Source organism: Canis lupus, chromosome 12 (assembly GCF_003254725.2).
Source record: "Canis lupus dingo isolate Sandy chromosome 12, ASM325472v2, whole genome shotgun sequence".
Taxonomy (NCBI): domain Eukaryota; kingdom Metazoa; phylum Chordata; class Mammalia; order Carnivora; family Canidae; genus Canis; species Canis lupus.
The window spans coordinates 65,375,441-65,447,529 of NC_064254.1; the positions used below are offsets into that span (position 1 = coordinate 65,375,441).

Below are 72,089 nucleotides of genomic sequence, written 5' to 3' on the forward strand. Positions count from 1 at the left end.
TGTGATGTCAATTATATATAATGCTCCAGGAAAACATTTCACTTTATAAGGAGCACACTGCAGTAGAGCCTGTCCATGAAACATTAGAAAATGCTGTCCCATTAGAAGTAACATTTGCCTTCTAAACTCTGGCTATTTAGAGTTACACTTTAAGATAGCTGATGCTAGTTCTACCTCACAAATCCAACAAAAAAAGTAAATAATCCAAAAGTACATTTTTATTTGCGACAAAATCATTAGGTGGTACTTTTAAAGTAGGCATTTGAACTCAATGCCTGAAAAACTGAAATGTGATGTTCAATTATATCTGAATGTTGTTTTTTTTTTTAAAAAAAGATTTATTTATTCATGAGAGACACGCGAAAGAGAGAGGCAGAGACACAGGCAGAGGGAGAAGCAGGCTCCTCGCAGGGAGCCCTATGTGGGACCGATCCCAGATCCCAGGATCACGCCCTGAGCCAAAGGCAGATGCTCAACCACTGAGCCACCTAGGCATCCTGACATCTGAAGTTTTAAATACATATTTAAAACTCAAATATGGCTTGGGATGCTTGGGTGGTTCAGTCAGTTAAGTATCTGATTCCTGATCTGGGCTCAGGTCATGGTCTTGGGGTTGTGAGATTGTGCCTTGCACTGGGCTCCACACTGAGCATGGAGCCTGCTTAGAATTCTCTTCCTCCCTCTCCCTCTCCTTCTGCCCCTCCCCACCCCACTTGCTCTCTTTCTCTCCAAACAAAACAAAAAAAGCAAATATGGCACTGCAATTTCCTTAAATTACTTTCTTTATTTCAAAGTGTCAAAAAGCTGAAGATGATCTTATGCATACACATATACTATACTATGTGTCTCAGAATTTAAAACTATGCAAAGAATTTTTCAATATGACTAAAAAATGAAGTATTTACACACTTTAGTGTAATGCTTACTACTTATTTTTGAAATCTATTGCTGATGCTACTTCTAAAGAGCAATGACCCGACCAGAAAAATAGTAGAGGTGTTTTTTTTCTTTTCTAAAGTGCTTATTAGCAACCATATCCAAAAGCAATGGTTTTTAGAAATATGTAACATTGAAAGGTGATCAGAGAGTCATTACTTACAGATTCAGATATGCCATTTTGTAACTCTGCATATGTAAACTGCTTTTATCTGCATTAATGAAAGATTGCTTTCAATGGCCCTCAACTATATGCTTCAAATCAAGATAGTGCCATTAGTATCAGCAGCATGAGCAGTGACACTAGAATAAACCCCAGCACATTTTAAATGGATCACAGCAGACTAGAAAAACTGTAACAGCCTTTGGATATGTTACAAATCCAAAGATGAGCCTTCTTGTTTGTTCTGCATATACAGTAAACATTAAAAAAAATTAAAAACACATTCTTGTCTCTTTATAGAGCGTTTCATAGTATACAAAGGGATTAAAATTCTTGTACTATTTAACCTCTCATTTCTATATAGAGCAGGCTTCACATTCTCAACATTTAAAACAAAGCCTATTTCCACCAAGAAAGAAGGAATTAACAAATGAAATACCTACTAAAAACCTGAGGAAAAAAGCTGTGACCAATTCTGAAATGACGCTTTTCTTTAAAAAAAAAAAAAAAGGTTGATATAAACATTCCAAAATAGAATTTGCTTTCTGATAGTGAAATACCTGACTTCATTTCCATCATATCATGTTTATCTGATCTAAATAATTTAGAAAAAAATAAGCATCTTAACCTAACTGCTTTATGTATCATTCTCTCATTTTAACTCATGCCTTCAACATGAATCATTCAACAGTCTTACAGTGAGTGAGCATCCCCTCAGGTCTCTCCCTATCTATTTTCTGAACCTCAAGTTATTTGCACCCTTCCTATCTCTCCCCTCCAAAAATCTCCACATAACCCAAGAGAATCTTCATTGAAAAAATCACAACTTAAATATATTGTGATAACACTACGTTTGATTTACAATAGTAATAAATTACAAATTGCCAAATAACTTAATGTAATTCACAATGCAAATCCCTGGTAGAAAAAGAATCCATCTTGCCCTGAATATAATACAGCAGTCCAGTGATTTCAAATTACTTATAAAATAAAAGCAAAATAAGGTGCAAAATACTATTTGTAAAAGTTAAGTAAGAAACCAGTTTCCATAAATCTTTCTACAAAGACAAATGTAATGTGCCTTCCTGCTTCTAAAAATTGTTAGGGAGTTTATAATTAGTGGTTTCAAAAATGACATTAAGTAAACTAGGGATTGAATTACATATTATTTGTAATGTATGACATATTAAATACATATGTAACAATAATACTGCAATGGTGAGTAATTTAAATTAATCTTTGGACCTGCTACTTTTTGGCAAGTATATTTCTTTTCCCAAAGTCTTTGCTATAACTGATTAATTTTCAAATGTTAGTTTTCAAAAACTTTGCTACTTATATACTATGTTAATAAGGAGATACCAGAAGTCTCAAATAGTAGAACTATGCTACAAAATAAAATGAAGATTGTTCTTGCATCTTTTGTTATTGTAACAAATACATTTTAACATAGACAACATTGCTAGGCCTGGAAATTTAAAATACCTAAACTCTTAAAAAAAGGGATGGAAAAGGAAAGAAAAATGGAAAATTCTTATTTAAAAATAAATCTGAAGTCCTTGCATTTCTGAGGAAGTTGACTTGTCGAATCAGTTAATCTTCTTTTGAACCAAGCTGTATCTTCCAGCATCCATCCATGGCATATGATGTTAATTCTCTATTTTCTAGATTTCAGTTTGAATTTTCCTGAATGTTTGCAAAGCTGGTACTGGACTTGAGACGTTTGGCTAGAAAAATAAAAAATATTATATTTTAATTTAAATTCTCTAAACATAATTCGTTATTTTTATGTAAACTATAGTATTCATCTATTAATTCCATGTTTGAATAGATTCAATAGATTCAATCTTCTAAGAATTAAAAGCTAAGCCTGTTTTTTTTCTATCAACCTCAAAAAATATAACTTTGCTTGAAGCTGCACATGATTTTGTTAGAAGCGGTACCAAATAAAACAGATATAATTTATTTCATCTTGAACATCATAATCTCAAATATGTAATGTAGGTAAGAGTACTCTACTTAGAAAATGGAAGTGCCATAAAGTACAATAATAAAATTATGTATTTAAAAGTCTAAGTTAGAGGGCAGCCCCGGTGACACAGCGGTGACACAGCGGTTCAACGCCGCCTGCAGCCCGGGGCATGATCCTGGAGACGCTGGGTCAAGTCCCACGTCAGGCTCTCTGTATGATGCCTGCTTCTTCCTCTGCCTGTGTCTCTGCCATTCTCTCTCTCTCTCTCTCTCTCTCTCTCTGTCTCTATGAATAAATAAATAAAATCTTTAAAAAAAAATAAAAGTCTAAGTTAGAAATCCAAATCTAGATTTCTCTTAAGATAATTCTGTAATATAAAAAAAAAAAAACTCAAAAAGAAGTTGAAAAAATTTAATGGCTAACAAAGAAAAGTGAGTTGTATTACACACACATACACAGACACATAGACAAATATATATGGCTGTTAATAAAATATGTACAATCAATTTTGATTTTGATGCTAATGGGACTGAGTTATAGAGTTAATAAAGAAAATCATGCTATTTCGCTTGGTAATGTTGGTGCTTATAGTTAAACATGAATATTTCTCATATTCCAGAAACGAAAAACAAGTGTGTCATAGTAAAGGTATCTTATATTGGATAATCAGGAATCCCTTTACTTTAGAGGTTTTCAACATGAGAGCAGAGGTTGTGGTTTAGAAGGTCTGCAATGGCACCCAGGCATCTGCTTCTTTATTTTGCATTAAAGCTCGGCAGACAATTCTGATATGTGCTCAAGGATGGAAACAAATGGGGATTTTTGTTAAGTTTTGGGAATGTCAACTTAGAGCCTTTAATTTATATTCAGGTACATTATGAAGATCATACAAAGGAATTTCACAGGACCAGTATTTTAAGAAACATACTCTAGGAAATGCTACCATTAAATATAATGTTCTTTTACTCAATGAATATATATATTTTTAAGATTTTGTTTATTTATTCATGAGAGACACAGAGGCAGAGGCAGAGGCTGAGGGAGGAGCAGATTCCCTGCAGGAGTCTAATGCAGGACTCGATCCCAGGACACCAGCATCATGACCTGAGCCAAAGGCAGACACTCAACCATTGAGCCACCCAGGCATCCCACTCAATGAGTATTTTTGAGCACCTATGATAGGCCCAGTACTTTCTACATGTTGATGATAGAGTAATGACCAAGATAAACAAAATGTTTACCTTGTTCTGATTTCTCAACTCTACAGTTGAGTCAGGAGGAATAAATAAGGTAGAAAATAAATGAAAAAGTCAAAGAAATATCATTAAAGAAAGATAATGGATATAGGAGAATTAAAAGAAGGATGAATTCTTAGGATGGGGGTCATAAAAGGTATCTTTGAGTAAGTAATCTTTGGCCTACGACCTGGATGACAAGAAGCTAGTCAAGGAAGGTGGGGAGGGGCCAGTACAAGAGCTTTGGGGGTGGGCAGTATAAATGAGTCTGGGGGTGTTTGAGAGGAGCAGAAAGATGGCCAGGCTGCTTCCATACAGCAACATGAGCAAAGAGAGGAGTGGGTACAATGAGTTTAGAAAGATAGATGGGGGGCCAGGTCACACATAGCTTAGAAATAAGTTTCAATTTTATTCTAGATGCAACAGGAACACATGAAGGGTTTCAAGTGGGAGAAAAGCATAGTAAGATTTGTGTTTAAAAAGTTACTCTAGCTACTATACAGAGAATGGATTGTAGTGGGTCAGAAAAATGGAAGCAGGGATACCAGTTAAGGGACTCCTGCATTAGGGCGGACAGGAGATGGGGTGGCTTGCGGTAGGGTATTATCAGTGGAGGTAGAGAAATGATAATTTAAGATACATTTTTGGAAAAGTAGGGCTGTCAGTACTTGCTGATGGAGTGGGAAAAGGGTGGGGAAGAGAATATGGGAATGGGAAATAAAAGAAGAAATTAAAGATAACAAGGTTTGTGGCTTATACAAATGAATGGTAGTGATTTAGAAAACAAACAAAAACCCTGATCTGAAGCAGTAAATATCCTCCACAGAGTTAAATTACAAAGTAATTAAGATGCTGAACTCTAAAAGTACACCAAGTCCTGAAAAATAAAATTTCTCAATAGTAAGGTCCCTGCAATACATTGTTATTATTCTAAATAAGTGCTTTTAAGACCAGGTTATTTCCTATTTTACAGAATGCTAGCAATTTGTGAAAAGCTTTACTAAATACACTCATATTAAAGGCTCTTCCCTCTATTAGCTAGCTTTTCAAGGTGACATTACAAATCCAGTTCAAACTGATCTGCAAGTAACCTTTTTTTTAGTTAGATATACTAGAAGTGAGGTTAAATAAACTATGAAGAAAGGCTAGCAAGAAATTTATAAGATGGGTGCTTGGGTGGCTCAGTCAGTTAAGCATCTGATTCTTGACTGCAGCTCCTGTCATGATCTCAGGGTTGTGGGATTGAGCCCCACTTCAGGCTCCGTGCTCAGCACCGAGTCTGCTTGAGATTCTCTCTTCCTCTCCCTCTCCTCCTCCCTTGTGTTCTCTCTTTCTTGAATGAATGAAAGAAAGAAAGAAAGAAAGAAAGAAAGAAAGAAAGAAAGAAAGAAAGAAAGAAAGAAATTTATAAGGGAAAGAATTTTTATATCATAGGTTCCTAGACCAGGACTAATATTTAAGAGGAAAAAAACTTTTTTCTACAAAAGACATTCTCTATTTTAAAAATTAAAATTATTAAGGGATAAGCCCATATCTTCCTTCTGTTAATAAATAAGAAACCATGAGACTTAGAAGCCACTCTTCTTCAGCTTTATGAGATCTTCTAGTTAGTGCTTTTTCTGCTTGTCCTATTTGATGGGGAATATGTGTTGAGCACATGCTGTATGTCAAGTAATGACCTTGCAACTACGATTCCAAATTGTTCATGAACAAATTGTCTGTGTGTTCACTATAGTTTCTCCCTGCCTTTTTAGATGTCTTTCTAGGTGGCTCTTCCATGGCTTCAATGGACCTAAGAGCTGTCTCCCTCTTCCTCCTATGGCCATTTCAGGTCCAAAAAACCTTTGTTGCTATTCTTCTGTTGTGGCCAACCTTATTCCAAGCTTCCTCAACAAAAACATCTGAAAGACACTATATGTTGACTTTTGATTATCTATAATTGTAAACTTCTTACACATTTCTTCCATTAGTAAGCATAACTGTAAAATTTGAAGCAAAGAGCTATTTTAGCCTAATACATTTTCAGTTTTCAGAATATACATCATTTCTAAAACAGGTTTAAGTTTTTAAAATACAGGTTTTAGCTAAAAAAATAAAGTTATAAAAAGGAACTTACGTAGAATGAGTTTACGTTTCTTTTGCTCCGAATGAAGAAAGCTACTAAGGTAGAAGACAACAGGTAGAAAGAGAATGAACACAGAAACAGCAATGACAGGCACTGTGTCACTGCATGGGACTGAACAATTGAAAGTTCGACTCCAAAGTTTTCGAGTAATGTTCATCTGGAACAATAACAAATAAAATTATTTTATTTCACATTTACTTTGTCTTCAATTTATACAATTATTTTATTAATATCATAACAGGCATCCAGAATTTAGACTAACTATATATCCCTTAAAAAATTTATTGATCAGGGCAGCCTGGGTGGCTCAGTGGTTTAGCACCACCTTCAGCCCAGGGCGTGATCCTGGACCTGGGATCGAGACCCACGTCAGGCTTCCTGCATGGAGCCTGCTTCTCCCTCTGCCCGTGTCTCTGCCTCTCTCTCTCTCCTCTGTGTATTCTCATGAATAAATAAATAAAATCTTTAAAAAAAATAATCTATTGATTGTTGAAGACAATTTCTTCTGCCAGGGAAATGAGCTGGTTCTAGGTTATTATATAAGCTTATATCCATATGGAAATTTCATATCCTAAATTCATAACACCATCCAGAGATTGCCAACTTTTCATAGATCTTAGAGAAGTTATATCAATAGGAATATGGTTAGACCATGCTTCATTTATTAAAAAAGATTGAAAAGGGTAACTCTGTGAGGTGACAGGTGTGTTAACTCGACTATAAGAACCCTTTCATAATGTGTGTATATTGAATTATCACATTGTACACTTTATTATCATTTTATTTGTCAACTATGCTTCAATAAAACTGGGTGGAGGAAAGGCTCATAAAAACAAAAAAAAATTTTTTTCATATGTTACATGTATAATCTCACAGTTTGTTGCAGTATTTTTAGAATAGAAATAAAAAATATCAACTAAATACAGCTTCTCTTCAAGAGATGATATTGATGAAATGTTTAGTATCTTGTCTAAGATATTATGAAAGATTCATATGGGGACGCCTGGATGGCTCAGTGGTTGAGCATCTGCCTTCATCAAATCCCACATCCAGCTCCCTGCATGGAGGAGCCTGGTTCTCCCTCTGCCTGTGTCTCTACCTCTCTGTGTGTCTCTCATTAATAAATAAATAAAATTTAAAAAAAAGAAAGATTCATATGGCAAACAATTTTTCAAGTACATAATATCTAATGAGTCATGGAAACTTTATTATATAATATCTTATTTAGCAGTACACATTAAAAACAGATACATTTAGAGGCAGCAATACCTCATTTTCATTGAGCTCATGGTTTCTGTCAAACATGCTAAGTGACATAAGGAAACTATCAAATTTAATGTAGAAAAATGTTCTTGCCTAAATTTTAAGATACAGTTTGCAAGTGGTGCTTTGTATGTTTACTGTAAGTTTTGCTTATTATAAGAAAGATGTTCTAAAACAGGTGGCCAGGTTGATTTCCTGTGTAATCCAACTTCTGTCAGAGAATCAATATTTTTTCTTTATCTTAAAAATTATGAAGTAGACAATTATTCTTCATTGAGAGCTTACTGGAAGCCAGGTACTAATCCAGACATTAGAGCAGTAAAAGCCCAAAATCCCCATAGTGCATCCATTTTAAGTTTGATGATAAGTCCTTTTCGCCATCTTGAATATTATTGATACACTATAGTTCACAGCTGCTATTCACATTCATCATTCTCAAGCATTAGGTTCATCAATTTTGACCATAAGCTTTCCATTTTGAACTAATAATTCCCACTTCTTTGATGCCTCAAAATTCAGGCATCCTAGTCCCATAAAAAGGCATGATTGCCATCTAGTGGTGCCCCATATGAAGTCAGCCTATACAATGGAGGAAAAAGCTTGTTCATTGACCAATCAACACATATTACCAAAGGCTTACCATGTGCTAGGCACTGTTCTAAAATACTGAACAGTAAACAAAAAAGGACATGAGGTCCTTGTCCTCGTGGGGCTTATATTTTACTGAGGGGTGACAGACTATAAGTAAACAAATTAAAATTTTCAAATTTTAAAATAATGATAATAGATATAAAGAATAAAAGCAACGGGATAAGAACAGTAATTAAGAAATGGCTTCAGAAATACATGATAGTAAACCAGAGACTTCTTTAATCAGCAACAAGTACACAAGAGACTGAAATGTAAACATGTAACACCTATGCCTCTGAAAATGACACCCATCATCAAACTTAAAAACCAAATGTAACAATTATCAACTCATTTATGAAGTACTTGATTTATATCCATTTTAGTTTGATAGATCAGGATATTCTAAAACTTTACTACTTATAACCAGTTATTTCTAGTTGAAGACAGCATATGCAGATCCAATATACCTCTAAAAAGGATAATGATACTAAAAGCACAATCAACAACACTGCCAAACACATATCATATCAGAAGTAAATTACTTACTGCATCTTCCACATCAATGCATAAGTGTGTTCCAGATTCAGCCTTATTCTCAAGTTCATTCATTTTTTGCATTTCATTGTACAAATTACTCAGAGTTTTGTATGCTTCACGACAGTTTTTGCAAACTTCCTGAATAATTCTTTAACTGCAGAAGACTGTGAATGCTCCCCTAAAATGTCAAAGGCACATGTAATACACATAATAAATATTATATCTTTTTAACATAAGCTATTTGCCCTCCTAGAGGACAGGAAACAATATAGTACATTTAAAGTGCTGAGTGGTGATGTTATATAGCATAGTAAATCACTCTGAGCCTCCGTTTTATCATCTATAACATATTGCTACCACTACCTGTATTATAGGCCTCAAGGATTAGATACCTGGTATGAAAAGCACATAGCAAAATCTTTGGCACTTTCTAGTTGCCCTTAAATTTCGAAAACCAGGGGCACCCAGGTGGCAAAGTCAGTTAAGCATCTAACTCTTGGCTTTGGCTCAGGTCATGATCTCAGGGTCAAGGGATCGAGCCCCACAGCAGGATCCACATTCAGTGTACAGTCTGCTTGAGATTCTCTTTCTCTCTCTCCATCCAGCCTGTATTGTCTCTCTCTCTCTCTAAAATAAATAAAATCTTTAAAAAGAAAGAAAGAGGGGCAGCCCAGGTGGCTCAGCGGTTTGACGCTGCCTTCAGCCCAGGATGTGATCCTGGAGACCCGGGATCAAGTTCCACGTCAGGTTCCCTGCATGGAGCCTGCTTCTCCCTCTGCCTGTGTCTCTGCCTCTGTCTCTCATGAATAAATAAATAAAATCATAAATAAAAGGAAAGAAAGAAAGAAAGAAAGAAGAAAGAAAGAAAGAAAGAAAGAAAGAAAGAAAGAAAGAGTAGGAAAGAAAAAGAAAAACTACTGCACTATCCACTGATAACAGAACAATATAGCTCAGATGCCTAAATACCAAAAATTTCCTAAATTATCTGGTCATTCATATGTCTATCCTATTTTCACAGAATAAATAAAATAGGCCCTTGCCTGGGCTGACTTTAACAGTGAAATCTGCCTTATTGAAACAGAAGGGACTTGGGGCACCTGGGTGGCTCAGTCGGTTAAGCATTTTCTTTTTGCTCAGGTCATGATCTCAGGGTCCTGGGATTGAACCCTGTTCTCTCCCTGCCTAGCAGAGAGCCTGCCTTTCCCCTCTCTCTGCTGCTCCCCCCTGTGTGTGTTCTTTCGCTGGCTCAAATAAATAAATAAAACTTTTATAAAAAAAAAAAAGAGAGAGACAGAAAGACAGAAGACTTTATTAACGGAGAAGGAAAAGACACTAAAACTACATCCCCACTCAATCCTCTTACCCTAAGGCTTGTAATCCAGACCTCTCTAGTCAACAAAAAGGGACAAAGAATTACATAACCTAAAATGAAGGTAATGGATATAAGATATTGTATTACTGAATCTCAATCTTTTCTACTTCCCGGACTGACACTTGCCTTTTTAAGGACAAGTCTGCTAACCAGTCAGTTCACATTCTTACTTTCTATTCCCCTTATTCTTTACCTTATAGCATAAAAAAATAATATTAACTGAATATTAGAATGAAAGAGGAAAGGAAAACTTAAAGGAATTAAACCGATGTACCCCCATCCCACAAACACACACACAATGCTACCCTCACCATCTGTTTGACAAAGAAACTAAGTCTCCTCAGTCCTGCCACAAGAAATAGCACATGGCCTGTTTTTCACAGAACAATTGTGCATTTAGCTAAATGTGTTCAATCAAAAATTGAGCACAGAACCTTGATGGGGGAATGTAATTTAGCCATTGATATGAAAATTTAAAATGCACATATCTTTTAACAGAGTAATATCAATTCTAGGAAAATACCAGACAGGTAAAGTCATACAAATATTCCAAGTTATTTGAAAAAAAAAAAAAAAAAAAACATGTTTGTAACACTAAAATACTAAACCAAATAAAAATCTTCATCAATATAGGGACTGACTGAATAAATGGTGGCATAACCAAATGGTAAAAAGCTCTGCAGTGTTTAACAGGAATGAGGAATTAGGATTGTGGGAAGAGGATGAGACAGCATGTGCCCTTGTGTCCTGACTTCTTTACTGAAGAGATTCAAGAAAAGAAAGATAAATCCAGGCACCTGAATAGCACCTAAATTATAAAGGTGTGACACACAACTCTCATCACAGGAAGGTTGTATACAAGCTACAACACGAGTCCCAGAGGAACCAACCAGAACGACAGTCTCTTGTGAACGTCTATCTTCTGTGCCCACCCGCTGTCCTCTAGAGATGCAATAGGCCAGAATAGTAGCCCTACCTTGCCTGCAGATCCATCCACAAAAAGCAGTCTTTTCAGAGCCACCAGGCAGCCCAGGTTTCCAAAGAAGCCATCTGCAAGCACTTACTACCCAAAATAGATCTGGTCTGGAATTTAAACCTACATCCTTGCTCAGTCACTAAGCTTGGAGCTACTGCCACAGCCAATGTCACCAATTTCATTGCTACCATCGAAAGATCTGGCTGCCATTTGGCCGCCTCCCTTTGACTTCAAACTTTCTAGCTGGGTTCTTCTTTCCCATTTGTCTCTTGGCTCTGGCTCTGGTGGAAGACCCTGAGGGCAGAGTATCCCCTGATGATAAATGAAACTACCTCCTGAAGCCATAAGGACCACCCTGAGCCTATGAGACCCCACCAGGGATGGACTCCACGACAATGGTCCATTTGACCTTCAAAGCCTGCCTGCAGGTACCCACACACTTTTGCCCCACATTTTCCTTATAAAAACCTAGTAGTTTTGGCACTTTGGAGACAGTCTTTGAGAGGCTAGTCTCCCATCTTCCCTGTGTTGGACTCATGTAAATTCCTTTCTTGTTTCACTGCCACTCATTTCTCTGCCTTTGGATTTTGTCAGCAGTGGCCAAACCTGGTCTGTTTGGGACCCTTGGAGCCAGGTGCTCTTGCACCCCTGCGTCCTGGGTACACCACTATCTCTTTAGCTGGCTCCCTTCCCCTCTCAAACACACACACATATACACACCCCACCTTTAAAGCACTGGATATTGGGATCCCTGGATGGCGCAGCGGTTTAGCGCCTGCCTTTGGCCCAGGGCGCGATCCTGGAGACTCGGGATCGAATCCCACATCAGGCTCCCGGTGCATGGAGCCTGCTTCTCCCTCTGCCTATGTCTCTGACTCTCTCTCTCTCTTTCTGTGTGACTATCATAAAAAAAAAAAAAAAAAAAAAAAAAAAAAAAAATTAAAGCACTGGATATCCCCAGGACTCAGTCTTTAGGGCCTCTTTATTACCAATTATAGCTTCATTCACTCATATCCGGTTTCACAGCTTTAAATATCATCTGTACCTGATCTGATGATTCTCAAGCTCACACTTCTCCCCTGAGCTCCAATTTCATTTAAAACACCATTTGACATCTCAACTTAATAGCTATTTCAATATTAACTTGTTCAAAACAGAATTCTTAATCCCCAATACTTTGCAACCAGTCTTTCCTGTGGCTCCACCATCCTCCTCTCAGCTACTCAGAGCCTAAAGCCTAGGATAATCCTGGTTCTTCTCCTTCCTTCTCTGATCAGCCTTCACTACTCCCAGGAATTACCCAATCTATCAGCAAGTCCTGTTAGACAGACTTCCCAAACACATCCTTAACTGATCTACGTTTCTCCAACATTGCAGCCAGTACCCCAGTCCACACCATCTCTCTCCTGTGACAGCCTCTTAATTAGGTTCCTTCTTTCCATTCTTGCCTAGGTTCAACTGAGTTTCTCCACAGGGCAGCCAGAATGCTATTTTAACATGCAATTCATATCACGCCACATTCCTGATTTAAATGGCTTCCCATTGTGTTAAAATTCAATCCGTATTTCTTCCTTTGTTCTGCAAAGCTCTACATGATTTGGCTTCTGCCTATCTCCCCATATCTCATTCACGTATGCCCACTGTGCTCCAGCCAAACAGGCCTCCTTCCTATTTTTTGCACATACCAACCTCACTCCCTTCCCCAAGGTCTTTATCCTTGCTTCTAAGGAAAATATTCTTCCTGTGGCTGATTCTATCTCAACCTTTAGATCATCTCAAAATTCTCCTATTCAGAGAGGTACTCCCTGCCCACTCAATCTAAAGTAGTATACTACACTCCTTTTCCAGGACTCATTACTCTTAAATTACCTTCTTTCTTTGTTATTAATCATACCCCTACTAGGACATAGTTTGTAAGAACAGAAATCTTACCCACCTTGTTTACTGCTCTATCCTCAGTGTCCTAGAACACTGCCTCCTGGCACATAATCAGTGCCCAATAAATATTTGTTGAATGAATAAGTGAGTACATAGGGTACGTAGGGCCTGCCTGAGGGGATTTTTGAAAACCAAGCTATAGAAACCAAACTCTATACGGACAGAGAGAGATTTCTTCCAGCCCTCCCAACCTGGTACAACCACCCTATTACATTGACCACCTAAGCATATAAGAAAGTAAGATGAGCCTAACAACATAAACATAAAAAGAAACAAAAGAAAACAAAATATATAAGGAAAGAAAAGCAAATAAAATGATTCAAAGGGAAAACAGATTAGTAGACATCAGAGTAAATGCCCTAATGAAAAAGAATTCATTCAGTGAATAGGAGAGAGCTTTTAAAAATTAATTACAGCCAATGGTATGAAATAAATGTCCACAAGCCCATACTGATATAAATAAATAAATGTGGAAGAAGCGGCAAATCTTCATTATAGAAAGATTTCTAAATATTTAAGTAAATGCTCACCCCTCCAGGACTTAAAGCTTAATTTCCCCAGCCCCCATTCCTGTTACTTAGTAATTTACTTCCAAAGTATGGAATATGGAAAGAGGAAGCAAAAGGTAACTTTACATTAAAGATATGGGGCAAGTGCTACCCTGTCCAGGTGATCAGGATAACGTCATCAGGAATAAATCATGTTGACAGACTATATCTCTGACAGGATGTGATCAGAAAAGTACTTCACTTCTGTAGTGTTCTTCCCCAAAACCCACAGTCCCAGTGTAACCATAAGAGAAACTGGGGACAAACCCAAATTGAGGAACATTCTATAAAATATTTAACCAGTATTCCTCAAAATTATCAGTCATGAAAACAGGGAAAGACTGAGAAATTGTCAGAGTCTGCAGGAGGCTAAGTGTGGTATAATGGGAAATAGATATTTGGTCTTTCTCCCTGGATCCTGGAACATAGCTCCCAAAACCTTTGGAATACCCAGAGTGAAAGAGTGCCTCTGCATGCTAATGAGATGACTACTGGCCAGGGGTCCCTATATAGCTACAGGATGAAGGCTGGTCACCAGAAAGACCAAAGCACGATCAGGGGGTTGGAACTCTCAGCCCCACCTCTGACCTCTAAGGAGGGAAGAGGAGCTAAAGACTGAATTAGGCACCGTTAACCATGATTGCCTACATAATGAAACCTTCAGGGGTGCCTAGGTGGTTCAGCTGGGCAAGAGTCCGACTCTTGATCTCAGCTCAGGTCATGATTTCAGGATACGGAGATCAGGCCCCATGTTGGGCTCTGCTATCAGCACAGAGTCTGCTTGAGATTCTCACTCTCCCTCTGCCCCTCTCACTTGTGCTCTCCAAAATAAATAAATCTTCAAAAAAATATATTTTTAATAATTGATTATCACATCACAAAGATATCTCAATAAATTCCAAAATATAGGCAGGCTACATTTACTGGTCACAATTTCAATAAAACTTAAGATGTACAAATGCGGGATCCCTGGGTGGTACGGCGGTTTGGCGCCTGCCTTTGGCCCAGGGCGCGATCCTGGAGACCCGGGATCGAGTCCCACGTCGGGCTCCCGGTGCATGGAGCCTGCTTCTCCCTCTGCCTGTGTCTCTGCCTCTCTCTCTCTCTGTGACTATCATAAATAAATAAAAATTAAAAAAAAAAAAAAAGATGTACAAATGCAAATAAACAAACAAAAAAATCATGTCACTGCTATTAAAAACTAATCTTCCAAAAAACTCTTAAGTCAAAGAACAAATCAGAATTAAAATTGGAAATTTAAAGACAAATGCAATGTATTCCCTTTATATCAGAATCTATTATTGGAAAGGCCAAAATTATAAACTTTACACTCTGAAAATTATTTTATTGTTGAGCAAGAAAAGCTGGAAATGTTAGGCATTCAGTTCAAAGAACTAGAAAAATGACAAAATGAACTGAAAGATCATAGGAGGAATTAATAAATGCCAAAGAATAAACAAACACATTAAGATTTTTAAAAAACCAGGAACTAGTGAGTAAAACCAAACACAAGTTTTTGAAAGATCAATAAAAACGAATGTACCTTTAACAAGCCTAAAGAAAACTCAAGGGAAGAAAGAACTCACAAAAAATAGCATTTGGAACAAGAAAGAGAATGTAGCTACATATATTATAGAAATCTTTAAGAAGTGACCAGTTACTTATTATCCTGGAATGGATCCTTAAACAGAAAAAGGACATTAGTGGAAAAAGTGGTAAAATCAGAATAAAGTTGGCATTTAGTTAATAGTTCTGTACCAATGTTGCTTTCTTAGTTTTGACAAATATACCATAGTAACATATATAGGTTAACATCTGGGGAAACGGGTCAGCATTATACAGGAATTCTCTGCATTACCTATGCAACTTTTCTGTAAATCTAAAATTATTCCAAAATAAAACATTTTAAAAGAAAGTAAACAGTAAAAATCTGTAGTGGGGGCACCAAATGTGATAAAATACGTTGGAATAAACTTCAGAAATGTATAAAACCTATGCAAAATTTAAATAAATCAGTAAGACTGTGCTAGAGGACATTAAAAAAAAAAAAAAAGAGAGAGAGAATAATGGTGGCTGCCAGGGGCTAAAGGAGGACATGGGGAATCACTGCTTAATGGATACAGAGCTTTAGTTTGAAAAATTTCTAGAGATGGATGGTGGTTATTGCACAACAGTGTGAATATACTAATGCCACTGAACTGTACACTCAAAATGGTAGCATGGTAAACTTTATATTCTATTTTACCGCAATAAAAAGAGAATATACCATATTCCTAGATAGGAAAGTTCAGTATCATAAATATGTCAATTATTTCCAAATGATGAATCTAAAATGTAATGCACTTATAATAAAATCTTAAAATGACTGAATTTTTTTTTTTTACTTGGTTCTACAATTCATTTCATGAGGAAAAAAAGAATTGGAGCTATGCCTCATATCTTACATCAAAATAAATTTCAGATAGAGAAAAGATGTTTTAAAAAAAAAAAAAAAAAAAAAAAAAAAAGAGAAAAGATGTTTAAATGCAGAAAATAAAACCATAAAATTACTAAAAGAAATCACAGGAGAAATTTTTAAAAATAATTACAAAGTGGGAAAAACCTGACATGACACCAAGTCTGAAAGCTATCAAAAAATTTTTTTGATAAATTTGATAATATAAAAATTAAAAATTTCCTCATAACGAAAAGAAAAGCACAATAAAAATAAACAACAAACTCGGAAAAATATTTGCAACTAATACCTCAGGAAAAATGTTAATTTCCCTAATAAAACATTCATCACAACACTTAAAAGAGTAAACAAAAGGCCTTGGTATACAAAGACTTAGTATACACTGCATACAATAATTACTATTTGGAGTTTTACAACACACATCAGTCCACTAAAGTTCTGAAGTCCTATAGTAAAGCATTTCCCAACCTTATTAGAAAACTAAACCTTTCTTTTTTTTTTTTTTAATTTATTTCTTTATTCATGATAGACATAGAGAGAGAGAGAGGCAGAGACACAGGAGGAGGAAGCAGACTTCATGCCGGGAGCCCGACGCGGGACTCGATCCTGGGACTCCAGAATCGCACCCTGGGCCAAAGGCAGGCGCTAAACCGCTGAGCCACCCAGGGATCCCCAAACTAAACCTTTCTTATGGGCCATGTGTTAACACCTTGCAGAAGATATCTGGGGAACTGCTTATTTAACAGTTCTTATTATTTGCAGGGAAATTCATAATTCTGTGTCATCACATTGGTTACAGAGAAAATCACATGTATATTATACATGTTTACATCTATTTGTGGGGATTACTTACTTGTTAAGCAAGTTTCAAATCTAGGATTTTATCAGAGTTCCAATCTCACCCTTCATCACCACCATCAATACCAACAGGGTCAGAAGTAAAGAAAGCAAAAACCTATAAGGGTGGGTTTCCTTTCTTTCTTTCTTTCTTTTTATTTTTTTAGATTTTATTTTTTAAGTAATCTCTACACCCAACATAGGGCTTGAATTCACAACCCCGAGATCAAGAGTCACATGCTCTACAGACCCAGGCAGGCACCCCAAGGTGCATTTCTTAAAGGCTACCTTTTACATTATAATTCAATACTCAAGTTACCTCACTAAACAGTGCCTTTTATTTTATTAACAGTGCCTTTTAAAATAGGTAAAATGTTTAAGCAAATATTGAGGCAAAGAATAAGCTGCCTGTAGAATCATATACTGCATTACATAATATAATACCTTATTGCATAAACAAAGTCAAGGTAAGTTACTGTCAGATAGAAAAACATTGTGTTTTAATTAAACAATCACATGACTAAGTTACTGTGTTCATACCCAGTATCTCATTGGATCCTCACTACAAAATACTTGAAGGTAGGCAGGATAGATTTTACTGTTCCTACCTTACAAATAAGAAAAGTACAGTTTTGATGATTTTCCTAAAGGCAGAAATCCAGGTCCACTTACTGTTGTTCTACATTGTGTATATAGATAAACATCAACAATTAATGCTAAAAAATTAGTTGACTCATCTATTACTCATCTATGTACAATGCAGCATTTTAATTTCAAGTATCATATAAAAAATACCTGGAGGTTATGCTCAAAGCAGGTCAAGGTGTGATTAAATAGACTGAGGAAGTACAGTGTGCTATTTGATAATTCTTCACTTTTGTTTGTTAAACAATCTGTCAAAAAACAAAAATGTATATTAATATATCTCCAGCAACAATTTAAACTGTCACTTATCTCTCAAACTATCATCTTCTGTTTCGAACTATAGTAATTCTTTGTTCAAACAAGCATATGTGTTCCATGTAAGAGAATTTTTCAAATACATGAGCTTACTCCCTTTTAGTTTCTAAAAGATATATTTTTTGTATCATAACCATATTCAGAGAAATCTCAAAATAATCACATATTCTCTTCCCTTTATAAAAACATACATTAAATAAAATTTAAATTGATTGTTGATATGCTGCAAAGTCTTAGTCATGAACATCAGCTATCAAATGCTGACTTAAAAAGGGTATTATTCTCAGTGTTGTTTAGGCATCAGACTGTTTATCCTACATTAATTTAACCTAAATTCATACTTTTTGATCATCTTTTGTGTCAAATTTAGTAGTTCTGTGTCTCTTCCACCTTCACTTCTATTGTAACTTGACAGGATCACCTTTTTCAATTTGTTCTTTCAAATCTATTGAGTTGTGGGACCAAAGAAACAAGCTGGTAAGAATTTTGCCTAAAATACTGATAAAGAGGCTTCAAGCAAAGTCTGGAAACAAAGAGAAGCATTTTACATGTTTTTTAAAAGCTAAAATAAATGATATTCCTCTGCAACTTGGTACTTTTGGTTAACATTAGCTCAAGTTCATTCCTCTTGCTTTCTATGTATCTAGGATATAGGTGCAAGTAGCTGGCTTCATATCCTGAAACTTGTGGTCAGCCATTTCAATCTCACTCTCCTGGAATCCTTGCTCTCTTTACATTCCACATACTCACAAACCCTGGATAATCTAACCCTGAATAATCTTCGTTCACTTTCTCTACTCCCAATTCTGCTTGTAGCATGCTATTATAGAAAATTCTAAGGTCATAATTAAGCAACTCAATTCCAATTCTAATCTCAGGGCCACAAAAAAATCCTTGTAGACACTTTACCAATTATTCCACAAGGGATGTTCCAAATATTTTCTATTCTCTAGTACCTACTCCACCCTACTCTTTCAACTGATGGCCATATATTATACCCATTTAGGGCCATCTAAAATGATCTCTCTCAACTGGAAGTGGAGAGACAGGACAGGAAGCTACTGCAATTATCCAGGAGAAAAGTGGCAATGCAAACAAAGAATTCAATGGATGAGAGATAGACCAATAGGTAACGAAAGAGACTTGAATACAGCCCCCTCAAAATATGCCTCTTTGGCATGTAGATTATTATATTTTTAAGGTTTATTTATTTCTTTGAGAAAGAGAGCAAATGTGGGCTGGGGGTAGGGGGGACAAAGAGAGGAGGAGAAAGAGTCTCAAGTAGACTCCGCGCTGGACTCTGAGCCAATCTCACAACCATGAGATCATGACTTGAGCCAAAATCAAAGAGTTGGCTGTTTAACTGACTAAACCACTCAGGTGCTCCTGGCATATTGGCCACTAGGAACCAGAAGCAGGAAAAAAGCTCTAAAAACAGGGAACACATATTTTAATAAATAAAATTTACATTTATAAAGGAAATTTCCATTTGCAAAGATGTCTTCTTCTCAGTGAAAGGAAGAAGAGGACTCTTTAACCAATGGAGAAGCTCTAACTTAAATGTGTATAACCAACTTGACTAAACAATCCTGGTTTAGCATACTTTTCCTAGTCACCTTCTGATAACTTGTCTCCTCCACCCAGAAGTCCCAAAGCCCTTTTCTTTTGATTAGCTTAAGATGATGTATAAACCCAAATTCTAACCATCCCTTTGGATTACTTCCATGTCACTCCTATCACTGGGTACTCTACAGTATCCACATGCGTCACACATGTTAATAAGCTTCTGTTTCTGGCCAGTCTAAGTTATAGAGTTCCAGCCAGAGAACCTAAAATGGGTAGAGGAAAGAGGTTTTTTCCTGTTCCCTATAGGAGACACTAGGCTATGAAACACCGTGAGAGATGCACATGCTCTAACTCTTATAATATCAAGAGGCAGGCACTATCATTATCGCCATTCCCTAAATAAGGAACACAGGCTTAGAGCAATTAAGGAAGTTGGCTATGGCCATAAAACTGGTACTGAAAACCTGAAGATCCTATTCGGTCTGATTCCTGAGCCTGCATTTGCAAACACTGAAATAAATAAAATATTCACATCTATATCCTTTTTAAGATTTTATTTTTAAGTAATCCCTACACCCAATGTGGGGCTCAAACTTACCACCCCAAGATCAAGAACCAGATGCTCTTCACATCTGTATTCTAAACCATTACAGTTCAATTCTGAGAATCACCCAAATACATGACACCGCTCATCCTTCCACTACCTATAGATCTCTTACACTATGCAAGGATTCGGGCAGTTACTACCAACTGACTAGTATTTGTGGCTGAGATGAACTTTAAACCTGGTAAGGAGAGGAGCAACTAGCACATTAAAACTTCTCTGTGCACATTAAAAACAGACATCCTCTCTGGGTTAGATTAATTACAAAAAGGCACTCCTGCCCCCCCAGAAGCTGAACCAGAATTCAGTTCTATTGATCACCATCTGCGCTAGTGCAGGGTGGGTGTGCACCTGGTATGCATGGGGCTCTGCTGATGAACCTATTCCTAGAGTCTCCCTCCCTGAACTCCTATACTCTGCATTCTCCACATCTTTATCTTCTCAAGAATGTAAGTCCCATTCAGAGAAATAAAGTAATACACTGAAGATCATACATCAGGTTAGTAAGGCCCTGAAATACAAAATGCACTTCCAGACTTGCAATTAAATAGTCTCTTTATTGTATCACTTTTTCTTTTTGAAAATGTTGCTCTATCATCTTTCAAAAAGTTCATTCACTAAATTCTCTTTTTAAAAAAGATGAAACAAATGCCTCTTCTTTTTTTTTTTTTTTTAAATAAATGCCTCTTAAGGCTGGTTTAATGTCACCACAAAGTAGCTTTGAATCCTTTTATGCATGAGGCAGTATATAATATATAAAAACAAACACAACTACAAATATGTAGAATATTAGAATATTAGCCTAAAAGATCGAACAGGTTTTCTGTTTTCATAGTTGATATTTTGCAGGGAGTAATGGGAATACATTTTCATCCATAGCAATTGCACATCTATGTTAATGAGCCATGTCACTGCAACTGACACACTATAGGGAATTAATGGGTGTGTGTGTCCCTCTACTGCCTATAAAAGCAGTATAAAGCACGTGAACATAAGAGAGCAGTGGCAATTTCTTCTATACACAGTATGTCATTGGAACGATTTCTTAAAAAAATGATTTCTTTATAAAAAAGTAGTTTATAGGATAATTATGGAAAATAAAAACAAATGAAAAAATAATTTATAAAGGAAGCTTCCTCTGAACAAAAGAACTTAATCTCTTCTACTTTACTGACAGCTATTTCTTTTCATTTAAAATAATTTGAAAATTAAACTAAAAGCTAATATAGACTGGTCATCTTGTTGAGTACCACATTAATGCAGTACCATCAAAATTTTTTCAATGATCATTAGACAGTGGTATTATGAAGCACAAAGGAGTTCATTCATACAATAGGATTTTAAATGTCTTCATTACTAAAGAGCCCTGACTTTCTGATTTAAAATAAAGGAACTCCCGGTAAAATTCCTCTTTTATACTTTTGCAGGAATCGGGAGAATATTATAAGCAGTGAGAAACTATATATTTTAGAAATTAGGAAGTTAAGGAATATTAGTAATAATAAAGCTTCCTATAAGCACTAAGTGAAGTGGTCATTATGAATTTTCCACATCTCAGATAATCAATGCAGTCTCATCAAGGACAGATTAGCATAGCTTCTTTCTCAGTGAGGGCTCAAGCATCAGCTCAAGAGGCATTTTTAAAGGTGTGGAGGATTCAAGTTAAGATACATAGACCTAAATTATCATGATGGAAATTATTAGCATCTTTAGATAAAGTATTTGGCATCCATTAGGAGTTTGTATAAAGATTTCTGCTGTTTTACAAAACCAGTTTTATAGAAAACAACAGAGACAATCACCAATTTCTGAAAAACAGGACAAGCTTCAGAAAATAGAGCATAAACTGTGAGAACTTTGTACCTGAAGAATATAATCAAGACTAATGAGTATGAAAACAAAGACACTTTAAATTATAACATACCAATAAGTGAGTTTAATGCTTAGTAAATTACAATGTAGATAAAATGAGAAAGAGAGGTTCTGCTTAACCAAACTTTTGGTTAACCATGAAGTTTTATTATTGACTTTTAAGGAATTAAGACATAGTAAGCGAAGGGTGATAGAATATGCCTTTCTAAAAATATGCCTCTTTGCAGGGTGACAAAACATGAGACTCCTAACTCTGGGAAATGAACAAGGGATAGTGGAAGGGGAGGTGGGTGGGAGGATGGGGTGACTGAGGGGGGCACCTGACGGGATGAGCACTGGGTGTTACACTGTATGTTGGCAAATCGAACTCCAATAAAGAAATATACATATTAAAAATAATAATAAAAATAAAATAAAATATGCCTCTTTGCCTCAAGAATTATTTTGAACTAGAGTTACCTGAAAAACAGCAAGCACAGAGAGCCTTCTGTGAATTGCCTTTATCTACCTAAAGAAAGATCTTCCAAAAGAAACTCAATTATAAATCCCTTACCTGGGAGTTTCATCAACTAGGTAAGACTGACTCTTATCACACAGGAAAGGAGACCAATGGAATAGAATCGAAAGTCCAGGAATAAACCTCAGCATATAGAGTCAACTAAGAGCTGAATTCATAGAAAGAGAAGAATGGTGATTGCCAGGAGATGGAGGAAATGGGGAGATGTTAGTCAAAGGATACAAACCTCCAGTTTCAAGATGAGTAAGTTCTAGGAATCTAACGTACAGCATGGTGATTAGAGTTACCAGTACTGTCTTATATACTTACATACTCAAAAGTTGCTAACAGAGTAAATCGTAAACATTCTCCTCACAAAAAAAGAAATGCTAATTATGTAACACATTACCTAACACCATGGTAATCATTCTGTAATATATATCAAATCAATATAATCACTATACACCTTAAACTTATATAATGTTCTATGCTGATTATATTTCAATAAAGTTCAATAAAGAAAAAGCAAAGAACCAAAATATTTTATCATAAAACAATCCATGGTTTCATCAAAGCTTGTGACCCTAATTATTCAATTGTCAGATGCATGGGACAACTCAGAAGCATGTCAATAATAAGGCTGTCCCTATGTCAACAATATACTTTTGATAACAGTTTTAAAATTCTGTACAGAAGAAATATTGATTTATTTCCTTTACTATTTAGCAGACAGTCTCCACAAGAACGAGTTTCCATATTATTTGTAACGTGAATTGGGAGAGCTGAGCTGTTAACACTTCTTTTAAATCTCCATCAATTTCTAAAACCTTTTTTCCTACCAAGACTAATAAGACTAATAAAGACATAGGAATTCTAAAGATGAAAGAGATGGGAGTGGTATGTGGATGACACATTCTTTTTTATTGGGTTTCTGGCCTTCCTTTCATCAACTAATAACTGCAGAGAGTAGATGTCAACCCACCACTAGAGCAAGAAAGGAAAGGTGGAGTAGTATTTTCTATTCTCCAAAATTGCAGTGTATTAATTTTAATAATATTCTTTTAAACAATATTTTAGCTTTTATATTTTTATGTTTGTAACAATCTTTTTAAAAAGAATTTATTTATTTATTTATTTATTTATTTATTTATTTATTTATTTAATTTATTTGAGGTGGGGCAGAGGGGGACAGAGAGGCAAGTAGACTTCATGCTGAGTGTGGAGCCCAACATGGGGCTCAATCTCACGACCCTGAGATCATTTCCTGAGTCAGGCACTCAACCAACTGAGCCACCCAAGTGCCTCCTTAATAGTCTTTAAAAACATTTTTTTTTATTTTTATATTTTAAATAATATTATTTTTAAAATGTAGCCTCTTAAATTCACTTAAAAAGATTTTTACCTATATAATTATAGTTTTGCATTTGCTAGTAGAGAAGATGAAAAAAACTGTCATTTTATATCAAAAGATACATTCTCATAAAATAGATCATTTTGGTTTAACTCTTCATCAAAAACAAATATAAGTAGTTTTTGTTCATTCTTTGTCATTTTTTCCCTTCTTATTTTATCTTTTAGGTACTAGAATGAATGGATTCCATATTATTCACCATTAAAGATCCTTATTGCTGGCCTCAACCACCAGGGTGTATTTGCAAATTTAATAACTAGACCATCACAAAAAGATAATGTAAACAAATGGGTTAGTGGCTCAAGTTTAATAATTTCACACAAATTCTGAGAAAACTTTGTGTTTAAAACAAAAGGCAAATAATCCAGAAAATTTTTTTGAAAATTTGTATTGTGATTTTCATGTATATACTGTAAAGGAGAAAAAATAATTTTCCTTCTATTCTTCTAAATTCTCAGCTGGTACTCCTATAACAAAAGACAGATAACAGGAGAAAAACAAACAGAAGTTAACTTGTATCTTTCATATACACATAGCAGACATACAGGAAAAATGAGTACTCAAAGAGATGGCTTAGAATTCAGGCATAAATGCCACCTTCAGCTAAAAACAAAGAAAGAAGAGTATGAGGAAGGCTGGTTATGAAGAAGTGACGAGGAGAAGCATGGTAAATGAATATAAGTTTTGTTATGCAGATGTATGTCCCTGCCTTGTCCACTTTTAAGATTCTTTTGGGATTTAGAGTCATGTGTTTCTTTTTTTTTTTTTTTTTTTATTTATGATAGAGAGAGAGAGAGAGAGAGAGAGGCAGAGACACAGGCAGAGGGAGAAGCAGGCTCCATGCACTGGGAGCCCGATGTGGGATTCGATCCCTGGTCTCCAGGATCGCGCCCTGGGCCAAAGGCAGGCGCCAAACTGCTGCGCCACCCAGAGATCCCCAAGTCATCTGTTTCTTGGTACAAAGAAAGAAATACTCTTACAAATGTAGATCTCCTTTAATATATACAAATTTCCCTTATAAAATGGTTACTTCTACTCCATCTTCAGAGTTTCTCCTGTGTCTGATGTTTATCAAATAATCAGCTCAATATCCTCATTCCAAAGAGGCATATTTTGGGGTGGCATATCCTGGTCTCCTATAGTCATATTTTGGAGTAGTATTTTCTATTCTCCAAAATTGTAACAACCAGGCAAATTTCTGACCAGACACAATTCCTTTAAAATTATGACTATTGTCTTCCATTTATTAAGAGTAAACAACCCTTGTATTCTTCTACAAATTCCTAAAGGCCAATGATTTAGGGACACCTGGGTGGCTCAGCAGTTGACAGTCTGCCTTTGGCTTAGGGCATGATTCTGGGATCCAGGATCAAGTCCTGCATTGGGATCCCTGCGAGGAGCCTGCGAGGATCAAGCCTGCTGTGTCTCTGCCTCTCTATGTCTCACATGAATAAATAAATAAATAAAATCTTAAAAAAATAAATAAAGGCCAATGATTTTTAAAACAATGAATAGGTAGGAAATAATTTTAAATGCACAACTAAATGGAAAACTTTATTATCATTCATTAAGAAAATAAGAGTAGGGGTGCCTGGGTGGTGCAGTCAGTTAAGCATTTGACTCAGTTTCGGCTCAGGTCATGATCTCAGGGCCTGAGATCGAGCTCCATGATCAACTCTATTCTCAGCTAGTAGTCTGCTTAAGATTCTCTCTCCCTCTCCCTTTGCACCGCCCGCCTTCAAATGAATAAATAAAACTTAAAAAAAAAAAAAGTAAAGGAACAAATAAAGATCCTATGAACTTAGTGTTTAATGTATCTGGTTGCTAGAGATGAAATTTCATGAGAACCTAATGCCAGACCATTGCTGAACATTTACATTTCCCTAGAAAATGTGCAACTCCATTAAAAATAATTTTTTTCACATTATCTAGTTTTAATTTTATGTAGTATTAATTGTTCTTTAGAAAAAGAGAGTATTTTACATTTATATTTTTAGTAAAAGACTATGCTTTCCAGAATATCAAGTATGTATATAACATAAATGTTAAACCTTTGTGGGCTAATTAAAATGTATTTATATTTCTTACAATAGAGACTGTGCAATGAATTTGTCAAGCAGTACTTTAAAAAAACTAAATTAGGCATTAACTCATGACCACTATCTATTCAGATGAACAATCTTAAAGCCTTTTGAATTTAGTTCTAGACTTGGGATTTATAGTTCACTTACACTCTCTGAACCCTCATTCTACCTCATAAGGCTTATTGTGAAGCTCAAATGAGACAAGGGTTCAAAATTGAGAAATATTATGTACTTCCACTGCTAACTTATTACTCACCTTCTTTAGCTCCTCATTTTTTCCTTCCTTCCAATTACTTTCCTCACTACTTTGTAAGAGAAGATTATGTTGCTCAAGTAAGAATGCCTTATTAACTTTTGGTAAAAAATTGGGACACCCAAGGGGTTCAGAGGTTGAGCAACTGTCTTCAGCTCAGGGCCTGATCCCAGGATCCTGGGATCAGGTTCTGCATTGGGCTTCCCATGGGGAGCCTGCTTGTCCCTCTGCCTGTGTCTCTACCTCTCTCTGTGTCTCTCATGAATAAATAAATTTAAAATCTTTTAAAAAAATTTTTGATAAAAAACTTAAAGTTACTTGAATAACTCCTTAAAATTTTCAGAAAATGTCCGTACCTTTATTAAATACAGTTAAAAAGAACATTATTAGAAGGGTTCCCTGGTACTTCTGATAGATATTATTCTATTTAAGATGATTATTTTAGAATGTCCAAGAGAAAACAGCTGAGGAATACAAATTTATAGAACTATTTTATTTCCATTTAAAATATAGAATATAAGTTATGATGAAATTTTAAAATATGAATGAAAAATAAGTGGAAGATAATTTCTTTTAATGCATAATGCTAAAAAAGAAAATAGCCAATCTCTCTGACTATAACATATAAATACTCTAGATTTGGACATTCTGTTAAATTTTACGTATTTTTGAATAGGTATTAAATGCATATGGCATAATATTTAAAGGGTAAAAAGTAAGTTGGATGAAAACTAAGTCCTCTTAGTTTTCTAATTCTTCAAAAGATGTCACATTTCTCTGCACCTTGCTTCTTTCACCTGACCACATATCTTGACCAAATTAATTTTAATTAGGAAGTTAAGCATTCATTTATTCTTCAAAAGATGTTCAATCAAGGAATATTTTTAAAAGATTTTTTTATTTATTCATCACACACACACACACACACACACACACACACACACACGCACGCAGAGGCAGAGACACAGGCAGAGGGCAAAGTAGGCTCCATGTAGGGAGCCCGACTGGGACTCGATCCCGGGTCTCCAGGATCATGCCCTGGGCTGAAGGCAGCGCTAAACCACTGAGCCACGTGGGCTGCCCAAGGAATATTTTCAAGATAGGATGGCTCACAGAAAAACAAAGTTACCCTAAGAATTTATTCTAAAGAGTTTTATAACTACTATATTAAGTAAATATGCAGCAAAATGTTTTCTTTCTTTTATTAACTAACTGGAAAAGAAAGCTACTTTTGAGTTAGTGAAGTCTTTGTCAGAAAATATCTTTTAAAGATAAAATGCTTTAGGGCACCTGGGTGGCTCAGGAGGCTAAGCGTCTGTCTTTGGCTCAGGTTATGATCCCAGGGTCCTGGGATTGAGCCCCACATTGGGACTTCTCCCTCTCTCTCTGCCTGTCCTTGCCCCTGTTCATGCTCTCTCTCCTGTCAAATAAATAAATAAAACCTTTAAAAAAAGGAAAGAAAAGATGCTTTACCTCTCAAGCATAAAAATTAAGTCACACCTCACACCAATCAAAAGAAGTGAACCTCAATATATATCCCATTTATTTTAATTAATTTTAAATTATAATTAACATATTTTTTCTATATCAATAGATTTAAGGGTTTAAGAATATTTAAAAATAGCTCTCCTGGGATGCCTGGGTGGCTCAGTGGTTAAGCGCCTGCCTTCTGGCCCAGGCCATGATCCTGGAGTCCTGGGATCGAGTCCCACATCGGGCTCCCTGCATAGAGCCTGCTTCTTCCCTCTGTCTATGTCTCTGCCTCTCTCTCTCTGTGTCTCTCATAATAAATAAATAAAATCTTTAAAAATAAATAAATAAATAAATAAATAAATAAATAAATAAATAGATAATAAATAACTAGCTAGCTAGCTCTCCTATATAGGTTAAGCAAACTGTTCAATCATATTTATACTGGAAACTTTTACACCAAAACGTAAAGCTTTTGTTTAAAAAAAAAAAAAAGTAACTGTCAGCCAAACCTCTGTTCAAAAATCTGAATTATTTATTTATTTTATAAAGATTTTATTTATTTATTCATTCATTTATTCATTCAGTCCCACATTGCAGGGAGCCCGATGTGGGACTCGAACTTACGTCTCCAGGGTCACGCCCTGGGTTGAAGGTGGCGCTAAACCACTGAGCCACCGGGCTGCCCAAAAATTTGAATTAATAGAGACAAAATTAAAAGAATCAATATTCAATATACTATGATGTACTGCAAAGAAAAGAAACTTAGCAGGGGTCTTTCTGCCATTTAGTTTTTCTCGTATGATCTAAACAAAAAGACAAGACCTTAGAAAAGTTAAACTCATTAATGACTTACAAGCACATAGATTTTTTAATACTGAGGATTTCTCCTGTCCATACTCTATGTTTTCTTTGCCTCTTGCCTAAACTATCCTAATAACTTCCTCACTGCTCTCTGGATGAAATTCCAATGGGATTTCATTAAAAGAAAAAATGAAGGCTCTTTGTAGTTAAAATGAGTGAAATCTTCTAGTGAGCACTGCATGATGTATAGAATTATTGAATCACTAAGTTGTACCCCTGAAACTAATAGAACATGTAGATCAACTATACTTCAATAATATTTTTTAATGAAATACAGAAAACAAAACAAAACAAAAAAGCTTGGAAAGTACTAGGTTAAATGTTAAACATTTTTTAACCTGTAGTACTTCTTACTGCCTTTAGTATTCCATGTGTATGGTAAATATTTAAAATACTACAGTATGCAACCAATTCTTAATAAAATGCCTTGATAAACTACTCTATCAGTCAAGGTCCTATTTCCCTTTTCCAATTTTACCTCCCACTGTGCTCCTAGACCCTGAAACACCTACTAGTCTTTTATTCCTCTGTGCCTCTGTCCATGATGCCTCCCTCTCTGCAGTATCCTTCCTCTCATCTCTATTTATTGAAATTACGCCTGGCCATCCATAAAGGTGTAGGATCAAAAAGTACCTCCTCCAGGAAATCATTTCTAATTCTCCCCAGTTTATTTTCTACTTCCCCCAAGGATTCTATGACTTTATTAAAACATTTATTTGTCTGTCTCAGGTTATCCTCCAGATGTAACTTTCTCCCTCACTAAATTATAAAGCAAGGAAAACAAGAACTGCCTAGTACACAGTTGGTGTTCAAAACACATATTGAAATAATGGTTTTAACTTTTCCAAAGAGTGCCTGAAAATGATCTCATTGTAGTATACAAATACATATAAACCTGCAAAACTGGTAGAATGGATGTTACCACCTCCCATCACCACCATTTGACAGATTATAAACATCATAATTATTATTATATTAAACAGTTAACATTTCAACATTAACTATGTGCCAGCTACTCAGCTAAGTTCTTTATACAATTTTTGCCATTTAATCCTAAAAACAAGCATATAAGGTAGGCTCCATTATTATCCCCAATTTATCCCCAAATCAGATAAGGAAACCGAAGGTCCAAGAGGCGAAGTTACAAGCCCAAGGTCTGACTGCTAGTGAGTCAGGGTTAGCAGTGGCAGAGCTTAGAATCAAGGCCAGATCTGTCTGACTGCAAAGTTCATCCTGCCAACTGCTACACTTTTCTGCCTTTCAATATTCGCCCAAGTAATTCCCACTAATAAACCATGATGCTAATTGTAGTTCATTTAAACTTAGTAATAGGGCAGCTCCAGTGGCCCAGTGGTTTAGCACTGCCTTCAGCCCAGGGCATGATCCTGGACACCTGGGATCGAGTCCCACATCGAGCTCCCTGTGTGGAGCCTGCTTCTCCCTTTGCCTGTGTCTCTGCCTCTCTCTCTCTCTCTCTTTCTCTCTGTCTCTCTCTCTCTTGTCTCTCATGAATAAATAAATGAAATTAAAATAAATAAACAGTAATAAAAAGTATTATCTAGCTTCAAAGATTTCAAAATTCACTAAAATAAAATCTGACATCTATACTATTGAACCACAACTGCAACATGAAAATGAAAGAATTACTTACTTGCACAATTTGCCTTCTGCCACGTGGAATTAAAAAACTCAGACAGAATCACAACTATCTGCATTCTATCTGCCATTAAGAGACTTCTGGCACAACTATGACTCTCTGATGTATTCTGTAACAACAACAAAAACAGAAAAATACAATCTGAGTATTTTTAGGCTTCCTAAATAACTTTAGGGAAAAAAACCTTATAAGAATAACTAAAATATTAGAAGCATTTTTAAACATTTTTGATGTGATCAAATAATGATGTCATTAATTACACCTGTAATAAAAGCAGCTAATATTTATTGATACCCGGCGCACTGGAAAGGGAAGAAAATCTTTGTGCTTCTTAAATACTTGTTCTATTGCACAATTTCAACCACTTAGGCCCAAATTGTGTGCATCATATTTCTTACTTTTTATACATAGGAAAAAATTCTGGAAAGCTTTCATTAAAATATAGCACTGGTTATCTCTGAATAATAAAGCTATGGTGATTTTCTTTTTTCTTTTTTTCTTCTTTTTTTTTTTTTTTTTGCTTCTTTTACACTGTCTAGATTTTCCTACAATGAACATACACTATTTACGTAATTTCTTTAATCTGGTGGGTAAATGATGACAAAATATTTAAGTTTCATCTTCCAGGAAATTTTTGGTTCAAAATCCTTTAAACCACAAGAAAGCGTGACACACCAATTTGTACCCAAATAGTTTGTACCCACGTAGAATATGCTTTCCACAGATTTTACTAATGAAACTCACACTATGCAAAAAAAAAAAATCCAAGTTTCTCAGTTATTTGATCCTTACCTATTTCTTTTTTCCCATCTGCCCCAAGCAAGAAATTAAGTCATGCTGACCCCTTCAGTGTTTCAAAGTTATTTAACTCCTACTACTTACTTACCAGGCACTATAAGACTCCTGGAGTTTTAAGGATACAGAAAGTGTAAGGAAAGGCCATAAACACTGGGACTTCAAGAACCCCCCACAGGTTAACCACTGAGTCTTGTCAATTCTACCTCCTACGTATCTCTGAAATCTATCCATTTCTCCCCATCACAATGGTCCCTACGTAGCCTAACCACTAGTTCTCCTATCACAAGAGTCTCTTAATTCATCTCCCTACACCTACTCTTCCTCTATCCTTCCCATCCCATCCCCTCTACTTTTTCTCATGTAACCTAAATGGTTTTTTAAAGTATAAATCTGATCACATCCTTCTACAGAATTAAACCTCTCAATAACATCTCACTGTTTCAACATAAAAGTCTAAAACCCTTAACATACCCCATGAGGCCCACGTGATCGGGTACCTGCCTACTACTTCAGGATAGGATCACTAGTCTCCTCCTAGCTCATAGTACTTTGAGTACTCAAACACACCAGACTCACAATCTTCACACCTGCTCCTTCTTTACATGTATACCTTCTCGTCCCTGCCCCACAATCTCTCAGAATTTAGATATCAGCTTTAACCACTGACCACTCTACCTACCACTAGCCCTAGTCAAGATCAGCTCTCTTGTCATATGATTTGGTAGTAGTATCTGGGGTTTTTTACTTTGCAAGACTTAACTGAATTAAATAATTGCATTGTTAATATGCTTAATGTCCGCTTTCCCTAACAGACTATAAGCTCTGCTCATTTACAGCTATATCCCTAGTAACTACTATTAACTGTACATAATAGGTACTCAATAATTTTCTTGAATGAATGCAGAAGCAGCATTACTTTCTGATCACTAATACAAGACAGATTATTGTTATTCTAGGTTCTGAGTCTCTCTATATATCCCTAAGATTTTATTTATCAGTCTATACTAAAAAAAAGTATGTTGAACAGTTCCAGATGTATACTCCTAATCTCTAACACCTTCATTAAATATATATACATATCTTTGTAGATCTACATCTACCTATCTATATAAATTTTTAAGCCAACCAAGGAGAATGAGATACAGCTAAGCAATTCAGAGTTTGGGGGTGTGGTCAAGGCATCCTAGCAGCTTCTCTGAGGATGCTGAACAGCTCAGTGAAATCACGATCGGTCTATACTAAAAGACTGAAAGTGTGACTCTAAGGAAATCAGTCAGTTATACCACTCAAATTTCACAAATCACTGTATTCTTTACTTTCTGATAATAAAACTATATGTGGTCCTTGTCTCAGTAACTCCAAGAGGAAGTGACAAGAAAATAGAATTCTCATCAGGCAATCTGTTAAATGAATTAGCTTGCTATAGCCAGAGAAATAGCTTGCTAATTTCTACATTTGATTCTTTTTCTCCCTGTTATATTCCCTTCCTCTCCCAATCAATCCATGGACATGGATTTATCCTGAAGAGATGATAAAGGATATCTTATTCAAAATTCAGCTCATAGGTTTTCTCTGATTAGCCCCACCTTGCTCTGTTCTCCTTTAATTCAACAACTCCTTCCCCCTTTTGCTGTAAACTGCTATTGTACAAAACATAACATTCCCATTGATGATTTTTTTCCTTCTTTCTTTTTCTCAAAATAGGTTTATTTCCCCAATTACACTGATAGTTTGAAGCTTGGGCCTTATCCTCCTTTTCCTTTTGTATTGTTTTACTAGCCCAATATTTAAGAATAGCATGTGCTTGCTGATTAAACTGATTTAAAGGAAAGACTGAGCCTCCGTGAGTCAAAGAAAGTACACTACTCCCTAGAAATAACCTCCCCAACACACACACAAACAAATGATTCCTTCAAGGTCACTTCTAAGAAACTCAGAACACTTTTTTTCCATCCATTACACATGATGATTCAATTCCCAAGCCAATCCAAAAAACTCTATTAAATCCATGAAGTATCTCCTAACTGTAGAAATCATGCTTTTGAGCTAGCAAAGCTAGCTCTCCCTTCCTTCCTCCCTCCCTCTTTTATTAACCCCCTCACAGGACCTACCACCACATGACCTGAAAAGCACTAAAATCACCAAAAATGGAAGGCAGACATACCACTTCCTAGATTCTAGCTCCTTTCTCTACTGAAGAAAGGAAGCAAAAGAGGTCAAGGTCTAGGATGAACTGGAGTGGAAATCCAGATTGAGCAAAGGGTTTTTCTGGGTTTGTTTGTGTTTTTGTTTTTGTTTTTTTTTTAAAAACTCTTTACTTTCTTCCTTTCACACAAGGGTGAGGTGAGCCTGGTGCCCAGATCATTGGTAGAATCTGATAGGCACAAATGAAAGGAAGTTTCTGCCCCTACCCCCAACTCTCTTGGGCAGTGAGGAATTCATGTGGAAATTCAAACACAGACTGGGTGATGACTATAATACTAGAGTTTGGGGTAATCTTTTAACCTCTTCCTAATTCCACAGTATCTACACAAATGAGGAACGCATTTGCTCCCTCAAAGGATCCAAGCTTTGCCTCATGACTCAATCATCTTGGCCACAAAACAACTCACCTAATTGCTCAAAATCCAATACGATGTCATATCATACCCTGCTAATAGTGACAAGTCTTGGGTACTCTATTTTTAGATCATAAGACAGGTAGAGAGGGATATACATCCACTTTGCTATACTTAATAGAAATATGCCTGGAAAATATTGCAGATAAGCCTAAATTTATTTAACCTATGTTAAAATCAAATACAAATGGAGACCAGATTTGAACATTCCCTGATGAAATAAAACCAGTTCGGTCATACAAACAGAAGTTTAATTTAGCTTATTTTGCAAGACAAGTGAGGTTAACTTGACCTGGGTCACCTCTTGCTTATCCCTTTGAAAATCATACACCAGACTTCTATTATTCCCCAGAATTGAAATGAGGCAACTACTAACCAATTCTCTTTAAGAAAATTCTTATGAAAAACAAAAAGAAGGTTCCTATATTGTAACCAGCTCTGTGAAGAATTAACAGTCACAGTCCCATACTACATACACTGCTTTATAACAATGAATCTCTGAGCCTCATTCCATGTTTTGCTTTTAGTGCTCCCAGTTTACAAACTGTCTTTTTTCATGTGCACAATAAACTTCTACTAATTGCCACTTCGGTGATTCATCGACTTTAATTGTTTCTTTCCAAACTTGAAAACTAGCTCTTGGGACTCCTGGGTGGCTCAGCAGTTGAGCATCTGCCTTTGGCTCAGGGCACGATCCAGGATCGAGCCCCACATCAGGCTTCCTGCATGGAGCCTGCTTCTCCCTCTGCCTATGTCTCTTCCCTCTCCCTCTGTGTCTCTCATGAATAAATAAAATCTTTTAAAAAGTGTAATAGTATTGGTAAAACCAGAAAAAAAAAAAAAAAACTAGCTCTTTACAGAAAGATCAACCACATCATTTATTTCACGCAAATAAGTTTCCTATTTATGTAAAAAAAAATGGATTTAAGTAATAGCAGGCTGACAACGCAGGATGCAACTCTAAGTTCGTATTTTGTCAGATTGACTATGATGTATGAAATAATTCCAATCACATTTTCGTGAGACTACTGGTCCTCTCCATACAAGAGGAACTTTCCCCTATGATCCCAACGTCATTCTTCGTGTTTTTTCCTTTACAAGGCCTATCGGGCCCACACCTCATGACTCCTACCAGCCCTGACACTCTTACCCTTTACTACTCTAGACCCTGTAAGTTTCTTATTAGCAGGAACATGAATTCTCTCCCTTCCTTCCTCCCTCCCTCTTTTATTAACCCCCTCACAGGACCTACCACCACATGACCCGAAAAGCACTAAAATCACCAAAAATGGAAGGCAGACATACCACTTCCTAAATTCTAGCTCCTGAGAACTACTACTCTGTGCTAGTCTTCTAAGAGCTCTTAGAGAGTCACTTGCCAGGACCATGCCAGCTACTAAGCACTGGACGTCTGGTTGACCGGCTGCAGACTTGTCTCCATCACCAAGATAAACTCTCACATGTTATCTCTTTTGATCCTTGTAACAGTCACACCGGGCGGGCAGTTGTTTTTCTCCATTTTGCAGAGAGGAGGAAACGAAGATTACAAGATAAATTAATCCAAGACCAAGCTGCTGTGAAGTGGCGCCTCTGATGTTATCTGGCCACAATGCTCCAGCCTCCTAATCACTACTACACTCTCCCCACCCCCCTCCTCCCCCCCCCCCCCCCCCCCCCGCCCCAGCTCTTTGGGGTTTCAGGAAAGGGTCCTTCCTGGGAACATCAGGCAGGGATGGGAAGAAGCTGTGTCGGGGTGGGGTGAGGAGGGTAAAGGAGGGAAAGGAAAGGTGGGGTGAAGGGTGCAGGACCCCCGAGAAAAACAGCCCTATCGACCTGCAAACAGCAGCCACGAGGGCAAAACTCCAAACTCCGAGGCCTGTAAGGCCATCCGCTCTGACGGTGCACAGTCCCAGGCCAACCCCTTTTCCTTACAAACGGGGAAACTGAGGCTCCCGCAGTAAAAGCATCACTGCGTCCTCCTCCCCCGACCCACCACGCCCCGGAGGTCCCGGGGTGCTCCTCTACCCACCCCCACGGCTCGGCTGATGTTGTCCATCTTGCCGGCGACCTGCTGGAAGAGGGGGTAGCAGGTCTGACACAGGCGCACCGGCCGCGCGCTGCGCACCAGGCACCCGGTCAGCTCCGCGCTGCTGCGGGCGAAGTCCAGTAAGAGCTCCCGACACTCGGGATCCAGATCCGGCAGGCCGGGGGGCAGTGACAGCGGCCCCAGCCTTCCGCCCTGCAGCAGGCTCAGGGACAAGTCCTCCACCTCCAGCAGCCGCTGCTCCGACAGGAGGTCGTGGAGGACCCTGTGCGGGCTGCCCGCCAAGGCGAGCGCGCCCGACCACAGCAGCAGCAGCAGCAGCAGCAGCAACGACCTCCGCCGCGCCGCTGTGGCGTCCGGACCCATCGCGGGGTTCGCGCCCCCCCGCCCCCCGCGCCGCCGCCTCCCCGGCCCCCAGCCGGTGCCGCCGACCGCCGCCGCTTCCGGCTTCCTCGGACGCAGGCCGCGAGCCGGGTCACGAGGCGCGCGTCATGGCCCCGCCCCCTGCGCGCGGCGCCCCTCCCCATTGGCTGCCGAGGGGGCGGCGCGCGTGCGGAAGCGCGCACGCGGGGGCGGGGGCGGGGGCGGGGTCGCGCTCGCGCTCCCGGCCGGCTCGGAGCGCCCAGCGGGAGGGGCGGCTGGAGCGGGGCGACCGCCGCGTCCGACAACTGAATCTCGGGGACCTGGGCCCGCCGTGGGGGCTCCCTGCGTTCTAGAAGCCCGAGGACTCCCTTCGCACCGCAGACGGCCTCCGCCGTGGGAATCACGAGTGAGTTCCCAGAGAAAGCCCTGCTGGCAGGTGCCTTGGCAGCTTCGGCTTGCTGATTCCTTTGCCTAGTTCCCTCCTCCATCCCGTTGGGGAAGAGTAATAACATCTGTTGATTATTTGGGATCGTAGAGCCTAGTGGCTTCCGAGCTTTTTTTTTTTTTTTTTTTTTTTCTTTTAACTTGAAACTGTCAACGCCAGCGATAACGGGAAAATTCCGTATGTGCATTTTCTTTTTTTTTTTTTTTTAAGGATTTTTATTTATTTATTCATGGGAGACACAGAGAGAGGCAGAGACCCAGGCAGAGGGACAAGCAGGCTCCGTGCAGGGAGCCCGACGCGGGACTCGATCGCAGGACCCCGGGGTCACGCCCCGGGCTGCAGGCAGGTGCTCAACAGCTGCGCCACCCGGGCTGCCCCACCCCCACCCCCCATATGTGCATTTTCTAACACGGTAGCCCACTGGCCACGTGGGACCGTTGAGCGGTTGTAACGTAGCTCCTGCGACCGAGGGACTTCAGTTTTCATTGTGCTTCAAGGTAAATAGTCCCACGTGGGGCGTGGTGCTGGGCTGGACAGCGCAGGTCTAGGCTCTCTCCCCGCGTCGTGTGGTCCCCCGGCGGCCAACGTCCAGGCTCACCTGGGACTGAAGGGCTTCTCGAGGTGCAGCGCAAACCTGCATCCAGGCCAAAAACCCCTGCAAGGTGCAAGGTGCAAGGTACGGGGTAAACCGCAGAACTGCAGACTCCCCATTTCTGACACGATGGCCGAGGACGCTCTCTAGCAGGCGCCTGATCCCATTGCCCGGGCTGTAGGATGAGAGCTAATGACCCGCAAAGTGGTTTTCTGGCAAGTATCTGGCGGAACAACTTTGGTCGGAAAAAAAAAAAAAAAAAAAAAAAAAATTCCTGGCTGTTTTGTGTCGTCCCGCTTTTTATTTTTGCCTTCTAAACTGCAGAGCTGCTGTACAAACTCCCATGCAGTTCACGGTGCTAATTTAGGTTTCCGAGGGCCCTTAAAGTTACTTTCTACCCTGTGTTTGGTTATTGTTTTTGCAATTCCTAAATTTGCTTGGGATGGCTACATTTTGTTTCATTTTCCTTACCAAGAGTCTAACTTAGTAGGAAACCTGGCTTCTACAGCAGTAAATGTATTTCCAGGGAAGAAGAAACAAGTTGTCTTAATTTTCTCCAATGTTACCCTGTAACTTTTAGGTCTTCGTATGTATTAGAATTATCCTTCTTAGAAGTTCTTTCAGACATCATAATGGGTACATTGCTTAAACTCCGTGAGAAGTAGCACAGTCGGCAACGTAACAAATGCACATATTCTGACCTAATAAGTCCTCTTCTAGGAATTTATTTTAAACATATACTAACCTTGTATAGACATGATTATTATTTTTTTAAAGATTTATTTATTCATGAGACACAGGGAGAAAGAGACACAGAGAGGCGAGACACAGGCAGAGGGAAAAGCAGGCTCCATGCAGGGAGCCCAAGGTGGGACTTGATCCCAGGACCCGGATCATTCCCCGGGCTGAAGGCAGGCACTAAACCACTGAGCCACAGCCACCCAGGCTGCCCTAGACATGATTATTAATTGCATTGTTGTTTGTAAGAGTAATAGAATAGGTGGAAGAGAATGTTAAAGAAATCATGGCCCTTTCTCCCTTCCCTTCCTGGAACAGAGTGTCAAAGCACAGGTGAGAAAAGGAGAACGCGGAGGGTAGAGGGAAAGCATCAGCCTGATGGAGGGTTGGATCGTGAGTAGGGTAAGAAGACTTTCCATTCAGGGCAGGGGACAGCACCGAGTGGGAGTTTGCTTACATTCAGAAAGATTGATCAAATAAGAAAATAAATTAAGGATAATGGGGATCCAGTTTCTCACTCTCAGAGGAGGGAGTTACAAATATGAAAACGGAAAAGTCGGGGTGCCTGGGTGGCTCAGTCGGTTAAGCATCTGACTCTTCATTTTGGCTCAGGTCATGATCTCAGGGTTATGAAATTGAACCCCATTTTGGGCTCTGTGCTGGCTGTGGAGCCTGCTTGATTCTCCCTCCCTCCCTCTCCTTTTGCCCCTCTCCCCCTAAAAAAAGAAAAAGAAAATGGAGAAAAGTAGAATGAACTCTGTAGTATTGGATTAGAATTAGCAATATCAGTGACTAGAAATATGTATAGATATAGAAATAAATATAGATATAAAGGTATATGTGTGTATATTTTATATATGTAAAGGTATATGTGTGTATATTTTATATATATTATATATTTTGTATATATACATACATACATATATATATGTGCACACATGCACACATGTGTGTGTGTATGTGTGGGTGTTTTTCCCTAGCTTTGTCCACTAAGAAGGCCTGGGAGCAGAGGCACCCCACTAATAATAAGGAGTACATATAAGACCCAAATGGTGGCTTCTAAATATTATTATCCACTAAAGGGAACAAGAATCCTTGAAGAAATAGCTGATTCTACCAGTAGGGCAGAAAAAGCACAAGTTTAGCTTGGGTCATCTTATGCCAGAAAGCAAGAAAATGCTCAAAGAATTAATGGAGACAGGTCAACATACAGAAGCCAGTTTGAATAGGCTCCCAATGGCCAAATCTGGGACAATTTGAGCATCAAAATAATGATGGTTAACATGTCATAATCCACTGAATAAAACAGGAAACCATGAGCCTATGTTGATATGTTTCATGAGGCATAAGCTATTGACACATTTTCAAAGTCACCCTCCCCAAATACTTATTAATTACAAATGGAAAAAATGAGCAAATTTACAGTGGAGAAATCTGTCAGGCTCCACATTAATCAAATGGTCAACATGAGTATCATCACAATAAGATAAAGAGAAATTGTATGCCACCCGATAGAATGCAGTTAGAAGATCAGAGCATCACTTCTGTTATATTCCTGCCAAAGGCGTATAATATGCTAATATGAGAAAGCATCAGACAAGTAAAATTAAATTCATTCTAAAAAAATAGCCTGTAATCTTCAAAAATGTATGGCTATAAGAGTCAGGGAAAAACTGAGGAACTGAACCTGACAGAAAGGACATTATGGGGATGACTAGTGAAATTTGAATAGGGTCTGAGAATTAGATGGTAGTAATATATAAGGTTAATTTCCTGATTTTTATAATTATATTATGGTCATGTAAGCAAATACTTTTATTTGTAGGAAATATATAGAAAAGCACTCAAGGGTGATAGCATATCAAGTCAGCAACTTACTTTCACGCGGTTCTCGAAAAAATGATTTGTACTATGCTTACAACTTTTTTATAAGCTTTAAATCATTTCAAACTCTAAAAAGTATATTGTAAAGGCAATTAGGGTACAGCAATACAGTAGAATTCTATGCACTTGAAATCTTATGTACTGATGTGGAACAATTGCCAAAATAAATGAAAAAAAAGGTGTCAGAAGAAAAGAATTTTTAATGCTCATGCATGGATATGCACAGTTTCCAGAAGGTTACACAAAAGCTGGTCACTTCGGTAGAAGAGGACTTGAGGAATGCCGGAACAAAGCTAGGAGAGAGACTATTCATTGTAAACTTTCATACTTACAAAATGTTCCATGGGAGTATACTTCTTACTGAAATAAATTAATAAAAACTACAAGAATTCAACTTGTCAGCCATCAGTGGGCTCAGGGCATTTATGAATCCCACAAAACTTTGCAGAATTTTGTATGTATGTATGTATATTTTTCTGAGAAGAAAGTCATAAATTTAAGCATATTTTTATAGGGGTCTATAATCCAAAAGATTAACAACCATTAATTTAAAATAAACCTCAGGGATGCCTGGGTGGCTCAGTGGTTGAGCATCTCCCTTTGGCTTGGGGAGTGATCCCAGAGTCCCAGGATCAAGTCTCACATTGGGCTTCCTGCATTGGGGCCTGCTTCTTCCTCTGCCTGTGTCTCTGCCTCTGTGTGTGTGTGTGTGTGTGTGTCTCATAAATAAATAAAATCTTTTAAAAAATAAAAATAAAAGAATAATAATAAAATAAACCTCAGTAACATTTCTTCCTTCAAGTTTGAGTTACATTAAATTTGCTTTTTATCTCAGCTGTCTTAGAATATGTGGCACAAACAACTAAAGCAAAACAAAAAGCCATAATTCATTGTGGTAGGTACTACAATAAACAAAGATGACTGGAACACTATTGTGCTCTCAGAGAATAGGATATAAAAATCAAATGAACACTATTGTGCTCTCAGAGAATAGGATATAAAAATCAAATGTGTACAATAAAATTAAATATTAAAGGAGATAATGTGGAAGTGTTTTAGAAGCATTAAAGATAGAACCAATTTAGGGGTGTGGAAAAGAATCAGACATGTCTCCAAAGAGGACGTGATTTTTGAGTGGTGTCTTATAGAATGAGTAGGAATTTACCCAGAGGCAGCTGCAAGACTTGTCTTAAAGTTGCATCAGTATGGCAAACACTATTTTGTGGGGTTTTTTTTTTTTCATGCATTTGAGAGAGTGAGGGAGCATGGGGAGAGTCAGAAGGAGAGGAAGAGAATCTCAAGCAGACTCCTGCTGAGCCCAGAGCCCTGCTCCATCTCACAACCCTGAAAACATGACCTGAGCCAAAACCTAGAGTCAGACACTCAACCAGCAGGGCCACCCAGGAGCCCCACACTATTTTGTTTTCTTAGGGTTAATGGTGGAAATTATGAGGATGGTGATGAAGCCAATTTGTCCACCTACTTTTCATGCTAAAAAACTTAAGTTTTATCCCATAGGAAATGGGAAATCTCTTGAAGACTTAAGCAGGACAATAATAGAATCAGATGGGCATTTAAAAATGGAACTCTCACAGCAGTGTAGAAAATTTTTTTGCAGTACCGAGACTAAAGCATAATTAAAGGAAAAGATGGTAAAGGCCTAAAGGAGGCTAAGGTGGGAGTGAGAGAGAAGAGGAATTAGATTGAAGAGCTATTTATGATACAAAAGGAACAAGAATTGATGACTATATAGTTCTGGAATGTGAACCAGAGATGACTCCATGGTCACAAATTTGGGTATCTGGGTGAATGGTAGTACCATGGACAGAAATAGAGAATAAAGGAAGTGTAGGCTACATTTGGACTGTGATAGAAACAGTGAGTTCAACTGGAATTTTTAGTTTAGGTGCTTTTGATAGAGACACCCAGGGAGCATTTTAAATTACATATCTGGTATATGGTAAGTGGCCTGGGCTAGAGACTCAGAGTTGGAAATTCCTGAGGTTCATGTGATAGTTGAGTCCATGAAGGTAAAGGAGTCACCCAAGACTGAGACACTAGGATTAATTAATGCTTGTTAAAGACTACATTCATGAATGATATACACAGTAGCTACAAAATTTAAGAATAAGATCAAGGAAAGGTCTTATCTTGACTATAAACCTAATAACCAAAGTAATGCCACTGCCTAAATTCAGGTCCTTTGCATCTTACATTATGGCAACGGCAAAGGGCAGAGATCAAAGGAAAAATATATAAGAAATCCAGAGAAGAGGAAGAGAATTTGACCTGTAGTGCTACTCCAAATTCCTCCAGTAAACTAAAAACATGAATCAATTTTCACGGAAAATTGTCAAGAAAATTTACCCATGTCAAATTACTGTGTTTTGTATACCTGAAACTAATATAACATCGTATCCCAATTATACTTCAAAAAAAGAAAAAAGAAAAGGCAATATTATATGCCAGTTAAACATTTTTTTTAATTTACCCCAAATTTGGAAGTAAAGCAAAAGAGAGTCAGTATGCTGAAACATTGTTCAGCAGGTCCAAACAAGGATTATTTAATTTTCAAGTCTAGGAGAATAAACGTATGTTTGGCTCTTTACTATTTAGAGCTCAGACACTATGAAGTTATATGTTAATGTATAGATTTCTCTCCCCTAGAAAAGATAACCCTGCAAGTTATAGTTTGATTACCCTGAAGATCATTAAGTTTTGTATCTAACCTAGCAATCTAATCCTAATATTATTTTCTTTTTTTCAGTGTCAATATCCAGTTTGAGAGACATTAATTAATAAGTATTTGATGCATTTTATTTTATATTTGTATAAGAGTCATATTTTTGACTATTTGGAAATTACACTTTAATAGTTATTTCCTTTAGAACGTGCGGAATGGGAGAAAGTAAGGCTGTAAGCCAAGAAGATAATCAAAGATGATCAGACAAGGCCCAGAGACCAAGTCTCCCTGCTAACACCTTTTCTCTGCTATGATCTATTCTCATCATTACAAGCAAAGTGATCCTTTCAAAACCTGGATTGGGTCATGTCGCTCTTTATGCTCCAACTCTACTAGTAGCTACACATCTTACTCAAAGTTAAAGGCAAAGTCTTTACTATGTCCTAGAAGGATCTACATGGTCTATCATCTACCACTCCTACCAGCCTGCCCTTCCTCCCTAACCTGCTATATTTTTCTCCCTAGCTCTTACTACCATATTTAATCCTATACAGTTGTTTCTTTTCCTGACTCCTGCCACTGGAATTTAAGCTCCTTGAGAGCAAAAACTGACAGTTTTGTCTACTGCTCTATCTCTAGTACTTAGAACAATGCTTGGTACTTAATACGTGCTCCATAAGTATTTATTGAAAGATGGTTTCATTTAGAGGGGTGTGGAATATAAAAAGTTGGAGTCTTTAAAAGAAAGTGAAATAAGTGATTTTTTTATTTTTAAATTTTTTTTAAATAAGTGTTTTATATAGTGAAAAAGTGGGCATATTAGGTAAGGGTAATAAGACTGCCAGGCATTATTGAGTCCCTGTTTGAGATTTGTGGTCACAATTTTAAGGTGTGGCCAATCAGCCTAATGATATGTTCTCTTTGGCAATAATCAGTTGTTCAGGTAAAAGTATAGAACAGCATAAAAGTCAAGCTTAAAATTGTTGGGACATTGCCGAGGCCAGTATGATGAAAGGAGAGAGCACCATACCACCTTGTATGTCTCCTCACCGGACCCAGTTTCCCATGCCTTTCCACCTTCTCATGTCATTCTTTTAGAACCATTGGGACTCACATTGTATCATCTATAATCTCCCATTTCCTCAACATCTTCTCGAAATAGTCCCTTAACCGTCTTTGCCCTAACAAAACCTGGCTATCCCTTGATGACCTCACTTCCTCTATGCTTTGTGACCTGTAAAGATTTCATGGAACTTCTTCAAAAGGAACCCTAAACTGAGGAACCCTAAGCTGAGATCACGCACCTTTCCAATTCCCAAGCAGAGTGACTTACTTTGACCTATTTTACACATTAGAGTTCGACATGAGATTTTTTAAAAATTCCACTAGGGAAAGAATAATTTGGAAACTACTGTTTCATTACATTTTTGCCATGGGCCACTATCTGCTATGTCTCTGCAATCATCCCATTTCCGAGATTATCCTGATTCTGTTCCACCATCAGGTATTGGCTTATGAGGTGAGATAACATGGCTTTCTAGTTAGACCTCTAAGATAAGCCACGTTTGAATCTGTTGTAGAGACATCATGTATCACTTAAGATTCTAGACATTGAGGCTCTGTGCTATAACAAAATGGGACTTTTGGGTTGTCTCCCTTGGAAGGGGGTGAGGGGAATGAGTGTATTTTGCCCACAGGAAGGAGAGTCAGTCAAATATTTAGATGAACTGTAGTAGTCATGAATCATTCACTAACCATTTCCAATTTTTCTCCTGTGCACTTAGTGGATTGTACTTTGCTGTACCTTTGTTAGCCACTTAATTTGGCTAGTGAAAGGTGGCCAAAAATGACAGGTTGAAGCTTTAGAAATCAGTGTATGATTCACCAGATATCCCCTCCTCCCCCAGTTCCTCTCACCTTTCTAGACGATGGAAGTTCTGTCAGCCTGTTTGAGAAAGCACGGAACAGAACCTCTAGTTGACCTGTGATGGACATGCAACTTGAGAAAGAAATAAACCTTTGTTTTTTTTGTTTTGGGGGTCTTTTAAAAGATTTACGTATTTATTTATTTTAGAGAGAAAGCATGAGCAGGGGAAAGAGTAGAGGGGGAGGGAGAGAGAGAATCTCAACCAGACTCCATGCTGATTTTGGAGCCCACCGTGGGGCTTGATCCCACGACCCTGAAATCATGACCTGAGCCAAAATCAAGAATCGAAGGCTTAACTGACTGAGCTACCCAGGCACCCAAAATCTTTGTTTTTATAAGCTATTAAGATTTAGGGGTTGTTTGTTACCACAGCAAAACCTAGTCACATGTTTGTTTGCTGATTTTCTCCCCACTATTTTCTCTAATTCTCTCTTTGGATCTCCTTTTATATGTTAGTCCTTATTTTGAAGATAGTGCTGAACTTTCTTCAATATCCATTCTCTCCTTCCTTTTTTCCCCCTCTGCTTCCTTCCTCCCTCTGAGTTTTAGCAAAGCATATGACCACGTAGGCAAGACTACATTCCAGCGTTCCTTACAGCTAGATGTGAACAGAAGTATTACATGTACCTTATGAGTCATATATTTAAGTTTGTGGCTCTTCTTAACCTCCCTCCTGCTAGTTAGAAAGTGTTAACTGAAACAGCAGCCCTGGATACAGGGATGAATATGGATGTAACATATTTAGCACAACAGAGCCAATTGGTCATAATGTAGAGCCATCTGCCTATCTTAGGCCACAGAGGAAAAAAAAAAAGAAAAAGAAAACTTCTGTGCATTTAAACCACTGTATTTTGGAATCTCTTTGTTATACCAACTTAACCTTTTTCCTAATACGGTCCCCCTAGACTGTTACTTTAGTTTTCTCATCTTCTGTGTCCTATTTTTCCATCTCTTTGTCTTTTTACTTTACTTTCTGGAGATTTCATTAACTTTGTTCTCTAGTGCTTCTATTAAGTTTTTCATTTCTACCATACTTTTAATTTCATTTCTATCATACTTTTAATTTCTAACTTTTATAGATGCTATATCTTTTTTAAAAAGTTTTCTTCTTCCTCATAACCTATTTCCTCCAAGTTTTTTTCTCATTTTTCCTTGACTACCTGGTGAACATTGGCTCCCTGCTCACAGTCAGCAGAAAGGCACTACAAAGCTAAATGGACGCTCATGGATAGAGGTATTTGACTGTAGGCATCACTGTAGGCCAGTGGTTCTTAATTGAGGGCCTTATCTATTCCCCTTCCCTAAGGACACTGACAATGTCTGGGGACATTTTTGGTTGTCACAACTGGGGGAGCAGTGCAACTGGTATCTACTGGGGCAGAGAGGAATGCTGCTAAAAATCTTACAATGCACAGAATGGTCACCTAAAACAAAGAATTGAAAACATAGTATTTTAGATCTTTTCACTTGGGCGGGTCATAACCTCCAGAGAAGACTTTGCCAATATGCTATCTGGCAGCCAGCATTCTGAGATCCTGGCAGTAGAAAAAGACTGCATTCAGTTAGTAAAAGTTTATTTAATCCCTCTATTCTCAGTAAAACACCCCTGCCCTCATATATGCATGCCTCTTGGTCCAGACTCCTTCTGTTTCACTTTCCAGAGTCTAGAAAACTTTGGGAGTATTCTTCTGGGTGAGACAGAGTTGTAGGAAGCTTATTTGTAAACAGTCTTTCAGACTTTTAGCTCCTCCTTACCTACATTTTCAAAGGTACTTCAGGTCCTGTATTTCCCAGGTTATTTGAGAGTTCTATAACATATTTCACTTGCTTTTTTTCTACTGTAGGCTTAGGATTCAACTTTTCTGGTTCTGCTAAGTCAGTTGTGACTAGTCCATTTGCTTTCCAGCTTCCAGTATTCTTCCAGTTTTCTCCCCTTCTGTTCTCTGTGTCTTTGTGAGTCCTTTAGAAAATCCTTTTACTGTCATTTTGGTGGGATTTCAGGAAAGAACAGATCTAATCATGCATTCAACTTGCTACCTTAGGTAGCAGGTTCCTCTGTTTTACCTCACTCTTTATTAATTAGAATGTATCTCTTATGCCCCCCACCCCCACCCATTAGATGATAACCTCATGGGGAATGTGAACTCTATCCTGTTTATATTTGTATACTCAAGTACCTGGCCTTAGTAGGTACTCAATACATTTGTTACACTGAGTTTATGTAATGCAAATATACATCTGCTTTAAATACTTTTTCCATTGATACATCAGGAGAAATTTATATTTTTATTTTCCAAGTTCTCTAATATGCAGAAAAATACAATAATAAGTTAATTCTTAATGCCTATAAACTTTGCATGCCTGACTAAAATGACCTGAGCACATGGAACATGTAAATCATATTGTTCGTTCATTACACTTTGCAAAGAGTCTCACCTACTCAGTCTGGTGGCCAGTCTCATTTCCAAATCTTGCACCACAGAGTATTTTATGACATCTGCATTAGAGAATATTTTTAAAACATAAAGTTTAATCACATTTACCTGACAGATTATCTGGTTACAAATGTATACTTCTCTTAGATGAATTTTATTAGAACTTCAAATACCTTATATACGGTGCTGTTTCTTCCATAGTCAGAATTCATAGGTCCAGGAATCCAGGGGTAGAAATAGGAGTGGTAGCACTCACTATTACCCCTAGTAATCCAGTAGCAAAGTTTTTGGTTCCTGTTCCCATAGCCTTATGTTCCGCTGGCCTAGAGGTCTTTGTTCTAAAGGGAGGAATGCTTCTACCGGACCATACAACAATGATTCCACTGAACTGGAAGTTAAGACTGCTGCCTGGCCACTTTGGGTTCCTCATGTGTCTGAATCAACAGGCAAAGAAAGGAGTTACTATGCTGGCTAGGGTGATTGATTCTGATTACCAAGGGGAAATTGGACTACTCATCCACCATAGAAGGAAAGAAGAGTATGTCTGAAATACAGGGGATCCCTTAGTATTACTGTGCCCTGTGAGAAAGACCAATGGAAAACTACAACAACGCAATCCAGACAGAACTACTAATGGCTTATACACTTCAGGAATGAAGATTTGGGTCATCCCACCAGGTAAAGAATCATGACCAGCTGAGGTGCTTGCTGAAGACCAAGGGAATTCAGAATGGGTAGTGGAAGAAGTTAGTTATAAATACCAGAGATAACCATGTGACTAGTTATAGAAATGAAGATTGTAATTGTCATGAGCATTTCTCCTTATTTTGTTATGCATGTATGTGTGTGTATATCACAAATATCTTTGTTTTCTTCATTCTTATTTCCTTATCATATAATGTAAGATATATTGTTTACATCATAATATTTAAGTATTGTTAATTTTACATTGTAGAATTTGGATTATGGGATATCAAGAAGAGTAAACATCACTCAACAATATGAACTCCCCTTCTGAGGAAAGAGTTAGTATATTTTTGGTTATATGTAGGATAGTTGTATCATGTTAGGTAGAATTATGACCTTGCTATTGTCATTATTTAGAGATTAAATTTGGTTTAAGGAGTTGCATATATGGGGATCCCTGGGTGGCTCAGAGGTTTGGCGCCTGCCGTCAGCCTGGGGCATGATCCTGGAGTCCTGGGATCGAGTCCCATGGCGGGCTCCCTGCATGGGGCCTGCTTTTCCCTCTGCCTGTGTCTCTGCCTCTCTCTCTGTGTGTCTCTCATGAATAAATAAATAAAATGTTTTTTAAAAAAAGGAGTTGCATATATGGATTTCAAATTCACGTGGCTGGACTTCTGATGGTCAATTTTATATATCAACCTGACTGGGTTACAGGTGCCCAACATTTGGTCAACAGTATGCTGAGTTTGTCTGTAAGGGTGTTTCTGGATAAGCTAACATTTGTATGTGTACACTGAATAAAGCAGGTTACCCTCCCTAACGTGGGTAAGCCTCATTCAATCAGCTGAAGACCTAAATGGAACAAAAAGACTGAGTAAGAGGGAATGCCTCCTGCCTGACTGCTTTGAGCTAGGACATTGATTTTTTTCTCCTACCTTCAGACTTGAATTGAAACATCAGCTCTTCTTGGGTATTGAGTTGGCCAGCTTTGGACTAGAACTTAAACTCATGGCTCTCCTATTTCTCAGGCCATCAGAATCAGAATATAACTACACATCAGCTCTCTTAGGTCTCCAGCTTGCTAACTGCAGCCTCCATAATCATGTTAGGCAATTCCTTATAATCGTTCAGTCTTTCCTCTCTCTAGCCAGCTAGCTAACTAGTTTTCTCTGTCTCTCTGTATATATATATTGGTTCTGTTCTCTTGAGAACCCTAACACACATACATAATTATAAATAGAAAAGTAATTGTACTTTTTAAAATATCCTGTTAATTATTCAATGCTTATTAATAACCATATATGAATTTTGTGTATCTCTTATTAGTTTAAAATGTGTTTTGTTTTTTGTTGTTTGTTATCCATTTAATTTGTTGGGATATATAGATTATTAAAGAAATGAACAGGATAGGAAACAAAGGCTAAAATGGACTATTGGGACTTCATAAAGATAAACTTTTGCACAGCAAAGGAAACAGTCAACAAAACCAAAAGTAACCTACAGAATGAGAGAAAATATTTGCAAATGATGTATCACATAAAGGGCTAGTATCCAAAATCTATATAGAACTTATCAGGCTATGGGACGCTTGGGTAGCTCAGCAGTTGATCCCGGAGTTCCGGGATCAAGTCCCACATTGGGCTTCCTGCATGGAGCCTGCTTCTCCCTCTGCCTGTGTCTCTGCCTCTCTCTCTGTGTGTCTCTAATGAATAAATAAATAAAATCTTTAAAAAAAAAAAAAAAGAAGAAGAACTTATCAGACTTAACACCCAAAGAACAAATAATCCAATCAAGAAATAGGCACAGGACATGAACAGACATTTCTCCAAAGAAGACATACAAATGACCAAAGACACATGAAAAAATGATCAATATCACTTGGCATCAGGGAAATACAAGTCAAAACCACAATGAAATAATACTTCACACCAGTCAAAATGGCTAAAATTTACAAGACAGGAAATGGCAGATATTGGTGAGGATGCAGAGAAAGGGGAAACCTCTTGCGATGTTGGTAGGAATGCAAACTGATGCAGCCACTCTGGAAAACAGTATGGAGGTTCCTCAAAAAATGAAAATAGAGCTACCCTACAATCCACCAATTGCACTACTGGGTATTTACCTCAAAGATACAAATATAGTGACCCTAAATGGGTACCTGCATCCCAATGTTTATAGCAGCAAAGTCCACGATAGCCAAACTGTGGAAAGAGCCCAGATGAGTAGATAAAGAGGATATGGTATATGTGTGTGTATATATATATATATACACACACATATACCATATACACACATACAATGGACTACTACTCAGCCATCAAAAAAATTGAAATCTTGCTATTTGCAACAACATGGATGGAACTAGAAAGTATTATGCTAAGCAAAATAAGTCGATCAGTGAAAGACGACTAGCATATGATTTCATTCATGTGTGAAATTTAAGAAACAAAATAGAGGATCATAGGGGAAGAGAGAAAAAACAAGATGAAATCAGAGAGGGGGACAAACCATAAGAGACTCTTAATCACAGGAAATAAACTGAGGGTTGCTGGAGGGGAAGGAGTTGGGGGGGATGGGGTAACTGGGTGATGAACATTAAGGAGGGCATGTGATGCAACGAGCACTGAGTATAAGACTTAACAAATCATTTTTTTAAATAATAAATTTATTTTTTATTGGTAAATGGGTAGGAAGTATCAGAAAGGGAGACAGAACATGAAGACTCCTAACTGGGAAATGAACTAGGGGTGGTGAAAGGAGAGGAGGGCGGGGGGTGGGGGTGCATGGGTGACGGGCACTGAAGGGGGCACTTGATGGGATGAGCACTGGGTGTTATTCTGTATGTTGACAAATTGAACACCAATAAAAATAAATTTATTATTTAAAAAAAAAGAAAAAGACTTAACAAATCAGGGGATCCCTGGGTGGCTCAGTGGTTTAGCGCCACCTTCAGCCCAGGGTGTGATCCTGGAGATCCGGGATCGAGTTCCACATCAGGTTCCTGCATGGAGCCTGCTTCTCCCTCTGCCTGTGTCTCAGCCTCTCTCTCTCTCTCTCTCTCTCTCTCTGTCTCTCATGAATAAATAAAATCTTTAAAAAAAAAAAGACTAATCACTGCCCTCTACCTCTGAAACCAATAATATATATGTTAATTGAATTAAAATAAAAATTTTTTTAAAATGAACAAGATGCTATAGAAATAGTACGCCTTTTTTTAAAAAGAGTTTATTTGAGAGAGAGCAAGCAAGAGAGGGGGAGGGGGCACAGGGAGATTGAGAAGCAGGCTCTCCACTGAGCAGGGAGCTGGACTTGGGCTGGATCCCAGGACCTTGAGATCATGACCTGAGCCAAGGCAGTCGGTTAAATGACTAAGCCTACCCAGCACCCCTATGTGCCTTTTTTAATGTCAAATTTTAAGTATTCTTTGTAAGTAAATCACAATCATTGTGTACATGACAACAAAAGCAGAAGGAAGAAAATGTTACAAAGAAGGTAAAGGGTATGAATGTCCATGTCTCAGGAAGGCCTGTTCTCCAGTACACTTACAGCAACATTTTAGAGCAAGTACTACTTGTTAACATCCTTCTACTGTGCTTCTTGAAGACCTGGACAATGTCAGATTGTTTGCTTTGTTTCTTTTGTGACCTATTTTATTTTTCTTCCAATTTTAATTTGGTCCAACTGCTTCATTCAAATAAAGTCATTTTATCTCTCCTGTTCTGATTAATATTTTAATTATCCAGTTTTTACCAGCTGTGTCCACCCCAGCTTTTTATGAAGAATGGAGAGCTATGCTTTCTGTATTTGAATAATGAAACTATGGACAGGGTCACTCTTTTCTTCCCCAAGTTAGAAAAAGAAATTACCCACAAAAGAGACTTCTGCTGCTCTAGGTATCACAGGGGAGATAATTGCCTATCTATTCTATTTTATTAGTGTCTTAGACATTTTAAAGACTGTGATAGCTATTTGAACTAATTACTTAAGGGATGCTTGGCTGGCTCAGTTGGTAGAGCATGCAACTCTTAATCTTACAGTTGTGAATTCAAGCCCCATGTTGGGTGTAAAAAAAAAAAAAAAGGATTGTGTGATGATAAAATGAGTTAAAAAAATAATTACTTGATTTTATAGAAAAGAAATATATATGTGAATATATTTACATACACATACATTTATATGTGCATGTAAATCTTGGACTTCTCTGAACTCATTTTGACTTTTCTGGGGTACCTTGATTGTATTCCTAGATCTTTAGGGACTGGATTCTTTGTGCATTCAAAAATAAGTACTGGCTGATGTGATAGAGGCAATGTGACTGTAGGACTAAGCAGTAGGCTTCTATCAAGACAGTCTATCTCTTGGATTACTTTGGTTTCAAGAAACAGAAACCAAATGAACTTAAGCAAAAAGTAGAAAATATAAGGATGAAACCAAGGCCATGTCTCAGGATGGAACTGTATGCGTGAGACACTTTCTTTGCTCCACTTTATATATCTCTTTAACTACCCAGTCTTCATGGTAGAAAATATGGCTGCACAAACCATTTTATATCTCCTGCATTAAAGATTTCAACTTAAACCACATCTCTTATTCCCAATTCCAAATTTCTCAAGGCTGAGTCTCTACCCAGCCCAAACTGTATTTAACATGAAAGTTAGGGGACATAATTTATAACCATGGCTGCTCAGGAGTCTATCCTGTGACCATGTAGAAAAGGGGGAAAGAGAGAAGTTTGTAGAGAAGGGAGGCTAGCTGTCAAACTTAATAGGTACCCATTGCAAGATCCTTCACTTCATTCCTAATGACCCATTGCAAGATCCTTCACTTCACTCCTAATGAAAAAGTGCTATTAAAGAGTAGCTTACTGGAGTCCATGCTGAGGAAAAAGAAGTGGATGATCTTCAAGGTAGATTGAGTGAAAGGAGAAATTTTGAGGCAACTGGGGTTTGGGTGACTCCCCTTAATTCATACTGAAAGTATGGTTTCTTAAAAATACAGTTCATGGGGATCCCTGGGTGGCTCAGCGGTTTTAGTGCCTGCCTTCGGCCCAGGGTGTGATCCTGGAGACCTGGGATCGAGTCCCATGTCAGGTTCCCTGCATGGAGCCAGCTTCTCTCACTGCCTGTGTTTCTGCCTCTCTCTCTCTCTCTCTCTCTCTCTCGTGAATAAATACAATCTTAAAAAAAAATACAGCTCATTATTTGAACCATTCTCACACAAAGAGATTTAACTGACTGTGGCAAATTTATTACTAGATTTTGAGCCATCTTCAAATTCAAATATATGTTAATTATCCGGGTCAGCTTTGCAGAGATTCAATTATCACAAGTGCTTGAAATGACCAGAATGGACAAGTAGTGACTCAGTTGTTTCCATCCTGTAAGCCAATGGGTTCCAGCCTGAGATCCTGAGACATCTAAGAGTACACAGAAATAATTAAAGATCCATAAACTCTTTCCAAATTTCATAAAGTCTTTATTTTAAATATTTTATTTGAGAGAGAGAGCACCAGAGAGCACAGATAGAAAGGGAGAAGTAGACTCCCTGCTGAGAAGGGAGCCTGATGCGGAACTTGATCCCAGGACCCTGAGACCATGACCTGAGTGGAAGGCAAATGCTTAACCAACTGAGCCACCCAGGCTCCCCAAATTTCATAAACACTTAAAGAAATAATATATTTACCTGACACATCAAAAATCTGACACCTAAAAAACATCAAACTTTCCTGTTTTAGAATATAATTATATCGAGGCAAGCAGTAAACCTATTCTATGCTAATCTTAAGCTCTGGAGATAAACACACACAAACGTAAATTGGTTCATTAAATAGATTCTGGGCAAATGAATTATATCCTGGGAAAAATGTGACTTTAATAAATTCATATGTGACTCTTATTATTCTGTTTAAAGACCATAGGAAGAGAAATTTAAAATTCAAGATTACTGGGCACCTGGGTGGCTCAGTCACTTGAGTGTCTGCCTTTAGCTCAGGTCATGATCTCAGGGTCCTGGTATCGAGCTCAGTGTGGGCTCCCTGCTCAGTGGGGAGTTTGCTTCTCCTCCTCCCTCTGCTCCCCCACCCACCCCATTTGTATTCTGTCACTCTAATTAATAAATCTTTGGAAAAAATTTCAAGATTACCAAACACAACTTTCCTGGAAATATATAAACATGAGTTAACTAGGCATCTCTCTAAAATAATAAGGTCTAAAATAATGACTTCTGGAAAACCCTCCTTCTTTCCTCTTAAAATATATTAGAATATCACCCAGCCCATTATTAGAAGATATATTCATTAGAATAATATAATGCCTTAATGACAGAACTCTGTGAGTGATAAGTTGTTTCCCAAAATGTTCTGCCTTTAGAGCATGAATTTTGGATCCTGTGAATGTCAAGATCTTGGATGTTTAGGGTTTTCTGCAAGTCCTCATCTCCATAATGATCACAAGTGCTTGGTTATTTTCTGCTTCATTCCATGATTAGGCCCTCTGGACCCAGATGGAAAGAACGAGATAGATAGGTTTCTAAAATACATATTCTCTACATGTAGTCCAAGTTGTCAGAAATATTTCACACCCTAAGCAGTTGTGCTTGAAATCCTTTTTGCAGCAAAGCCAGCCCTCTTCCTACAGCCGGGATACATTTGTAAGATCATTTTGAGCAACCTTGAAGACTTCCTTCACTTCACCAAGGCTCAAACCTCTGCACTGTTCCTATTCCATTCTGCCTTTTAGAAAAATATTTACAGTAGACCCTTGAACAACACAGGTTTAAACTGTGCAGGTCCAGTTACACATGGATATTTTTCGATAAATACAATACTATAAATGTATCTCCTCTTAATGATTGTCTTAATAACATTTTATCTTTCTCTAGATTTATTATAATACAATATGTAGTACCTATACAAAATATGTATTAATCAACTGCTTGTGTTATCAATAAGGCTTCCAGTCAACAGTAGGCTATTAATAATAAGTTTGGGGGGATTCAAAAGTTATACACCAATTTTCCACTGCACAAGGATCAGCCCTTGCTGTGTATAACCTCCACATTGTTCAAGGGTCAACTGTCATCCCAACTCAAATAAGAAAGCCCATAATTGGAGTTCCATCTTTTTTTTTTCTTCTTTAAGATTTTCTTCATTCATGAGATAGAGGCAGAGACATAGGCAGAGGGAGAAACAGGCTCCCCACAGGAAGCTCAATGTGGGACTCAATCCCGGGGCTCTGGGATCATGCCAAGTCGAAGGCAGACGCTTTAACCGCTGAGCCACCCAGGCATCCTGCAATTTCATCTTTAAATGTACCTTCTACTTCAGTCTTGGAAATGATATATCTAAGTTTGATTTAAAAAATAATAATAATGATATTAGAAGCAGTAATGACACAAATTCTGATAGAAAGTATTAGGTTTTTTTTTCAATTTATTTATTTATGATAGTCACAGAGAGAGAGAGAGGGGGGCAGAGACACAGGCAGAGGGAGAAGCAGGCTCCATGCATCGGGATCCGGATATGGGATTCGATCCCAGGTCTCCAGGATCGCGCCCTGGGCCAAAGGCAGGCACCAAACCACTGCGCCACCCAGGGATCCCAAGTATTAGTTTTTTAAATCATTGTTTTAAATACAAAGCTACACAGAAACAGACCCATACATACAGAGAACAAACTAATGATCACCAGAGGGAGAGGTGGGGGATGTGCAAAATAGATGAAAGGGAGTGGAAGATACAGGCTTCCAGTTATGGATTGACTAAGTCACAGGATTAAAAGGTACAGCACAGAGAATATAATCAATGATATTGTAATAGCATTTTAAGGTGACGGATGGGAGCTACACTTGTGGCGAGCACAGCATAAGGTATGGACCTGCTGAATCATTATGTGATACACCTGAAACTAATGTGACATTGTATATCAACTATACTTCAATAATAAATAAATATAAAGCTACATATTTATTCAAAATTGATTCATGTTTTGTGATGGACTAATCACTTCTCAAGTGTGCTGCTTTGTAAGGTTATGAAAAAGGAAGAGTAGATGGGACATGCATTAATGAGTGTAAGGTTTTTTTTTTTTGTTTTTTTTTTTAATGAGTGTAAGGTTTGCTCACCCTTAAATACTTGTACAGGATGTTCTTTGTAAAGCAAATGTAGTGAAAATTCCCCCTTTTCTTCTTTGAAGCATCTGTGACTCTTTCTTCTTTAGATAAAATGAACTTTTTTGGTGAACACATGGCAAGGGAGAGGTTCAATGTAACAAGCAATCATGTTATTTTAAAGAGCTCCATCTCTAAATTTACATGCAGCAGTTTTTTACGGAGGGTGGGTTGCAACATGTGAGCAATTTAAATGTAACATCTCGTTTACAGGTTCAGAGTAGCTTTCAATTCCCTGTATTTGTATGCTTTCTTTTTCCCCCCAAAGATTCATTTTTATTTATTTTTAGGGAAGGGGGAGGGGCAAAGGGAAAGAGAGAGACAGAGTCCTAAGCAGACCCCTGCTGAGCACGGGCTTGATCCCATGACCCTGAGATTATGACCTGAGCAGAAACTAAGAGTCCACCCTCAACTAACTGTGACACCTGGGTGCCCCTCCTGGTATGCTTCTAATTAAATATTAATTGTACCATTCATTATGAAATGTAAGAAACACTGATTTACTAGATTTTACTTAAGAGAAAGTCAAGATGCCTGGCTTGGCTGGCTGGTTAATCCAAAGAGAAGGAATAGCCACATCAGGCTCCTTGCATGGAGCCTGCTTCTCCATCTGCCTGTGTCTCTGCCTCTCTCTCTCTCTCTCTGTGTGTCTCTTATGAATAAATAAATAAAATAAAATAAAAAAGACAAAGAGAAGGAATAAAATGTGGAATTGAGCCTTAAAATCAAAGCCTAAAATTTGAGGTTGCATAATTATTAAATTATCTCAAGTAATATTTTTTAACCTACCCAAATGATTTAAATATATGGTTAGTTATAGTAGAAGTGAGAAGGTAGCAAATGTCATAAAAAATGATATATCCAATATATAAGTTGCTACTTTATCATATGACAATTTTTAAATATATCTTCATGAAATAAACATTTTTAAAGTTGATTTATCTTAAAGTCAAAAGAAGAAAGGACCAAAAAATGTAAGTAGCCCATGGTACTTTCAGGATTTTTGTCTGAATTGTAGGATAATTGTTACAGTTGTCTCATTACTCCTCTTTGATATGTGCTTGGGTAAATTTGTGTTTTCAACTTAGTGTGACATAATTTTCAAAGACAAATCAGTTCCCTTTCAACTTTTCATTCTTCTTGTCCATAGACTCGTCATTCTTAAAATCTGGTGCTTTTGAATTTAGAATTTAAATGACCTCACTTTTAACTAGTTCTATGGAGAATAAATGAAACAATAACTTAAAGAGTTGATCAAGAAAGCCTCTAACAACTATGTGAAACTGAAAACAAACGGTGCATTTTTCCTGTCTAGAGGGCTAGAACATATCAGACCTAGGTTTCTCTTAGTCTGGGATTGAGAATTTATTCTCTTTTTTGAAAAATAAAATATGGAAAATCATATATGTTAATATACCAAATAAATATATCCATGTTCCCACCACCCAGATTTTAACAGTTATTAACATTTTGTCATGCTTTTTGAAAGTCATTTCTATAAAAGTATGTTTTAAATTCCTGTATTTTTCCTCTATTCCGATTCCCTCCCACTCCCTTCCCAATCCAGACTATAACCCTCATAATGTGATTTATTAGTATCTATTGCTGCAAAACAAATTACCCCAAAACTTAATGGTTTAAAACATTTATTTTGTTACAGTTTCCATGGATCAGGAATTCTTGTGCTTTACCTGGACCCTCTGGCCCAGGACCTCACAAGGTTGTAATCAAGGTGTTACCTGGGGCTGCAGGTTCAACTAGGGCAGCATTCACTTCCAAGTTCACTCAGTGGTTGTGGGCAGGCTTCAGTTCCTTGAGGATTATCAGACCGAGAGCTTCAGTTCCTTCCTTGCTCTTAGTTAAAGGCTGCCCTCAGTTCCTTGGCACATGGACCTTTCCATAGAGCAGCTCACAACATGCAACTTGTTTCATAGGAGCTAGAAGAGCCAGAGCCAATAAGAGAAAAGTCAGTTTTTAAATATGTAATCTTGAAAGTAATGCCATAACTTCTATTCATTATAAGCAAATCACTAAGCCCTGGTCAAACTCAAGGGGAGGAGATTATAGAAAGGCATGGAGAACAGGAAGCAGGATTCATTGGGGATCAACTTATGGGTTGGCTACCAAAGTGTGTGTCTTTGTAGCTAATTATTTTATACTTTTCTGTGAATATCTATAAATGAACTCTTTATAAACAAATAAAAATGTGCAATGTTTCATATGCTTTCAATTTATAAAAATGATTTCATAATGTGTATATTGTGCATCTTGCTTTTTTTTCTCTCAATATTTTTGACATCAGTTCATGGTTGGTGTATTTAGATTCTAGTTAGTTCCTTTTAACCACTATTCAGTACTCAATCTACGGATTACCACACTTAAAATTCTACAATATACTTCCAAATTGTTTTCCTAAAAGATTATACCTGTTTATACTTATGCCAGTAGTTTAAGAGGTACCTTTTCCCAACTTGCATATCAACCTTTTAATTGGTGATACATGATATCTCATTGTTGTTTTTTCATAATTACCTAGGAGGTTGAGCATCTTTTCATATGTTGGTGAATCATTTGGGTTTCCTAATCCCTTCAGTTTCTGTTCATACTGTAGCCATTTTTTTTAAGATTTTATTTATTTACTTGAGAGGGATCCCTGGGTGGCGCAGCGGTTTAGCGCCTGCCTTTGGCCCAGGGCGCGATCCTGGAGACCTGGGATCGAGTCCCACATCGGGCTCCCAGTGCATGGAGCCTGCTTCTCCCTCTGCCTGTGTCTCTGCCTCTCTCTCTCTCTCTCTCTCTCTCTCTCTGACTATCATAAATAAATAAAAATTTTTAAAAATTAAAAAAAAAGATTTTATTTATTTACTTGAGAGAGAGTACAAGCAAAGGGAGGGGCAGAGATAGATGGAGAAGCAAACGCACTGCTGAGCAGGGGACCTAATGTGGGGACTCAATTCCAGAGTCCTAGGACCATGACCTGAGCCAAAGGCAGACACCCAACCAGCTGAGCCACCCAGGTGCTCCTGTAGCCATCTTTCTATTGAGTTGCTTGTGCATTTCATTACACTTTGATTATATGGCTTTTGTCATACAAAAAACTTATGTAGTCAAATGTCAGTTCTTTGCCTTTATGATTTGTACTTTTTGTGTCTATTTTAAGAAACCTAAGGGTGCCTGGGTGGCTCGGTTGTTTAAGTAGCCAACTCTTGATTTAGACTCAGGTCATGATCTCAGGGTTGTGAGACTGAGCCTGGATCTGGGCTTTGGACTCTGGGCTCCAAGTTCTGTACTGAGTGTGGAGCCTGCTTAAGATTGTCTTTCTCCATCTGCACCTCCCTACTTTCCCTCTCTAAAAAAAAAAAAAAAAAAAAAAAAGAGAGAGAGAGAGAGAGAGAGAACATTTAAAAAGGACACACTTTCTGTAACCCAAGATCCTAAAGATATTCCTTGTATTTTCTTCAAATGGTTTAAAGTTTGGGTTTTTTTTTTACACTTTAAGCTCTAATCTATCTGAAATTTGTTTTTGTGTTTTGTGTGAAGTTAAGATCTTAATTTTATTTTTCTATGTGGAAAGTGAATTGTTCCAACATTATTTATTAACTGATCCATCTTTTTACCCCTGATTTCAATATCCCCTAAATGCATTAAGTCTGTTTCTGGGCTTTCTCTTTCACCTGATCTCTTCAAATATTTCTGAACCAGTATTAAACTATTTTAATTTCTAAAGTTTTATAATAACTTGATTTTTTGAAAATATTTTATTTATTTATTTGACAGAGAGCACAACAGGCAGGGGGAATGGCAGGCAGAAGGAGATAGAGAAGCAGACTCCCCACAGAGCAGGGAGCCTGATGAGGGACCTGATCCCAGGACTCTGGGATCATGACCTGAGCTGAAGGCAGACACTCAACTGACTGAGCCACCCAGGCACCCATGACATGATATTTTAAAAAGCAGTCACACCTCCTTGTTCATTTTGTTTAGAACTGTTTGGGATATTTTTAGATATTTACTCTCCTGTTTGCATTTTAATCACTTTCTCAAATTGCATTAAAAAATCCCACCTGGAATTATGCTAAATTTAAACATCAAATTGTTGTGTTTGGAATCAAGTCTTCCCAAAGAAGAACATGATATGTACCTCTACTTTAAAAAAAAATCCTTATGTCCTTCGTAATATGTTATAGTTTTCTCTTTAAAAAAAAATGTATACATCTTGGGGCACCTGGGTGGCTCAGTTGTTAAGCATCTGCCTTCAGCTCAGGTCATAGTTTTAGGATCCTGGGATTGAGCCCTGCTTCACGCTCCTTGCTGGGCAGGAAGTGTGCTTCTCCCTCTCCCTCTACTGTTTCCCCTGTTCATGCTCTCTCTCTCTTTCTCAAATAAATAAATAAAATCTTTTTAAAAAAATATAGACATCTTTTGTCAGATTTATTTCCAAGTATGTTATAGTATAGTATGTTTACTATAGTGAACGGTATCCTTTTTCTATTCATTTTTAAATTATTTACATAATGCTGACTTATAGAAATACCATTGATGTTTGTGGTAGTATGTCAAGGAAATTAAATTTCTTCATTAATTTTACAAGTTTGACTATAAATCGCCTTAGATTTTCCATGTAGATTATTATAGCATCTGCAAATAACACTTTTTATTTTTTCTTTTCCTGTGTGTACATTTATCCTTTGTTTTGACCACCCAGCATCTGAACTCTTTTCTATGTTTGAGGAATTTCCCATTTTATGAGTCTGGTTGTAGGATAAAGACTGCTCCCTCTTTAGGAGCTTAAAATATTCCAGACGTCTTTCCCAGCCTTCCTTGCAGCTGAGGAACAAGCAATTACTGATACTGTAGTGGTGACAGCAGTGACATTAAGAGCAGTGATGGAGCAGAGCTGACATCAGTGTGAGCAAGAGTAGCAGTTGCAGTCAAGTTGCAGGAACAGAAGTGATAATGGTCTATCAATAATGTCTAGGCCTCAGTGGTGGCAGCAAAGGATTCCTTGTCAGACATTTCTGCAGCATGTTATAGGCACTTCTGGAAATTCAGCCTTAAGTCTAGTTTTTCAGCTTTCCCAAAGATTCTGTGAGCTGTCAAATATTCTGGTAATAAACTGTTTCTGCTTAATCAACCAGAGTCAGCATCTACTGCTCATAACTAAGAACTCTTAAGAGATATATTTTGTCTCTTTGAACTTTTTATTCTACTTTTTAAAAATCCAGTAGGTTGTCAAGGATCTCCAATACAGTATTAAAAAGTAGGAGTGGTAGTATTTTAGTATTGCCTTGCACCTAACTTTAAAAGGAATGTTTCTGAGAATCTGGCTGGCTCAGTTGGTAGAGCATTTGACTCTTGATATTGGGGGGATGAGTTGGATCCCCACATTGTGCATGGAGATTACTTATGTTAAAGAAAAGGAATGTTTCTGAAGTTTCACCACTTAGCATGCTGTTTGTGTGTATGTTTTTAGTGGATATCAAATAATCAGGTTAGGGAAATTCTATTAATATTTTGCTGAGAAGTTTTTAAAAATCATGAATGGGTCACATTTAGGTCTTTCATCCATTTTGAGTTTATTTTTGTGTATGATAGAAGAAAGTGGTCCAATTTCATTCTTTTGCATGTTGCTGTCCAGTTTTCCCAACATCGTTTCTTGAAGAGATTATCTTTTTCCCATTGGATATTCTTTCCTGCTTTGTCAAAGATTCATTGACCATATATTTGTGGGTTCATTTCTGGATTTTCTATTCTGTTCCATTGATCTATATGTCTATTTTTGTGCCAGTACCATACTGTTTTTGATCACTGTAGGTTTGTAATATAACTTAAAGTCCAGAATTGTGATGCCTCCAGCTCTGCTATTCTTCTCCAAGGCTGCTTCGGCTATTCAGGGTCTTTTGCGGTTTCATATAAATTTTAGGATTGTTTGGTTATAGCTCTGTGAAAAATGCTGTTGATATTTTGATAGGGATTGCATAAATGTTCAGATTGCTTTGAGTAGTATAGACATTTTAACAATATTTATTCTTCAATCCATGAGCATGGAATGTCTTTCCATTTCTTTGTGTCTTCTTCAGTTTCTTTCATTAGTGTTTTATAGTTTTCAGGTCTTTCACTTCTTTGGTTAGGTTTATTCCTAAGTATCTTACTGTTTTTGGTGCATTATAAATGAAATTGATTCCTTGATTTCTCTTTCTGCTGCTTCATTATTGGGTATATAAATGGGATAAAATGGGATATTTTATCCTGCAACTTTACTAAATTCATGTATTAGTTCTAGCAATTTTTTTGATGGAGTCTTTCAGGTTTTCTGCATATAGTATCATATCATCTGCAAATAGTGAAAGTTTTACATCTTCCTTGCCAATTTGGATGCCTTTCTTTCGTTGTCTGATTGCTATAGCTAAGACTTTCAGTACTATATTAAATAATAGTGGTGAGAGTGGACATCCCTGTCTTCTTCCTGACTGTAGAGGAAAAGTTCTCAAATTTGAAATAGGGCAGCCTGGGTGGCTCAGCCGTTTAGCACCGCCTTCAGCCCAGGGCGTGATCCTGGAGACCGAGGATCGAGTCCCACATCAGGCTCCCTGCATAGAGCCTGCTTCTTCCTCTGCCTGTGTCTCTGCCTCTCTCTGTGTGTGTCTCTCATGAATAAATAAATAAAATCTTTTAAAAATTTCAAAAATAGGTTAAAGACCTAAGTGGAAGATATGAAACTTTAAAAATCCTAGAGGAGAACACAGACAATAACCTTTTTGACATCATTTGTGGCAACTTCTTTCTAGATATGTCTCCTGAGGCAAAGGAAACAAAAGCAAAAATAAATTACTGGGACTTCATAAAAATAAAAAGCTTCTTCTGCATAGTGAAGGAAACAAAATTAAAAGGCAACCTACAGAATGGGAAAAGATACTTGCAAATTACATATCTGATAAAGGGTTAGTATCCAAAATATATAAAGAACTTACAAAACTGAACATCCAAAAACTGAATAATCCAATTAAAAAATGGGCAGAAGACATAGACATTTCTCCAAAGAAGGCATACAGATGGCCAACAGACACATGAAAAGATTCTCAACATCACTAATCATCAAATACAAATCGAAATACAAATCAAAACTACAATGAAATGTCACCTCACGCCTGTCAAAATAGCTAAACTCGGCAACATAAGAAGCAACAGGTATTAGTGATGATGTAGAAAAAGGGGAACCCTCTTGCACTGTTGGTGGGAATGCAAGCTGGTGCAGCCATGCTAGAAAATAAAGTATGGAGGTTCCTCAAAAAGTTAAAAATAGAACTATCTTATGATCCAGCAATTGCACTACTAGGTGTTTACCCAACAAAAATACTAATTCAAAGGTGTATATGCACCCTGATGTTTATAGCACCACTATTAACAATAGCCAAACTGGAAACAGCTCCGACAGGTGAATGGGTAAAGAAGGTGTAGTACATATATATGCATATATATATACACATACACAGTGGAATGCTATTCAGCCACCAAAAAGAATGAAATCTTGCCATTTGCAACAACGTAGATAGAGCTAGAGAGTATTACAGTAAGTGAAATAAGTCAGTCAGAGAAAAATAATACCATATGATTTCGCTCATATGTAGAATTTAAGAAAACAAATAAGCAAAGGGAAAAAAGAGAGAGGCAAACCAAGAAACAAACTCTTAGCTATAGAGAACCAACTGATGGTTACCACAGGGGAGATGGGTGGGGGATGAATTAAATAGGTGATGGGATTTAAGGAGTGCATTTGCCGTGATGAGCACTGGGTGATGTATGGAAGTGTTGAATCACTATGTTGTACACCTGAAACTAATACTAATATGTTAACTAACTGGAATTTAAATTAAAACTTAAAAATAATTAATCTTTAAAAGTTTTAATTGGGTAGCCCGGGTGGCTCAGCGTTTTAGCACCGCCTTCAGCCCAGAGCGTGATCCTGAAGGCCCGGGATGGAGGCCAACATCAGGCTCCCTGCATGGAGCCTGCTTCTATCTCTGCCTGTGTCTCTGTCTCTCTCTCATTCCTCTCTCTCTGTATTTTCATGAATAAATAAATAAAATCTTTTAAAAAAAAGTTTTAATCAATGAAAAATCCAAACAAAATCATGAGTGAGGACTACATTCTATCAAATGCTTTTTAATGTATCTTTTGAGGTATTCATATGATATTTGTTCTTTAATAGGTTAATATAGTGAATTAAATAATTTTCTAGAGTTATTGTTGCATTCTTATAAATCCTATTTGATCATTTTTATTCAATGTTAGATTCAATTTTCTAATGTTTTATGTAATATTTTGCATTTGTGTTCATAAATAAAATTACCTAAAATTTTATTTGCTTCTACTCTGCTTTGGGTGTCAGGATTACTTTACTCTCTCCCTCTGCCTGCCATTGCCCCTACTTGTGCGTCGCTCTCTCTCTCTAACAAATAAAATCTTTTTTTTTTTTTTTATGATAGTCACAGAGAGAGAGACAGGCAGAGACATAGGCAGAGGGAGAAGCAGGCTCCATGCACCGGGAGCCCGACGTGGGATTCGATCCCGGGTCTCCAGGATCGCGCCCTGGGCCAAAGGCAGGCGCTAAACCGCTGCACCACCCAGGGATCCCAATAAAATCTTTTTAAAAATGTATACTCTAGTTCCATCCACATCATTGCATCATTGCACATACTACATCTTCTTTATCCATTCATCAATAGACATTTGGGCTCTTTCCATAATTTAGCTATTGTTGATAAGTGCTGCTATAAACATTGCAGTTCATGTACCCCCTCAAATGAGTATTTTTGTATCCTTTGGATAAATACCTAAACATGCAATTGCTAGGTCATAGAGTAGTTCTATTTTTAGCTTTTTGAGGACCTTGCATACTGTTTTCCAGAGTGGCTGCACCTATGCCAGTAAAATTTTCTTAACAGCTATTGTTTTGGGCTATTTTTCTGTTTCTTCTTGAATGAGTGTTAGTGATTTTTATTTTTTTTAGAAAATTGACTATTCTGTTTTCAAACATACTGGCAAAATTAATAAAATTATCCTGATTTTTAAAATATTTACAACTTCTGTAGTTATGTTGCCCTTTAAATTTTCTTTTTTTAAAGATATATATGTATGTATGTATGTATGTATTTGAAAGAGAGAGAGCATGAGCAGGGGGAGGGGCAGAGGGGCAGAGGGAGTGAGAGAAGCAGGCTACCCACCAAGCAGGAGCCCAATGTAGGGCTTGATCCCAGGACCCTAAGGTCATGACCTGAGCCAAAGGCAGATACTTAACCAACTGAGCCACCTGGGTGCCCCACCGTTTAAAATTTCTAATATTGTTCACTTAATGCCATTCTCTTATTTTTTCAATTACTTTGTGAAACGTGGGTCTATTTATTAGTCTTTTCAAACAAGCTGCATTTGGTTTTATGAACATATCCTTTATTTTTATTTATTTTCATTTTAATTTCTGATTTATATTTATTTTTTCTCTTACTCTACTTTCTATGGATTTTTTGTAGCTTCTACAATTGAATACTTCATTTATTTTCAGTTTTTCTTATTTTCAAATATATTCTCCATTCCCAAAATTTCCTTCCATGTTGGAAGAACTCAGTGTAATACTCCTGACCTCTGTCCACCCTTACTGCACTGCAATTCAAGGAAAGAGACTTATTTGGTTGGTAAATTTTAGAAGATCTGAATTCTTCTAAGAAATAAGAACATTTGGCTCAACTCTTCCCTTCCTTTTGAGAGTAAATAACCAGCAAAGAGCATGAGTCCCCCTCTGCTATTCCATGATTAAGTTTTACATAGATAGGATCCCATATGCGGAGACCTGCTCACATCCAATGTCCCTGTATATAAACTCTCAATTCTGGTCCTATGTTCCCACCTTCATAAATCCTGTTTGTAACTGTTCTTCCATGAAAGCTGCCTATACCTTTAAGATTATTGTCTTTCTCAGTAATCAAAAATCTCCCAACAAACAAGAGTCCAGCACCAGATGGCCTCCCAGTGAAATTCTACCAAACATTTTTTTAAAGATTTTATTAATTTTTTGAGAGAGAGAGTATATATGAGCAGGGGCAGAGGCAGAGGGAAGAACAGACTCCACTGAGCAGGGAGCCCATCCTAGGTTGTGGGTCTCCATCCTAGGACCCTGGGATCATGATCCAAGCTGAAGGCAGACATCTAACTGACTGAGCCATCCAGGCACCCCTTCTACCAAACATTTAAAGAAGAATTAATACCCATTCTTCTGAAGCTGTTTTCAAAACATAGAAAGGAAAGGAAAATTTCCAAATTCACTCTATGAGGCCAGCATTACCTTGATCCCAAAACCAGACAAAGAACTCCCCAAAAAGGAGAATTACAGACCAATATCCCCGATGAACATGGATGCAAAAATTCTCACCAACATACTAGCCACTAGGATCCAACAGTACATTAAAAGGATTATTCACCATGACCAAGTGGGATTTATTTCTGGGCTGCAAGGGTGGTTTAACACCCACAAATCAATCAGTGTGATACACCACATTAATAAAAGAAAGGACAACAGGCAGGCAGCCCGGGTGGCTCAGTGGTTTAGTGGCGCCTTCAGCCCAGGGCGTGATCCTGGGGCCCCGGGATCGAGTCCCCCGTCAGGCTCCCTGCATGGAGCCTGCTTCTCCCTCTGCCTGTGTCTCTGCTTCTCTATCTCTCTGTGTCTCTCATGAATAAATAAATAAAATCTTTAAAAAAACAAATAAAAATTAAAAAAAGGACAAGAACCATATGATCCTCTCAATAGATTCTGGAAAATCATTTGTCAAAATACAGCATCCTTCCTTGACTAAAACTCTCTGCAATGTAGGGATACAGAGAACATACCTCAATATCATAAAAACCATATATGAAAACCCAACAGCAAATATCATTCTCAATGGGGAATAACTGAGAGCTTTTCCCATAAGGACAGGAACACAACAGGGATGTCCACTCTCATCACTGCTGTTCAACATAGTACTAGAAGTCCTAGCCTCACCACTAAGACAATAAAAAGAAATAAAAGGCATCCAAATTGGCAAAGAAGAAGTCAAACTTTCAGTCTTTGCAGATGAGATGCTACTCTATGTGGAAAACTCAAAAGACTCCACCCCAAAATTGCTAGAACTCATACAGGAATTCAGCAAAGTGACAGGATATAAAATCAATGCACCAAAACCAGTTGCATTTCTATGAACTAACAATGAGACAGAAGAAAGAGAAATTAAGGAGTCAATCTCACAATTGTACCTAAAACCATAAGATACCTAGAAATAAATTTAACCAAAAATAAAAGGATCTGTACTCTGAAAACTGTAGAACACTTAGGAAAGAAATTGAGGAAGACACAAAGAAATGGAAAAACATTCCATGCTCATGGATTAGAAGAACAAATATTGCTAAAATGTCTATGCTACCCAGAGCAATCTACACATTCAATGCAATTGCTTTCAAAAGACCAACATTTTTTAATAGAGCTGGAACAAATAATCCTAAAATTTGTATGGAATCAGAAAAGGCCCCAAATACCCAAAGGAATGTTGAAAAAGAAAACCAAAGGTAGAGGCATCACAATTCCAGACTTCAAGCTCTATTACAAAGCTGTAATCCTCAAGATAGTATGGTACTGGCACAAAAACAGACACAGAGATCAGTAGAACAGAATAGAGAACCCAGAAATGGGCCCTCAACTCTATGGTCAGCTAATCTTCAACAAAGCAGGAAAGAATATCCAAAGGGAAAAAGTCTCTCCAACAAATAGTGTTGGGAAAATTGGACAGCCACATGCAGAAGAATGAAATTGGACCGTTTGCTTATACCATACACAAACATAGACTCAAAATGGATGAGACCTAAATGTGAGACAGGAAACCATCAAAATCCTAGAGGAGAACATAAGCAGCAACCTCTGGCCTCAGCCCCAGCAACCTTTTGCTAGACATATCTCCAAAGGCTAGGGAAGCAAAAGCAAAAATGAACAATTGGGACTTCTTCAAGCTAAAAAGCTTTTGTACAACAAAGGAAACAGTTGGCAAAACCAAAAGACAACCTACAGAATGGGAGAAGATATTTGCAAATGTTTTATCAGATAGAGTTAGTGTTCAAAATCTATAAAGAACTTATCAAACTCAACATCTAAAAAACAAATAATCCAATCCAGAAATGGGCAGAAGACATGAACAGACATTTCTCCAAAGAAGACATACAAATGGCCAACAGACACATGAAAAAATGCCCCACATCACTTGGCATCAGGGAAATACAAATCAAACCACAATGAGATACCACCTCACACCAGTTAGGATGGCTAAAATTAACAACTCAGGAAACAACAGATGTGGGCAAGGATACAGAGAAAGGGGAACCCTCTTACACTGCTGGGAATGCAAACTAATGCAACCACTCTGGAAAACAGTATGGAGGTTTCTCAAAAAGTTAAAAATAGAACTGCCCTACAACTAAACAATTGCACTGCTGGATATTTATCCAAACGTAGTGATTTGAAGAGGCACAGACACCCCAACGTTTATAGCAGCAATATACAGAATAGCCAAGATATGGAAAGAGCCCAGATATCCATCAACTGATGAATAGATAAAGAAGATGTGGTATGTTTATGTGTATATAATGGAAAATTATTCAGCCATCAAAAAGAATGAAATCTTGCTGTTTGCAACAATATGGATGGAACTAGAAGGTATTATGCTAAGCAAATAAGTCGTACAAAGACAAATATGATCTCACTCATATGTGGAATTTAATAAACAAAACAGATGAGGTTGCCTGGGTGGCTCAGTGGTTGAGCATCTGACTTTGACTCAGGTCGTGATCCTGGGGTCCTGGGATCCAGTCCTGCATCAGGCTTCCCATAGGGAGCCTGCTTCTCCCTCTGCCTGTGTCTCTACCTCTCTCTCTCATGAATAAATAAATAAAATCTTTAAAAAAAAAACAGATGAATATAGGGTAAGGGAGGGAAAATTAAAATAAGATGAAAATTGAGAGGGAGGCAAACCATAAAAGACACTGAACTCTGGGAAACAAACCAAGGGTTGCTAGAAGGGAGGTGGGGGAAGGGTTGAGGTAACTGAGTGATAGGCATCAAGGAGGACTCTTGATGTAATGAGCACTAGGTGTTATATGCAATTGATGAATCACTAAATTATATCTCTGAAACTAATAAAAAAATTATGGTGTAAAAAATAATGTTTATGACTATGGTAGATGTTATGATCTGAATGCTTGTGTCCCCTCCAAATTCATATGTTAGGATTGTAATACCCAAGGTGATGATGTTAGGAGGTGAGTACTTTAAGAGGTGATTAGGTCATGAGGACAGATCTTTCCTGAAAGGGATTAGTATTCTTATAAAAAAAAAAAAAAAAGACCCCAATGAGCTCCTTAACCCCTTTCACCATGTTAGGATAGAAGAAGTCTGTGACTAAGCAGAGGGCCCTCATGAGACCATGCTGGAACCCTGATCTGGGACTTCCAGATTTCTGTTGCTGATAAACTACTGAGCCTTGGTATTTTGTTAGAGCAGTCTAATGGACTAAGACAGTAAAACTTGTTTCTGCATTATCCCTATTCTATCTCAGCAGTGTGTGAAAATATAGCCAAATAATCTCTAGGCCTCCAGGTTATCAGTTCTTCAGATAAACCCAAGTAGAAATAATCTATTCTGTCCTCTTTGGCTTTTTTGTTTGTTTGTTTGTTTTAAATTTATTTATGGTAGTCACACAGAGAGAGAGAGAGAGGCAGAGACACAGGCAGAGGGAGAAGCAGGCTCCATGCACCGGGAGCCCGATGTGGGATTCGATCCCGGGTCTCCAGGATCGCGCCCTGGGCCAAAGGCAGGCGCTAAACCGCTGCGCCACCCAGGGATCCCTGTCCTCTTTGTTTATAAGCAAAGAGCTTGAGACAAGGAGAAATCAAGCAACTTGTTTGTGATCTTACCACACAAATAAGTAGCAGACCCAAAAATAGAACCCAGGTATCCTCAGCCCAAGAGTATTATTCACAACAGCAAGCCCCATTTGTGACCAATAAAGATGAATATCAGAAGCTAAAGAATGTTTTTTCTCACTTAATATTCATAATTTCATTTGCCCATGAAATGATATTGTGAAGTTTATTTTGTAAAGTAGATGCTAGATAACATTAGGAAATACTTGCTAACTTTGTTAGGTGTGAGAAAGGCACTGAGGTGATACAGACAAATAGCCCTTAATTTTTAGGAATATACATCACATGTATTTCCTTCAAAACACTTCAGCAAAAAATATGAAGCAAATATGGCAAAATATTAATAATTGTTACATATAAATGATAGATATATGAGTGCTCATTGTATTATTCTCCCTACTTCTTAATTTATTTTTTAAAGATTTTATTTATTTATTTACTTACTTTTTTTTTTTTTTTTTTTTTTTGGAGCAAGAACAGGGGAAGGAGCAGAGTTGGAGGGAGAGGCAGGGGAAGAATCCCAAGCAGACTCTGCACTGAACCAGGAGCTGGACGTGGGGCTTGATCTCAAGACCCTGATACCATGACCTGAGCTGAAACCAAGAGTTGGATGCTTAATTGACTAAGCCACCCAGGCACCCCACCTCTTATTTTTTTCATAATAAAAAGTAGAAAAGAAAAAGAGTCACTTTCTTTTTGTTTCTAGGCTTGTAAGTCACTGTTAATTTTTTCATACGTCCAACATTCCTTACATTTATTGTCTCTGAATCAATAAGCCTACATCCTGTGTCACCAGGTCTATGCACATTCGTTGCTATAGACTAGGAACTCATCCCAGGAGATCCCAAATTGATCCTATCTGGTCATGTGTACATTCCCTCTTGATACCTGTTCTAATATTTGCAAGAAGAAAAGTTATCACAACATATTTGTATCTCCTGAAAAGACACAGAACCTTCCTGTCCTCTTCATAGGCCAAATAGCTTGCTTCCCTCCTGGAAGTTGAAGCCAGTATTTGTCTGATTACCATCCCTTGTGGTCAAAGGGGTTTATGGACATGCTTATTCCCTACAATTTGTCCCTTAGAATGAATGGCTGAGGAACTTGGTTTTATCAAAGTATAGAAAATGGTGTGTATCTCCTTGCTGTCTCTACTATAGAAGTTTGGAAGCCAAATACTGCTTTCCCAGCTCCTTAGCAGGTCAGGATGCCATAATGACCCAGTTCTGACCAAAGAGAATACTGCTAGGGGGCTTCTGATAAAGCTTATGTTTTCCTTATTGACAGATGTGGCTGGCATAAGCCTTTTCTTGAGCCTCTTTCTTCTGCCTTGAATGCAGACATGAAGATTGGAAATGCAGGCGCCATCTTGAGCTCTAAGGGAAAAGACTAAGAGATAACATTTCCATGTCATCATCAAACCCCTAAAGCAAAGCCAGCAATTGCTAACCACAGGCCTTCTTGTTATGTGAGAAAAAAAAATCCTAATTGTTAAGCTCCTGAAATTGGCATTTCTGATACTTTCAGCTGAACACAACCATTACTTAAACAGTTCGTTGCTGGGGACTAGAATATTCCTGAGTGAGAGAAGTGTCCTCTTTGGTTTATCTGTCCAATGTTATGCAAATGAAAAGTTGACTCAAACAATAAAGATGTGGGGCACCTGGCTGGCTCAGTTGGTGGAGCATGTGATTCTTGATCTCAGGGTCACAGGTTCAAGCCCTACATTTGGCAAGGAGCCTACTTAAAAAAAAATTTTTTTTTTAATTAAAAAAACAAAAAACAATGAGGATTGCCTGGGTGGCTCAGCGGTTGAGTGTCTGCCCTGGGCTCCCGGCATGATCCCTGAGTCCAGGATTGAGTCCCATCTCAGGCTCCCTGCGAGAAGCCTGCTTCTCCCTCTGCCTATGTCTCTGCCTCTCTGTGTCTCTCATGAATAAATGAATAAAATACTTTTAAAAACACACAATGAATATGGTTTGGGCTTTTAGATGTTCATAACCAAGCAAATCAAATTTCTTATATCTGGTATTCAGACCAAAGAGACCCAAACTGATTAATACTCAAGATTTTTAAGTCAAAAGACTTTGGACCTTTGAGCCCAGTTTTAAAATACTCCTTTGGATTCCAAATGGCAAGATACTAGGGAGCATTATTACCTATTAGGTTTCCTGCCATAGAAAGGAATTTGAATTCTGGAATTCAGCAGACTTAGATTTTAGTTATTCATAGTGTGATCCCCAAAGTGACTTCTCTATTACTCCTCCATGCAATAAGGGAATTATAAGTATCTCTGTAAAAAGAAATAAGTTACTTGAAAATCTGCTTTGCAAAAGATACCGTCAACAAAACTCAAAGACAACCTACAGAATGGGAGAAGATATTTGCAAATGACATATCAGATAAAGGGCTAGTTTCCAAGATCTATAAAGAACTTATTAAACTCAACACCAAAGAAACCAACAATCCAATCATGAAATGGGCGAAA

At 37.7% G+C, this 72,089-nt stretch overlaps 1 protein-coding gene across 1 annotated transcript; it reads right to left on the reverse strand.

Annotated features, from left to right (window-relative positions):
• Positions 1-361: 361 nt before the first annotated feature.
• On the reverse strand, positions 362-36,080 carry OSTM1 (osteoclastogenesis associated transmembrane protein 1). Its single transcript, XM_025444597.3, is given in 7 exon segments — positions 362-2,826; positions 6,423-6,588; positions 8,871-8,999; positions 9,001-9,039; positions 17,783-17,880; positions 30,219-30,333; positions 35,670-36,080. Coding segments are annotated over 7 exon segments (984 nt in total). The 5' UTR covers positions 36,051-36,080; the 3' UTR covers positions 362-2,770.
• Between the last annotated feature and the right edge of the window lie 36,009 nt (positions 36,081-72,089).